The sequence below is a fragment of the Chenopodium album genome, chromosome 20 (assembly GCF_948465745.1).
Source record: "Chenopodium album chromosome 20, dcCheAlbu1.1, whole genome shotgun sequence".
Lineage (NCBI taxonomy): Eukaryota > Viridiplantae > Streptophyta > Magnoliopsida > Caryophyllales > Amaranthaceae > Chenopodium > Chenopodium album.
In genome coordinates this window covers 6,873,995-6,937,876 of record NC_137853.1, presented here as the reverse complement: position 1 = coordinate 6,937,876, position 63,882 = coordinate 6,873,995, and the positions used below count along the sequence as shown (strand labels likewise).

The following is a 63,882-nucleotide window of genomic DNA, read 5'->3' as shown; positions in this document are numbered from 1 at the left end:
CTGCCCTTAAAAAATGTCTCAAAAACCTTCTCACAGTAACAATAATCCCCAACTTCCGCTTATCAACCAAAGATCATTTTCCACTGACCTCAAAATACCATTGCATATAAACAATGAATCAACAATTAGCATCAAAGTTATTGCTAACATGGTACATTAGCATCAAAGTTTTTGCTAATGTAACTTTTAAGGGGGAACTTTAGTACAAGGTTGTAATCACCAATGAAACTAAGTAGGTGAGCAACATTCTCGTATAAAAGTTTCACAGTAGTTATTTAGATGTATTGTCAATAAAAAATGCAACATAATTATTGACAATTAAACACCTAAATAACACCCAAGTCAAGGCTTTAAAGAAATGGAGCTGGTGTCTACAAGAAAGAAATGGTCATCTTCTACAAATGGCATCGGACTCCACCAAAGGACTTGGGAAAAGACAAAAAAAAATTACTTTGCCAAGGGCCTAACACCCATGGCAGATGAAATTGCCGGTGCTGATAATACAGGAAATGTGATTATATTTAGACTACTTATTTATCCTATAGAAAACAATTATTTTGTAAATCATGATCATTTTTACTCTAGATATATTATTCAGATGTTATTATTGAAAGTATTATACTATTTGCTTATCCTACTCACAAAAATTCTTAGGTTGAACCTGTTGTAATAAAAAAGCAGTTTACCTTAACTTCTATACCTTCATGATAAATAGAGTTATTATTAACCCATTTAAAACTTATTCCCAATTCCCTTAATTAAGATATTGGTAACTTAATGTTTTTTAGTTCCATTTATTGTAGGACTGAAATAAAGAAAAATGACAGGAAAAAAAAGAAGCATTGAAGACATGACAAAGAAGATCAGTCCAAAAGCAATTCATAAACAATCAAAGGCTAAAAAACACACCAATAAAGCAATGGTAAAAAGAAAATTCAAGAACACTCACCAACTTTAAAGGCTTGCAGTTTGCAGGATCACCTTTGTGACGTTAGCATGGATTAGTTCTTCTGATTTGAGAGTATTTTCCAACCATGCAATCCTGTTGTTATCAGTATATGTGAAGAGCTACAACAGACAATAACAATTAATGCTTTAGTTTAGAAAACATATCTACAGGAAATGATAAACAACAAATTGAGTAGGATAACAAATTGAGAATACAATTCAGTTAAACTTACAGCAGCATGAAGTTGTTTACTTCTGTCATCAGAAGAGATGATTCCCAGCCTGTCTACTGATTGGATAGAACCTCAATAAATAAAGGAAAAACAAAGATATGAACTTAATTCAACCTCAATCTCAAGTTGAAACAAACCCTCAAGTTGGGGGAATAGAAGAACCTTACATACGTCAAGTAATGCCTGTCTACCTCAAATTGTTTTTCTAGAAACTTAATTTCATGTACAATTCAACCTTAATCAATTCAGCCTTAATCAATTCTATTCAACCTCAATTAGTTCAATTAAAGTTCAATTAACCTCAACCGGTTCAATTGAAATTAAATTGAACCTCAATTCAGTTTATTTCTTATGTTAATTGTAGGATAATATGAACTTAGCTCTAGAGACATATACTTTAATTCTGTCTATTGCCAATAGACAGCATATGTGTAAAGGGAATAGTCTAGAAACAATTAGCTCTATTGTCAATAAACATTCTCATCAACTAACTTCAAATTATCACGAAGTAGAACAAATGTATGTCAGAAACTACATTCATAGCTTAGCTACTTTGCAACTTTGTTGAGATTAAGTTGAAAAATGGTCAGCAGTCCTGTGTTTTTAATTAACTTACTTTATTAACCATTAGCAAATTATAGTGCTTATTAGCTTATTATATTAACCATTAGCAAATTCAAATTCCAGCTTACTCTAATATCTAACCATTAACTAATACATATTAACCATTAACTATCACCAAATCTCACAGAATGCATAATAACCATTAGACTACAATTATAATAATCAAAATGCATAATAACCATTAGACTACAATCATAATAATAACCATTACACTACAATTATAATAATCACAAAATCTCACAAAATGCATAAAAATCAAAAAGCTCTAACCATTAGCTAATAAGTTTCCATTGCAATTTTCATAGTAAATAAAAATACTACATAAAATATTGTCGAAAAATAATACTACATTATTGTTTGAAAGCATCCAAATTACAGAATAAACATAAGATGAAATCAATTTCTTCTATTTAAAGCAGTACATTACACAAATTAATTGAGGCCATCATCTGCACCAGCATCCTTTGCAGCATCATTCTGCACCTCAACATCTGTTGCAGCATCATCATCAGCATCCTCACCTATATTCTGAGTCACCTCCTCCGTCTCTGCATCATCACGAACTTCCCTTCTTCCAGTCCTATTAACAACCCTTCCACCATGACCAAACCTGCCCACACCACTAGCCCTGTCTTCATCATTGTCAACAGGCTCTACATACCCAACAGCGCGCCCAATGCCTCCACGCACTGCATATAATCTTCGATTCTCTTCGCTTAATTTCCAAAAATGCTCAGCCATTTCTTGTGCACGAGCGCCCTGAACCTGATTATACAAACCTCTGGATTCTTCAAGCTTACTACGATACGCTGCTCTTAGACTTGCTAATTCTTCTCTTTTAATCATCTCCTGTTCTGCAATTGCTTCCATTTCTGCATATAGCGCATCAAGTCGCGTTTCCACATCTCGCAAATCCATACGATCTGCCATTTTCGTTCCCCGCAACTTTTCTGGATACAAACTATGAGTTCTGAATAAGCAAAATTGAAAAATTGTACACACAGTTTTATTCAATGTTGAGTGATTTTGCTGAGACCTAAAACTGACTAATGAAGAATTCAAACAGAGAAAAAGAAGGGGAAAGAAGAATTAAATAAAGAAATGAAAAAATAGAAGGGGAAAAAACGGTTTAAAAATTAAAAACTTTTTAAAATAAACAAAGATATGAAAAGGTAAAAAAAAAAAAAACAACGGTTTGAAAAAAAAAGGCTTTTTAAAAAAACAAAACCCAAATACAATTAATTCTCTTTTAAAAATATTCTTCCAAAAAAAAAAACATATTAACTTCTATTTGTTAGCACAATTTTACAACTTTTTTTTCAGTAACACATTATTATATATTTAAACCCAAGGTACAAATTCAGAGTGAAGCTAACCATCTAGGCATTTACGAATCTTATTCGAGTATATTAACAATTAATAAACAATTTCATTGTTCTTGAAAAATAATTTTATAAACAAAAAAAAAACCTCCCAATAGTATAACTTAGTCAAATATATCCACATAATGATGATTCATACTCATCAACTAACCAACCACATAAAAAAAAAACAAATAATTAACGTGCTATAAACATACTAATCATTATAAATAATTGACAGAATAAATATATCAACTTAGTCAAATCGTTACTTATAAAAAATAAAAAATAGAATTGATAAATTAGTCAAATATATCAACTTAGTCAAATATACTCAAATATAGTCAATATAGACAAATATATCAAATATAGTCAAAAGATTATTGATGACTAAGTTGACAAATAATAATATAGTCAAAATATATTAACTAAGTTGACAAATATAGTCAAAAATATAATCAAATATAGTCAAGTATATTAGCTTAGTTAAATATAGTCAAATATAGTTAATTGACAACATTAATAACTTAGTCAAGTATAGTCAATTATATCAACTTAGTCAAATCGTTGCTTATAAAAAACTAAAAATAGACAAAATGTGAGCATGGTAAAACACAAAATTGAAGAAGAGGTAAAATTCGATTTACATGTACATAGGATGAATCCATTATTATTGATAGATCTTTAATCTTAATCACTAATATGCAAGAAAACTTTTAAAAAAAGAATTTGTTCACTTCAAGGGAATAATAGAAGAATTGAGTAGAAAAGCAAAACTTTATTTTTAGTTTATTTTTTTTATATAAGAATATAGGTTATTGTTAGGAATATCTGTGGATAAAGATTGAAGTTGAATAATAGTAAAACTCCTACAAATGAAAGGAATATTGATATAAATCACAAGTCAATGAAAATTCACTATTTTGTTGACTCACCAAATTATACTTTCTCTCAAATTCCCTCCTTTCCATTCTCTATCTCTCTCTCTCTTCCCACTCTCTATTTCTCCACCATTAAAGTTGTACTCTAAGCCTTTTCTACTCAATGATGCAAATTCTGCGTAAGATGCTTATCAAGTTATAAAATTAAAACAATTAGGAGTATTCCTAAGTGGGAACTTCTCCAAATGAAAGGAATAGTAATATGAGTCACAAGTGTATTTAGTTGCAACTATTCCTAAGTTGCAAAATAGAATAGTGAATAGTGAAATGAGTCACAAGTCAATGAAATTTCACTATTCCTAAGTTGCAAAATGGGAGAGTTTGACCAACTTGCATTTGGGTGCAATTTCATTTCATTTGTTGAGTCACCAAATTATACTTTCTTTTCTCCACTCTGAGCATTCATTTGTTAAGGTCCACCTTTGCCGAGGTTTAAGTTTCCAACTAAGGTTCATGCTCTTGACTTTTCTAAAAGAAAATTGCAATGATCTTGACTTTTAAAATTATACTCTTCATCTCAATGACAACAAAGATACTGCACACAATATGTGTTAGAACCTCAACAAGGAGATACTCACTCAAAGACCTTTGAGGCTAAATTAGAGATTCTGAAAACTGCACTATGAACACTAGGTTTGCAGCACTTCACAAATAATATGTCATTCATTAATGGCTTCTGTACATATGCAAATCCACATCTGCCAAATATCATTAGCAGAAGAAAACATCTGACACCAATAGCTCTCCTTATTATTATACAAGAAGCCATAACAACCTATTCATATACCAGAAGCCATATAACAGAAGAAAACATAGCATAATAGAGAAGTTAATATACCAAATGCCATTTACCAGAAAAAACATGTATTATACTAATCATAGCATAACTTATTGCATTCTACCAAAGTAAATAGAACAACTATAACCCCTTTACAGTACACTCCATCAATTAACTCCTATATCAGACCACTAACAACCTATTCCAACACATCCAATTCTGCCAAATACTATGAGCAAGAAGAACCATATAACACCAATAACTTTCGAAATCAAACTACACTAATCATAATATAGCTTTATGAAGACAACAAATGAATAACAAACTCATTACTCCACCATGACTATAAAAACACATCTTTTTAAATAAGCTACATGTTAACCCGTTGCAATATATTCATAAAAATTCAACTCAAAATTCACATTGCAGAAGTATATTAAAATTTCTTTTACATATTCTCACTAATAGCCAGCAAATCAGGAAGTGCTTAGCTTAGGCAACAACCAAAAATCAAAACAAAAACACAAAGAACTTATAAAGTTTTAGATAGGAATTAAAACAACTATCACATACAACAAGTAAAAACTCAAAGATAAACCACAAACATTCATCACAAACATACTATTTTCATTCCGTCAAATAACATGAGGGAATATCAACGTATCCTATATGACATGACATGACCTCTTCAAAATAATGATAAACCACAAAATACCCAAATTCAATGTCTGCAAAAAACATGACATATCCTCTTCAAAATAGTGATAAACCACAAACATTCATCATTTTCTTGTCTATATATTTTCATTCAATCCTAATAGCACCCAATCTTACTTCTGCACAACAAATATGTATATCACTCAAGTAAACTGTCCAAATTAAAAAGGGAAAAAACAAGCTATTCATTCATTCAAGCTATTCAGTAAAAAGGAAAAACAAAAGCTATTCATTCATTCAAGCTATAAACTTTGGCTTATGTCGCATACTACTGCATTATATCCTAAAACTCTGTTTAAGAGTCTAATCGTTGTCTCAATTTTGTGTTTGACGACAAGTTATTCATGGATCCACACGAACTTTCAAAGAAGCAATCATACATAACCTATAGTACTGTTAGAAATACTAAATTCCTGATATATGATTGACAACTGATTTCTTAGCATATTGCAACAGTTTGCTGCAAGATTATGACTTTTGGTCATGAGGGTGCAGTCCTCATCGTACTTAAAGTATATAACACATTCAACACTATTTTTTTACTACGGATAGCATGTCACAAACCAGGATTTAGGACACGATACACACAAATGCTGCTAATATCAACTACAGATGAACCTGACATTAGACACACACACAAATAAACAAGCACAAATCCTGCTAATATCAACTATAAGTGGACATGTCATTTAAAATTTCCACAAAATAACTAAGACCTAAAACAGATGACCAACCTGCCTGAAAGACTTGTTTAGTAACTTCAAATTATGGGAGCACCAAACTGTATAATGTATATAGGACCACCAAACTATGTAAAAAAATAGTAACAGATCATATTCAGTGTGCACATTAAATTAATTAGATACATCTGAGATTGTTACTAAAAAAATAATAACAGCATAACCTATCAAATTTCACACATAATGCTCACAACAAAAAGAATTAAACATAGTTAATAAATCAACAACAATAACTCAAAAATATTCAACCAAAAATAATGGAGCTAATAATGAAAGCATCAACAAATAAATAATACATAATCATAAGGTATATATAGGAAATTAGGCATGCTTTTAGAAATATTAATGTATGATCACTAATTAGCCTAACACAAAAGAAAATGAATAAAGAAAGCAACCATGCAATTATAAAAATAAGAACAGCTTGTTAATTGTGAAAAACATAACAAAATACAAAGTTCTAAATTCACAAAGGGTTCATAAAATGTTCCAAAGAAACGAATTTTACAACCATCTTAAAAACTATCCATTATTTAGAAAGATCTCTAAACCTAGACAAAAAACAAAGAAACCAAACATCATTCTTAGTCAGAATCAAACCCATAATCTTCATCATCGCTTTCAAGCATCTCCGGAACAGCTGCTTCCTCGTCATCAAGCTCATCTGAAAGCTCTGACTGTCTTCCCTGCTCCTGTTCAAGCCCCTGTTCCACTGCACTAGCAACCTCAGCATCAACCACCGGAGCCTCTTCTTCTGCTTCAGCAAACGCCCCAACCGTCGCATCAATCACAAACTTCACAAAACTCTCATCCTCGCTTATATCCATATCATCCTTCTCTCCTTCAGCACTAACATCGAAAGCCAATCTACCAACAGCGCAGCCACCCATAAATCTGGATGGCTCACCTTGAACACCTACGTATCTTATCATTCTCACAGGCTCTTCATCCTCATCAGGATCGTTGTCTACTTTAATTGGAGAATCATAGCTACTTCCAAGATCGGATTCTTTACCCTTAATACCATGTTTCACCTCCTTGCCCCTCCTCTTCCTCTCTGCAACTTCAGCGCACTTGGCTAACTGCATATCACAGTCCTTCATTTCATCCAACAATTCATCAAACTTCTTTGTAGCCTCGCTTCGAACTTCTGCAAAAGCCACATATTGGCCACGGAGATTATATTTGCGCTTCTCTAGAAATTTTCGGTAAGAATCATCAAAAATAGTATTATCATCCTCATTTCTAGCCATCGCCGTAGGTTAATTTTCAATTGAAAATAGAGCAAAAATTAATTTGGGGAAAAAAGGGGATTTCACTTTTGAGAAAATACAGAACAAAGACGAAAACAAAAGGAAGGGTCTCCAATTTCGCGCAAATTCATAGAAATTTCGAGAACCGTGTGATGATCAATTCTCCCTTTTATTACACTGCAAATCGTTGCTTATCAAAACTCACGTCTTCTAATTTGTTAATCATACCATGCAAAAAAAGTCGTACTATTTCAAACAACATACCTTTCCGAGCAAACACTTCGCTTAAATCATACAACAAAATACATCAAAATAAATACCGTCTTCCTAACACTATATGCGTGCCAAGGTATAAACACATTTTAAAACAACTTCTACCAATACTTGTAAGTAAATTATACTTAATACGCATAATAATAATTTAAAACTATTTTAAACCGGCTTTTTTATTTTTATACACAAAAATTTAAAAAACTTTTACAAATACCTAACTAATATTATAGATCAAATAAATTCCACAACTCCTATCAACTAACCACCATAGCAACCATAACACTACTTTAGTCCCTTCAATAATGGACTCAATTTACAACCAAAGCCCTACAAACCTTTTCATTTTAATGCCTTTGAATACCTAATATACTATATTTGCTTATAAATATATTTTCCTAACCCAAATAATAATACAATATAACTTAACAATTATCATATGCTATTCATTTAGCAATACAACCAAAGAAAAAAAACGCAGAACTATCGCGCGCGTAGCGCGCGAGAGGGCGACTAGTACACCTAAAATTGTCTCCCCAAAACCAACCCCAAAATGAACAACCTTTCACCGCCATTATTGGTTGGGTTGAGAATTTAATCTTTGGAGTGCTTAAATCCATGTTCCATGCAATACCTTCCATAAACCAACCCATTTCATAGCCCATTTCCCAAACCATAACTTATTTTCCTCTTTTCGTGCCTTTAAACACAAAATAATTCATTTCGTGTCCATTAAAACCATTCATTTCGTGTCCATTAAAACCATTCATTTCGTGTCTTTTTTATAAAACGTGTAGACCAGTTTATGTTGGTCCATAATCTGGGTCCAATGGTTTAATAGTTGGATGGGTTTGAAAAGAGCTTTCCAACAATATATTATAAGCTCAAATCTGAGTTATAAGCTTATAACGAATAAGCTATGGCCAAAATACTAAGTTGAGCCTAAACAGAACCTAAGACCACCTTACCTATGACCCAATGATCATGTGGAGGGTCCAAAGGATTTAATCCCATTCCTAAACCAGTTAGAATTAATTGGAGGCTTCTATAAGTTTCTAAAAGATCTTAATTATAATTGAAAGTCCTAATTCTATTCGAATTGAAAGACGTTCAAAGATAGTCAGATATAATATCCATGCCTCATAGTTTTATCCAAAATTTATATGGTTGGATAGCCCTTGAAATTATATTTCCAATGATATATTATAATATTAATTCTGAGCTATAACGAAAAAGATATAAAAGAAATATGAAACTCCATCCAAAACTGACACTGTCCCACTATTTCGGCTATACCTTTTATTCTAAAAAATATTTTACTCTGATTCTAATTGGGTTAGAAATTAGACTTCAAGAGCTTTCCAACGATATATTAATTATCTTACTCCGATTTCTGGATCAAAAGATATGATAAAAACAAAAACTGCAAAAGTTGCTGTCTATCGAGTTTTATTCCGATTAAATTCGGACCTTATCTTGATTCTTCGACCCTTCTTTTTCTCTATAAATAGAGGTCATATCACCCCCTTTTGAATCATCAATAAGCTTGATCACCAAATCATTCTCTCTTCCTCTCTTATACACCAAAAATAATTCTCTCTTATCTCTCTTGCTCTAGCCTAAATTCTAGCCTTAGCTTCCATATTCTTCCATAATACTTCCCCTAAGCACTCCAAGGAGTCCATACTTGACCCGAAGTACTTAAACCAAGGCGTGAAAGGTATAATTAACCGAGGGTTCGGACTAAAGTAACTCTACTTAATATTTAATTTAATTTCCATTTGATTTATTTTTATTGAAGTTACTAACAGTTTACTCATAATGTAGCAATTCAAGGAAACTCAGAAAGTGAGTAATTAATCACTTAATTACTCTTATTATTATTCTTGTTGCTAGTATCATGATAAGGGTTGTTATTTGATTTAACTAACGCTATTATTGTTGAATTGCTTCCAATATTAATGTTTATTCTATTGTTATTATGATCACCATATTGAATGTTTAAAGAGAATATGTAATTGAATATAACGCCAAATAAGATAATGTGGACAACCGGTTTAGGTTCCTTTTTTAATCTTGTTATTTAATCAAGTGGTCACAAATATTTTAGAATTATATGTTTGCATTAATATTCAACCAATTTAGCCTATTAACAATTTAGAGCAAATTGAATTTTTGTTTGCATGCCTTTGAGATTGCAGGAAATATTTTTCACTATAAGAATCGAGTAGAGGCCAATACGGGCGAATGTGACTCCATGACTCACTTCGTACCATCATCCCCTATCCTCCTTTCGTGGTTCCAAACCATATGGAGTTAGTAATCTCATGGATTATGAATGGGGTGTAACCTTCACGGGTCAATCATTGTTGCCTATCATTGTCCCTTTATTCGTGGTTGCCTTTTATGATCCGTGAACAGTTTACAAGTTCCTTAAAAACTTATTGGCGGCTCTTTACTTTGCTTTGTCCCTAATTTTTGTCCCTAATCGTAATGTCAATTCCCACTTCCTATGAGTGCCAAGAATATTCACACATGCTTTAATGTAGGAGCACTTCGAACGACACCTACAATTGGCTTATTCTTGACAAATTTTCCTAAATGTTAATGGCAATTAATAGTTAAATCTTAAGAGTAATTAATAGTTACTGGGTGTATGTTCAAAACAAGGGTAATCTTGGAAAAATTAATTTGACTAAAAATTTAATTGTCCTACATTTAGGTAAAATTGTACCTGCATTTAGTACCTCCTTAAAAAAATATGGAGATTTTGTTTCATTGTTTGGTTGACTATAAAAAGTAAAAGCCTACAAAATGTAAGTGTTAAATTACCAAGCCTCCCTTTCAATTGCAACAGGCACATTATCCTGAAAAATAGGGTCACTAGTAATAGAAATTGTTATATACACCGGGTGCACCGTACAATCAACTATCGCAAAGTCAATTTTTGTTCTTCGTTTAATGATTAAATGAATAACAATCACCAAATTGAGAACAAAATATCCATTGGTGCACTATGAACCCACGTATATCAATCAATCAATAGCTATATACTAAAAGACACACCAGCAATGACACACTTGTCAATTTCTGGTGTGTCCTTAGTATATACTTTTAATAACTAATTACTTAATTTTATTTAAGGAAGTTATTTAAAAAATTGTTTGTTTTTTTGTCAACTATATAAATGAGAAAGAATATTTACCATTCTTGTGTTGATACAAAATTAATTATGTAATATATATATATATATATATATATATATATATATATATATATATATATATATATATATATATATAGGATATTTCTGAACTTGAGACTTTCTTAGGATGAAACGTCCCTCTTATTATAAAATTAAGTGGGTATTCCAATGGATGTCCTTTGTTTGGGTTGTATGGCTTGTCCACTAGGGCTTGGAGAGCCATGATTGATGAGCTAGCTGAGGAAGTTACTGAGGCCGACAAGAGAATGGGAATTAATCACCCATTGATTGAATTGGATAGTGACGAAGAAGCTAAGATTCAGAACCTGAACCAGTTCAAGCCAATGAGAGCACTGAGTTGGTTGACGTTAGTAGTAGTTCTGAGGGCACCTAAGGATACACCAGTTCAGCCTACTGTAGACCACATCATTCTTAGTGATAGTGAGGATGAGGTAGATAGCACAGTTGAATATATATATATATATATATATATATATATATATATATATATATATATATATATATATATATATATATATATATATATATATATATATATAATCTATTTCAGAAAAATGTAATTTCAGTGAAATATTTTGTAAGAATATGATCTTGATCAAATATCCCATGTTACTTTAATTTTATTCAAGATAATTCAAACAATTTTTATATTTTATGCTATAAATAAATTAATTTGTCATAAGAAAATATGGGGTAATTAAAATAACCGTGCATGGTACGGGATCTAACCTAATATAATAATTATATAACAATCTCCAGTGATTTTAGAGGTGATCAATGGGTGGGCCGGGCCAAGGTCAAAAAGATTTGCCCATTCTCAAAGCGGGTCGGCCCGGGTCAAGCTCCGGGCCGAAAAACGTGTGCCCAAACCCGCCATAACTAGTCAGGCCATACGGCCTTTTTCTGGCCAATTTCAGGCCAGACCAAAAAATTCAACTAAAAATGCATAAAATTTATTTCCCAACCTGTCTAAGCTTTTTTTTAAAATCGGGTCGGGCCGGACTCAATTTTGGGCTGGAAAATTCTACCCAAAATCGGGTCGGGCTCAGTGTGATCATCTCTAAGTGATTTGGAGGCCATGTGCAAACTTCTAATAACAAAATAGGCCTCTAAAATTTGCTCCTTTCGGTTTTTTTTTATTATTATTATTTTTTTTTGTGCATCACTTTCCTTTTATGGGCGTCTTTTTTATATGTGAATAGGCACATCGTGTGACCAATCACCATGGGGTTACTCGATTAGTGTTATATGGTTACTTTGTTAGAATTTAAGGGTTATTAGTTAGTAATATAGGGTTACTCTGTAACTCTGTTAGTGTATGTTATTGTAGGAATTACTCCCTTTATTCCGTAAAATTTGACACAATTTTCATTTTCGTCCGTCCCACAATACTTGAAACGTTATTAAATATGAAATGAGACTACTGATTAAAAAAAATCCCACATTTTCTCTCTCCTCACGACCTTGCCTATCCCACTCCTACCCCACTTGTTGTTTTCTTATAATATAAAAATACATAAGACAATCTTTTATACAATACACAAATGTTTTAAATAGACCTACTTATACTTTTCTTAAACTACATGTCCACCAACGTTCTAAGTATTATGGGACGGAGAGAGTACATTTTTTTTAAGGAAAATTACTTTGTTACTTAAGGATTACTCAATATCTATAATAAGAATTACTCTTTCTTTATAATAGGAGTTACTTTTTCAATGTTATAGAGGTTACTCCATTTTTTACAAGCAACCAAACGATGTAGCCATACAAAATAGGAAAATTTGTCAAAAATAAGCCAACCTTTGCACCATTCGCTCAAAATAAGACAGCCTTTTGATTAACTAAAATTAAGTTAACCTTTTTACGGTATTATCTTTAATTAGGCCAAATGACCTTAAACCTGCTCAACAAGTTACTTTCCTTTTTTTAAGAAAAAAAATCCTCCACCCCTATGAACCACCACCTGCCAGCCACCACCAACTGACAAACTCACCCAATCAGCACTGAAGCGCAGTAGCTATCCACCCTTCAAACATGGAGATCACCGCGCCACCCAGGTCGCCGCCTTACCTCACCGGAAATCGACCTTCCTTCTCTACTACTCGAAATTCCCTCCAAACCCCATTACCTTCATTTGAATTTCATCTTTCACCTTTAATTTGTGGTCTGCTACCCAAAATCGCCACCACCACAACCATCAAGCCACCGCCGGTGAATTAAAGCTTAACAATTGCAAGTCGCGCCAACACAACCTTATCGTAAATCGAGCCCCAAATTAGAAACCAGCCTCCTCATATTTTTCTCTCCTATGACCCGTAAGAAAGCCACCTTGTCTGCTGTCGTTGTGGTTGTCGCAAGTTCTCCACCACTTGTTGTCTCCTTTGGATAAGGAGGAGGAGTTGGGTTGCAGACCTTAGCTTGCAATGGTTAACGGGTTAAGTAGTGCCTCCTTTGTTAATGGTGATTTTAGGGAGGAGGGAGAATGGGGGTGGTGTACTGGTATGGTGGTGGTGGTGGGGAGAAAGAAGGCAGTGGAAGGAGGAGAGAGAAAGAAGATTAAAAAAATTGAAAATGTTTTTTATAAAATTAAGTTAAATGAATTAAAATTATATTTAATGTTAGACCAATAAAATTGCAATATGTGTCATATTAACTTGTTTAACTGGTTTTCAACAGGTTGAAGCTCATTCAAAGAAATTACCTTTTAAAGATCAACTTATTTTTAGTTAATCAAAAGATTGACTTATTTTGAGCGAATGGTGCAAAGGTTGGCTTATTTTTGACAAATTTTCCTACAAAATATGGTGTAATGCTTATCATAACCAAATTTGATTGATTTGTTTTACCAAGCTTTATATATGAAGTATTGAAATCTAAAATTGTTTTAAGGTATGAACATATGAATATGAAGGCTAGTTTGTTTTTTTTTTTTTTTATTATTTTTTTTTTAAAAGAAATATGAAGGCTAGTTTGGATTTATTTATTTAATTATTTTAAATTGTTAGGTTGTAACCCGACATGCATTCAATATCTCATTCAATCCAAAGTAATAATACCCCTACTCGCTCTCTTAACCCCACCAATGTGTCTGCATCACACATACCTTCGCTTGACTTTTAGCCAACTGTCAATTCTTGATTGGATTGTTCCAATGCCGGAGATAGTGACTAGCCACAAAAATTAATAATGCACCTAATTAATCTACTCGTAATTCTTCCTTAAGTTTAGCCACAAACTCGACTTTTTATTCTTAAATCTAGGCTTAATTCAATATTCTACTCAATGGAAATACATATTTCCATTTTTGTCAACATCTTTAATTTTTCAACACACTATTTACAAATTTTTATTTACTCCATATGTCTTTGAGTAAAAATTATAAATGTATGATTTATAAAGAGTTCTATATATATATATTCCTGATTATTACAAAATTACATTTCTCGATTTCCTTTTTTAGTAAGTATTTTTTTTCCAAATATCCCAAATTATCCCTCTTTTTTTGTTTTGTAATTAATGCTCACTCTTATTTTCTACTCCTCTTTCATCAATTCTTGTGCCTAAATTTAGATGAATAAATTCAGAAGAATATGATTGGTTCTTAATTTTCCAATGAGAGCATGTTATTGGTCCTTTATTTTTATTTTTTTTTGCAAAGGATTGATGACATGACATCATTAAATATTAATCTATCTTTGTTTTACTCAAAGACATCATTTACTGTTTTGTACTTCCCATTGTGTTTTGTTTTATTGTTATTTGTTTTATTCTTAGTTCATTAATTTCCGTGTAATTTTACAAACAAGAATGTAAAAAAGGGATGGAGAGAGTACAAATTTTAGATACATTATTGTATAATAAATGCTCAGAGTTTTAATGTTAAAAAAAAACTCAAAATTTTACATTAACAAATGTGAAAAGGTGAAGTATTAATATAAGATTGTTAAAAGACCAGCTTAACCAGAAGATTAAGCTAATGGTTGAAACTCAGGAATATGTTACCTTTATGTTACGATGGCTCTGATACCATGTTAATAGACCAATTCAATTAAAAGATTAATCTGATGGTTGAACCCCAGAAATGTATTTTATACTCTATGAAAAAAACAATTATAAATGAAGTAGTACATTAATAGAAAAGAAAAACTCCATAGATCCTTTATTCACGGTATATCATCTCCATAGGGTTAGAGGTGATCATTGAACGTGCCGGGCCGAAGCTAAAAAATTATGCCCACTTATCGGGCCGGGTCAGGCCAAAATTTTTGTGCCCAACCCGCCCAAAATGGTCGGGTCGTGCGGGCTTTTCAGGCTAATTTTGGGGCGGGCCTAAAAATCAACTAAATATGTGTAAAAGTGTATTCCCAAACCGTACCCGCCCAAAAAAATTAATTTTTTGGGTCAGGTCAGAAAAATTTGCCCAAAACCCGCCCAAAATCGGGTCGGGCCGGGCTAACCTTGATCACCTCTACATAGGGTACTGCTCTTGCAACTTTGCAACCAGTTACACAGGTTTTGTACTCTTTTATTGGTGATTAATGTATGCCGAGGGTGAAGCCTATAACTCGTAATTAGATCTCGTGTTTTTATTTGTCATCTATTCACATATAAAAATAATGCTTCTAGGATCTTAAAAAGATCGACAAAGGGCCATTATGGGCTAAGACTTTCATTATGAATGTTTTATCCCATTAATCACTTCATATTAGCCCTTTTTTTAGCAAAACATTGTGATATAAATTGAGGGGGAAAATGTGTACATAACAATTAACAACCACCAAACACAATACATACAAGAAGGCCATGTTTTGTTTAAAGATAAAGGGTGAGCAATCATCGTATAAAATATGCATACGCCATATTCGTTCTAACATGCCTACATGTTTTCAGGGCTTCTTTTTTTTGTAATTTGCAGGGGTTGTTGATAAGTTTTTGCAAGCTGTTACTTTCATAGCCTTTTATAACCTCATGAAATAGCTTAGCTTATGACTTTCTTTTATTCCCTATAAAAAAAGATCAAAGAGTATGCACTAATTGATTATAATAATAGATTTATAATAATGTTATTAGATACTAGTATACCACTAATTATATTTTGTTTCCTTTGACCGTTCTCTTGAAAACATTCAACAACTTATATGTTCTATTATTGGATTGACAAACTTTATATAATGGGGTATTTTGTTCAATGTATGTTAAATGATTGCTCTATAACTTCATTTTTATAAAGAAACAAACATTAAGAGATAATAGGAGTATTGCGGACAACAAGTATAGTTAGCCATTTTCATCGATTATTTGCTTCGATTGAATTGTTTTCTACAATATATAGATCCGAGTCAATTGTTATATATATATTGATGGTGTTTGGTAAACTCAAATACTAACTATTATTGGTAATCTACATTAAAAAGGTTCAAGTACGTTAAATTTAAAGTACTCATTTCCAATTAAAAATGTGAAATAATAAGGAGAATTAGCAATGAAAATATTTGATTAGCTATGATCAAATAAAAATATGATATACATATAACCATAAAAAAAACAGTTTACCAATTAAACTAGCTGACATCTGTGGTACGTACGCATAAGGTGTAACCACATGATAGTCATGATACTAATGTGGTAGACATGGGCCTATTTAGGTTCAAAATAAGGGCACGCTTATAATTAAGAGGTGTGGGAAGAAGCAAAAAATGACTAGCTAGCATTCGATTTATATTGTAGTGGCATAGATTTCACATGCATGCATGTGCGAGGAGGCACCAACAAAACTAGATTTTGGACCGTTGTTTGATACTTGGGGATAAAATATCAAATCCAAGTGTCATATTAAGTCAACACCAAACAGTGTATTTGCATACTTCATTCGTATATTGGTATGTACTCGTACATAATTATGGAATGTGTGATGCAATCCCATACCATCAATGATTTTTGACAAGTGTATGTGAGTTGATGAATTTCCATTTGATTTATTATTATTATTATTAGACATTTTTGTATATATAAAAATATAGTAATAATTAATTTTGTCAATATAACATGTAATATAAAGTACAAATTAAAGAATACATCAATTTATGATAAGACTAGCTAGTTGGCATTATTATGCTTGATAATAAAGCATATGTGTTTGATTTTTAGCAAGCAAGGGACTCGTTTGCTTGCAATAATGCAAACATTTTGATTTATTAGCACAATAGCACGAATGCACTAATTCTTATTATTGACCATCAAAAAAAGGTAAGCAAATATCCTCTAATGATACATGTAAGTCCAACCACTTAATTACGCACAATCATTTCATAATTAATAAATGGATAATGCATCAATGATCAACATTGTATGTACATTTATACACTTTAGGTATGTTATTTCTTACCTAAATTGATATATTTCTATTGAAAAGGTAAGATACACCCATTCTTATACCCCTAAAGAGAAGATGCGCTATTGAACTACAACTTTTGATCTCACAAATAAATTATCCTGTTTCGGGTTAACAGGTAAGGGAATTCAGAAATCCTACATCCAAATTGTCTCTAGTGAACAGTGGAGATTAATCCCACAACCTTATAAATGTAAGATGACAATGGTTAAACTTATCACTACTAGACAAAAGACTTTATGTGTTATACTATACTACTAGCAATTTATGCATTAAACGGGGTCAAAAATTAGTTACAAGTTGTATACAAGTATAATTTATCCTTTTTGTTGGCTAAGTCAAACTCATACGTACAAGTGTAGAGTTATACATACCATAATATTTGCACTAGATCAACTTTAAATAAATTTTGTACAAGAGTACTAGTCCCCACTCTCCACTGGATGAGAGGTAGGCACCTTCATAGACAGAGGGACTAAAAATGTGAAACCAAGAAACTGGAAACCGCAAAGTAGCTGTACGTTTTGAGATCTTACTGCCGTTTTTAAATTTAGGCAGACCCACCAAACTTTACCATATTTTAACAGGCCTTCCTTTACTTGCACTCATATTTTCATACCAGTTTATCTACTAATAATATGGTTCATAATGTGATTATGATGATAAGATGATGATTTTTACTGATTTAGACTTTTTAGTGCCAATTTCTAATAAGAAAGTAAAAGAAGGGTGACCATTTTATTTTACAATTATATTCACACAAATACTAGTATAAAACATGGAAATTTTCCATTAATATCATATACTAAATCACATACTTTGTATATATGTCACCTATAATTCTATTATTATAAATTTGTCATATATGATAAGCACTAATGATATGATAAATGATGGAGTTTTATTGGGTAAAGAATAAATACCTTATATGGTATTTCTTGATTTAGAGAAGGCCTATAACAAGGTGCCAAAAGAGGTGCGTGCAGCGTGCTTTAGTGGGCAATATTGAAGAAAGGAATTCCGCAAAGATACGTGGGTCTGGTTAAGTATATGTATGTATTGGATGTTGTCAATAACAATATTATGAGGACATGTGGTGGGTTGACAAAATTTGTTCCTATTAACGGTTCTTAAATGGTGTATGTTGTTTGCAAATGATATCGTTTGGTGAATGAGACTAAAGATGATGTTTATGTAACTTCGAGCAATTGAGGCAAAGGTTGGATTCTAGAGGGTTTAAGCTAAGTCGGAGTAAGATTGAATATTTGGTATGTCGCTTTGATACAGAGAGGGACATACAATTGATGATGTAGTGAGTTTGGACGGAAAAAAATTTGACCATGAGTGAGTATTTTGAAAACCTTAGGTCAATGATCCAAAAGAATTGAATGGCGGTATTATTAATCAAGATGTGACCCACAAAATTAAGTTGGGTGGCTTAAATGGAGAGTAGCCACGGGAGTATTATGTAACTGAAGCAACCCTTTACAATTTAAGGGGAAATATAAGACTGCCATAAGATTAGTGTTGTTATGGTACATATATTGGGCTTCAATGAAGCACATTAAAAAGTTGAGGTTACGAAAATGCACATGTTAATTATGATGGGTGTGCGGGAACATCTAAAAGATTAATTAAATAAGAAATGAAGTTATTCACAAGAGTGAGTGTTGCAGACATTGCAGACAAAGTAAGGGAAAATCGTTTGCGCTGGTTCAGACATGTAAGTGAAGACCACAAGGTGGACCAGTACGAAGAGTAAAAGAGTGGAATTATGGAGAGTTTAAATGGGGTAAGAGACTGAAAATGACTCAGTTTGGAAGGATATGAAGCAAATGGATTTGGACAAGAATAAGATATTTGATTGTAAGGGATGAAGGAGGAGGAGGATTTTTGTGGATAATTATCGGAATAATCCTCATATATAGCTAATCTCACTCATAAGATTAAGACTTTGATTGATTGATTGACTAATGATTCGTCTCAAACTTTGTACAAAAATTACTCATAAGTCATGATCAACATTCCATAACACATTAAGGGCCTGTTCACATTTACTAAACTGAGCTGAACTGAACTGAACTGATTGGAGCTGAACTGAACTTGTAACACCCCCAAATCTCCCTCTACGGAAATACTAATATAATAAGTATAATTATACCGTAGAGATAGACTTAGGCGTGTTACCGCCGCGTGATTACGCAAGGCTACTCAAACTTACTAAATAAAACCAATACTTTGCAGCGGAAACTCAACTTTTTTTTTATTAATACTTATGAAAATAGTAACATTGTTATGAGTACTCTAAATAAACACAAGACCAACATTCCTAAACTAGGTGAAGCAAATCCCGGGACTCCCATATGCTCATTCATGACTCCACCTGAAAATAGTCAACACTGCTTACCATTACGGTAAACAGGGCGAACCAAAACAAATAGGAAATACGGATTAGCAAAATATGCTATGTACGATAAGTACAAGATAATGTAAACTCAATTTATTTGCAAACATGCTTTTAAAACCAATTCCAATAAATAATCCAATAATTCCAAAACTCATGATTCAAAACCAATTTCAATGATTCAACATTCAAAATAATTGATAAACCAATTCCTTTAAAAATCCAATTCCCTTTTTGAACCAATTTCTGTAAATCCAATACCTCACCCAAGTGTGCACACCCCCCAAGCTAGTCTCCTTATATTACAAGGCTATTCTTGAGGAAAGACTAGGTCATACAAAGTCCATAGTCTTATCAATAAACCAAATCCGCATAGTGGGATTACCAACATGCTTATAAAGCATTAATAATAATATTTCAATGGTTCAATAAATCCAATATAATTCAAACTCCTTTTTAATAATTCCACATACTTTCAAAATCAAAACCTCTTAAATAAATACTTGAGAATAAAATCTCATATTAATAAATTTCAAAATCAATAACTCTTCCTTGAGAAACCTTTTGTTTAATTCAATAAACTTTTCAGATCAATTCCTTTAAACATGATAAGTAATTCGATCAAACCATTCAAAACATGATTTAAAAATCAATCATTCAAAATACTTTTATCAAAACCTCCAAACATAATTTATTTCAAAATCACAATTCAAATCAATTTAATTCAATCACCAATCAAATCATATAAAACATGTTATTCAATCCAATCACTTTCAAAGGTATCTAGCCACCTAACGTACCTTGATCCTTGCTTAGAAAACACACCAAAAGAACCTCAAGAATCTTGATAGAACACACCCTACAAATAAATATATAACCTTAATCAATATAAGGTTAACAAATAATTAAAAACCCCCAACTATATGTACATGAACCTTTTAATTAATTTCTCATAAACACCATTAAAATATGATTTTATATAATTAAAAATACTCATAATAATAATTTTATATTAATCTCCCATAATAATAATAACAATAATTGAATAAAAGAAGAGAAGAAGAAAAGATAAGAAACCAAGGAAAAGGGAAGAATTGGAATTTCGTAGGAAATAATAGGCAGAACTTGCAGAGGCTATAACTCCTTCGATATAACTCCGAATTGGGTGATTCTTGAGCCTAACCTCAAGGATTTTTCGAGAGGAACAATCTTCTGTGAAATGTCACTACCCCAAAAACTGACCAGAAGTGCCCGAAAATTGGCTTCAAAGATGAACGGGATGATTTGTGAAAAATTAAGGAGAAGAAAAGAAGAGAATTGTGTGAAAAATGTGAGAGGTATGAAGGGGTATTTATAGGCTAGTATGACCATGAATTATGGTAGGAAAATGTAGGAAAAATTATGGTAATTAGGGTTTAAGAGATAACTTGGAGAAGTGAATAAAGAATTAAGGAAAGTTTGGATATTAAGGTGATTGTGTATACTTGAATATGGAAGGTATGTATGTCATGAAAAATAATAAGGAAATTAGAATTACTTGGGGAATAATTATAAGGAACAAAAGGCAAGAGAATATGATGATTGAATACTAAAAAGATGGAGAATTAGAATTAAGGAAAATAGGAGATTCCCTTACTAGTATTTAGGAAGATTTTGCTCGGTTTAAGGAATAAAAATAATTGTGTAAATAATATAGAATAATTAAATAAATAATTAATTAATTAAAATACCAATTATTCACCAATAATTAACTAAGAAAATCATATTTTCTATACATAGAAAATCCAAATTTCCTAGCTAAATAAATGGGAATTTTCGGCCATAATAATTAATTCATAAAATATTATTTTTCTTAAATTAAAATATCCGAAATATGTAAATAATCCGGTTTTTAAAATAAGATAAATGGATGATAAATCTTATCCAAAATAATGACTGGTTTTCAAAATGCTTTTGGCGCCAAAATTCAAATATTATTTTGGCTCCAAATAATAAATATATTAAAATACCCTTTTTATAAAATAATCCTTTATTAATTAGGAAAATACGTATGAAAATACGGGGTATTACAGAACTGAACTGATTGGAACTGAACTGAACTGAACTGAACTGAATTGAGCTGAAATGAATATTTTATGTGAGAGGGAAATTAAGAGCTGAACTGAACTGAACTGATTGGAACTGAACTGAACTGAACTGAAATTAAGTAAATGTGAACAGGCCCTAACACTACATTATAGTGTAACAAACTCGATTATTACACATCACAAACTACCTAAACATTTGAGTACTACTTAAACACTTACGGGGCGTTTGGTTCGCAGAGTGGTATGCGGCTGGAATTAAAAATAAAGTTAAGGTGGTATCGGGTCGGAACTTGATACTTAATACCATGTGTTTAATTAGTTTAATTCTGAAATGGAACTTGATACTTTTTTTTTTTTTTGACAACTCGATACTTAATACATGTGTTTGAGGAATGAGTTTGAAATACATACCTTTGACAACCATATGGTATGAGTTTTAGCCATTCTAAACCCACACATCATACATATACTCTGCGGATCAAACACCCCTTTAAGATTTTTAAATTTTTTTTTAAATTAAAGTTTTTAATACTCTACCAAAAATACCTTTGCAGCTACTACCTCCGATCCAAATTACTCGCAACTTTGGAATATTTTATATCTCGCAAATAATACCCCAAAATTGCGAGTAATTTAGACCGGAGGTAGTATTATATCTCGAGTCAGATCGGCAATTGGCCCCATACGGCCATACCCTGCTTAAACGGTTTGTGTCTCGTCCTGTCAACCAATTTTCAATTCTTTCAGACCAACAAAATAACAACAAAAATGAAAAACCAAAATAATAATTTGCAAAATAAAATAAAATAAAATTAAAAATAAATGAGTGAAACTTTTTGGTCCTTTTTAGAGAGAGAAAGAGGGAAAGCTATTTCTTGAGAGAAGGATTTGGAAAAAAATAAATAAAAATAAAGGTTTCAACTTTGAAGTTGTAAAACCTCTGAACATTTTGGCAAAAAGGGTAAGTCATTTTTAATCAATCAATCAAACCCATCTCTATCAAATTTATAATTTTCAAAACTTTATTATATATACACATTTCATTATTTTCATTCTTATACTATGGTATTTGCCGTTTTATTGCAAATGGGTCTTTTTCAAATCTGTCTTTTTTGTTTATCCGTCTTCTAATTTCCTTAATCATTACTAAATAGGAACCCCATCAATCAATTTTCTCACACCTCTTCATAGATTCATGGGGTTTTGCTAATTTTACAGATTATTATTATGATTTAATTAAATGCCCATCTTTTTAATTTTTCAGGATTGCTTCATTTTAGTTGAACACTGCTACTTATACACTGAAGTTGTGATTGAAGTTTCTGGGTTTTTAGTTGCTAAATTTGGCTGTAATGAGCAAGAAAATGCCAAATCTTTGAGGCAATGTTTCGGGTTTTGAACACTGTAAGTTTTTTCCCAGATCTGATATTTGAATTTTGTAATGTTGATATTGGTTTATATCTAGTCAATATCTGTAATTAGACTCTTAATTGTTAATTTATTTTTCAATTCTATAATTTTTTTTGGATGAATTGGATCTGCTGTGTCTTAGTTACCAGTATTAGTGAAAACTATGCATATCTTTATTTTTTTTAATAATGGGGTTGTGTTATATTTCAGTATATGTGACTTAGTCTTATCATAAGCTGAATTATTTGGGTATGAAAAATGAAATGCATTTAAATTAATGTTAAAATGTAGTCAAAACTCAAAAGGTGCCAATATATGCTAATCCACTTGGGGACATAGTTAAGTATTAGGTGATGATATCATTTCATAATGGTGCCCCACTTAGTTCATACTCCCTAATATGTAAGCAATTTAGAATATGAAGTTTGTGTTTTTTAGTACATGTTGTATTATGCACAAATTTTTCTCATTTGTGTACACAAGTAGTTTGTGAAATATGACCAAAAGTCTTAGTCTTTGAAAAGGTTGAGGGTTTCATCTGTTTACATTTTCCTTGGACTTGAGTTTTTTTTCCCATAGTGTTGAATATGGGAATTGTCTGAGACTCGAGTTCTTGTTTCGAATGTCAGGAAATCGGTTTACTTGTACATATATGGCACAGGAAATCTTCCGAGAGGGAAATAGTTGATGAGTATGGATCTCCGAGAAGAGTCCTCTAAATTGGAGTCTTTAGCAGGAACAACATCAAGAAGGCTTTCATCTGCATCTTCTGTATTTTACTCAGCAAATCCATCACCATTCTTTTCGCCAAGTTCACCAAAGTCTCAATTTTCAGAGTCTAATCGCACTGACATAAACCTTGAAGATGTCAACAGTTCGAGTAAAGCAAATCCAGGCCCTGAGCCAGATATGAATGTTAGTCTTCCCCCACTGGGCATTCCAGGTTCAGAATTGGCAGATGATCTGCAGTTGCTCGAGCGTGTTTCTTCCTCAATGGGAATATCCAATGAAACGGCCTCCACTCATAGCCAAGGTCGATGGATTGAATACTCAAGACCTCGAGGGAAGCGTAAGAAAGTGGTGAGACATTTTGGAGTTCCCTACCCTTCAAATGCAGATTCTCTGTCTGCCAGCCGAGTAAAAAACTGTGATATTTATATAGGCTTGTGTGGAAGAAAACCTCCAGTTTTGAGATTTGTTAATTGGTTATGTGCTGAGCTGGAAGTTCAAGGGGTCAGTTGCTTTGCTTGTGATAGGGCTCGGTGTAGAAACCCAAGGAAGCAGAGAATTGTTGAGCGAGCAATGGATGTTTGCAGCTTTGGAGTGGTGATCATAACAAAGAAGTCATTTAAAAATCCATATACTATTGAGGAGCTGAGATTTTTTTCTAGTAAGAAGAACCTTGTTCCAGTTTTCTTTGACGTTGCTCCTAGTGACTGCCTTGTTAGGGATATTATTGAGAGAAGGGGAGAACTCTGGGAGAAAGCTGGGGGTGAATTATGGAATTTATATGGTGGGCTGGAGAAGGAATGGAAAGAAGCAATATATAGTCTTTCTCGCATTGATGAGTGGAAATTGGAGGCACATGATGGTAATTGGAGAGAATGCATATTGAGGGCTGTTACATTGCTAGCACTGAGATTAGGAAGGAGAAGTGTGGTAGAGAGATTGAGCCGTTGGAAGGAGAAGGTAGAGAAAGAAGAGTTCCCATTGCCTCGAAATGAGAACTTCACTGGTAGGAAAAAGGAGTTATCCGAGCTAGAGTTTATGCTTTTCGGAGATGTTACTGGAGATTCAGAAAGAGATTATTTTGAGATCAAGACTAAGCCCAAGAGGAGAAATGTGACAATTAGTTGGAGTAGGAGTAATTCAATGGAGAGGCAGAGAGAAGGTAGTAAGAAAAAAGGTAAAGATCCTGTTACGTGGAAAGAATCAGAGAAAGAGATTGAGATGCAAAGTGCTAGTTTCCCTCAACATCAGCCTCCTAATATACCAAAACCAAAGATTGGCAGAAAATATGCTAGACGAAAAAAATCTATGAAAATAAGATATGGAAAAGGTATAGCAGTTGTGGCAGGGGAATCTGGAATAGGCAAGACAGAGCTCCTTCTTGAGTTTGCATACAAGTACCATCAAAGATATAAGATGGTCTTGTGGATAGGAGGGGAAAGTAGATATATTAGGCAAAACTATCTAAACCTCTGGCCCTTTATAGAAGTTGATGTAGGAATTGAAACCTGTGCTGAAAAGAGTAGAATAAGAAGCTTTGAAGAGCAAGAAGAGGCTGCTATGTTCAGAGTACGCAGAGAACTTATGAGGAATTTGCCGTACTTGGTGATTATTGACAATTTGGAGAATGAGGAAGATTGGTGGGACCACCGGCTTATAATGGATCTTCTTCCTAGGTTTGGTGGTGAAACCCATTTCCTTATATCCACACGCCTTCCTCGTGTAATGAACCTTGAGCCTATGAAACTCTCCTACTTGTCCGGGGTGGAGGCTCTTTCTTTGATGCAGGGAAGTACGACAGATTATCCACTCACTGAGATTGATGCTCTTCGGGTCATTGAGGAGAAACTTGGAAGGATAACCTTGGGCCTTGCTGTTGTCGGAGCAATTCTCTCTGAGCTTCCTATTAATCCCACTAGGCTTTTGGATACTATCAACAGGATGCCTTTGAGGGACTTCTCATGGAATGGTAAGGAAGGTAATACACTGAGGAAAAATACCTTCCTTTTGCAATTGTTTGAGGTTTGCTTCTCAATATTCGACCATGCAGATGGACCTAGAAGTTTGGCAACAAGGATGGTTCAGGCAAGTGGCTGGTTTGCACCAGCTCCGGTTCCCGTATCTTTGCTCGCTGCAGCCGCTCACAAAATACCAGAAAAGCACAAAGGAACTAGGTTATGGAAAAAAATCTTGCATTCCCTACCTTGTGGGTTTACTTCCTACACCAAGAGATCTGAAGCAGAAGCTGCCTCTATGTTGTTAAGGTTCAATATTGCAAGGAGTAGTACCAAGCAGGAATATATTTATTTAAGCGAAATTGTCAAGCTTTATGCCCGTAGAAGAGGGGTTACTGGTGTTGCTCATGCAATGGTGCAAGCTGTTATTGGCCGGGCATCTGTTGTTCATCATCCTGAACATTTGTGGGCGGCATGTTTTTTGATATTTGGGTTTGGAAATGACCCTATAGTTGTGGAACTCAAGATCCCTGATTTGCTCGTCCTTGTAAAAAAAGTGGTTTCACCGCTTGCTATCAGAGCATTTATTACATTCTCACGGTGCAATGCAGCTCTTGAGCTCCTTCGTTTGTGCACTAATGCACTTGAAACGGCTGATCAGGCATTTGTGACTCCAGTTGATAAATGGCTGGACAGGTCCCTTTGTTGGAAGCCGGTCCACACTAACGCGCAGTTAAATCCCTCCCTATGGCAGGAAATGGCATTAGCGAGAGCCACTGTATTAGAGACGAGGGCCAAGCTTATACTGAGAGGAGGGCAGTTTGACATTGCAGATGATCTTATTAGGAAGGCCATTTTTATTCGGACATCTATCTCTGGTGAAAATCATCCTGGTACCCTATCTGCCAAGGAAACTCTGGCCAAAATCACCAGGCTTCTAGCAAATGTTCAAGCACATACCTCATCATAGTTTTCCATTCTTTTTTGTAAGCAGAAATTTACATTAGGAGTATACATAGTGTTTCCAATAATGTCATGTTAAACATCTCAGGGAATTTATTTATACCATTTTATACTCGTTGAGATGCCATTCTACAGTTCCATTATACGTTTTCTGTTACTTCCATGTTATCACTCTGTCCATTTGTGAAACACAAAGGAGATCTCATGTTTCCAGTTGGCACAGGAATGCAGTCATTTAGAATTCATGTGAGATTGCAACGAGCAATATTATAATGATGCACTCTAAAATTGCTTCTTAGCTTAAGCTTTCATTTCCAGAGGCATGATGCATGTATAACGAAAATATCTGTTGAAATATTTTGACATGGAAGATAACTGATTCATAAACTCGAACTACTGAATGTCTGCAAGCATGTTTATTTATTTTTAGTTTTTACTTTAACCCTAATTTGCTGTATGTCATTCAGTGATGCACCCCAGAGTTTCTGTATGTCACTGAAGCTTGAACTGTAACATAAACCGCATATTAAGTTTCACAGCAGAGAGAATGTTTATACTCATACTCTTATATATCAGGTTTAGAAAAGGTAAGCCATTTTGTCAGGCTAATGTCATGTACATTAGTTTCTATTTTTCAGGCTAATGTGATGTACATTAGTTTCGTTCAAAGAAAGAAAGCCAATTACCTTTTATTTTTGACAACAAAGAAAGCCAATTGCAATTAAAAGAGGAAATGTGATAGAACAATAAAAAAAAACCTAATGCTTCTGTTTCTTTGAAGATGCAGGAAAGCTTGTGATATTTTGGTGCACAAAACTTTGGCCAACTGACCCGATCCATCTCGCCACATTTGAAGATAACAACTCTTTCAAAGTGTTGTAGCTGAAGAATGATCAATACAGTAATACATAGCATAAATGGCTGCATTATTGAGTCACTTCCTGATTCTAATAATCATTGTGGTAGGATTATTGTTGCTGCTGTTGCTGCTTTTAGAGGAAGAGGTATCTGTTAATGATGTCTTCAATGCATACAGTTCTTAAGTTGTCAGATCTGTTGCGTGAGATTTATTAAGCAATGTTATTATGATTCACCAAAAATTTTCTTTGCAGCTTTTAATTTCCGGGGGCATCAGTAACAAGAATGTCTGATGAGATGGTATGTCATGGAAACTAAGGAGCTCACAGCATAATCAACTTGAAGTCTTAAGCTGGTTCAAATTGACAAGCATTTATTATCTTTTAATTTTCCTTTATTTCTATTTTTCCCTTTTTAACAACTTTTATTTACCTCTATTGTGTTTCAGTGATGCATCCTTGAGTTCCCATATACTACACTACGAAGAATATGAAGTTGTAAAGCTAACTCAGAGTTTCACAGCAGAGAAGTGTTTATGCTCTTGCCCTTTTTGCCAGGTTAAAAAAGGTATGCCATTTTTTTTTAATGCATGTGTCACATAGTATGAATTCTAGTAAAAGAAAGAAAGTCATGTAGCATTGAAATAGCAAATTTGATAATGATCAAAGAAACATCTTCCTTTATTTCTTTCAAGATTGATGCAGGAAAGGGCCCAAGGGCACAAAATACAGCAAGTCTTGTGATACGTGGGTGTAGGCGTGGAGTGTTACTTGATCACTAAATAGCTTATGTGACGAGCCATCTCATGACACAAACAACTTCACTACCTAGAAATATCCTGGTTCTAGCTGCTGCTGTTTGAGAAGTAGTGGTATCAAACAATGACACCGTCAACATGGTGCGCAACTTCTGTTATTCATGCAGCCTCTGTCAGTTATTGTGTATTCTTCCTGTGCTTTATTTTCAGTAATTGTTTACAAGTCTTTGATACTCCGTATCTCTTAGAAGGCAACCTAGCAACTCCGCCTTCTAAACCTTTTCAAAAATGCTTAACGTTAATAAAACTTTAAAAAGTGTAAAAGACATGTTAAATCAGAGAGTACAAAATGAAAACAAGCAACCCAAATAAGGAGGATGAGAGTTTGGTCTATTCTCAAGCATATGAGGTGCTATTTTCTCCTATTTCTCCTTTGTGGAACAACTTGCATGTGAGCTACAATGAGGTTTCAACAAAACAATAGAGAATGAAGGTTGAATATGTATTGCCTCCGTTACAAGTTTAATTCACTTTCTACTTTAGGATATTATTGAAAATTTGACTCACTTTTATATTAGGAAATTTTCACATTTGCTACCACCTAAAACGCCTCGCTTCACATTTACTACCTGTTTAAATTTTTTTTTTTACTTTGCTACCACTTAAATCAGACTTTGTTAAAAATCACTACCACTTACCGAAATCCGTTAGGATTTCCGTTAAGTTTATTAAAAAAAAAAAAAATTAAAAAGATTTAAAAAAAATAAAAAAAAAAAACCAGCAACCCCACCCACCCCCTCCCCTAATCTGCCACCCTCTCCCTCCCCTAATCTGCCACCCTCCCCCTCCCCCCTTCCGGCGGCCGGCGCCTAAAGATTCGGCCGGCGCCGGCGACCTCCCCCCCTCCCTTTTCCCCACCCAAAATTGCAAAGCCGACACCCCCAAACCCAGACCACCACCGCCACCGTAACCCCCAAAACCCATACCAACACCACCGCCACCCCCTTTCCCCTTCCGTCCACCGGAAATCGGCCCCCCTCCCCTGATTCCCCCACCGAAATCGACCCCCCTCCCCTTCCCCTACCCTTTTCGGCCATCCCTAACCCTAAACCACCACCACAAACGAAACCCTAAAATTCGTTTAGGGTGGTTTTGGAACATCTTCTAGACCTACCTTGTTTAATTCTAACACACGTAAATACTTGACATACTCCAATAATCCTCTAGAAGGTAAACTCTTATTGATGTGTAGTGAGCGTAAATTTTCAACAACTGATTTTTCCCAAAAATCTAATGTTCCTTCCACGTTTCCATTTATAGCCACATGTCGAACATCAGATAGGGTGGTTTCACCTTGTTTGCCTTGTTCCAATAATAATGTCTCGCGCCTAGAAACTGATGTTGCTAGGTCATGCACTAGGTCATGCATACTATACAATTCTATATCTCCAAATTCGTCCCTTTTTACTTCTTGTAAGAAGGAAATGTTTAGCAACAAATTAATGTAACTTTCGGCGATATCCTCCATCAATTCTCTTCTATCAAATTGTTGGATTAGCCCAAGAGCCACCCAATTAGATCTCAGCCATTGTTTTGGTATTCTACGATCCTTTGGAAGCACAGCACAAAAGGAAAAGCACTTTTTCAAAAACGGAGATGGCAGTTGATTGTAGCTGAGCTTCAACGATGGTAATATTCCAGTCTCATCATCCTGCCGTAAATCCCATAATTCACTTTGTTCAATGCTCTCCCACTCGTATGAATGTTGTTTAGTTTGCAATATTCCTCCAATGGTCTTTATTGCCAGGGGATTTCCCTTACATTTTCGAACAATCTTTTCACCAGTGGTCTCCAACATAGACATGTTCTCCAGAGACTTATTTGCAAAGGCAACCTGTTTAAACAAAGACCAACTATCATCTTCGGAGAGCTCAGGCAATTCATGGACCAAAGACTTTCCAGTGAACTTTTCATTGAATTCCAAAGACCTTGATGGGTATTCCAAACATCATCAAGCACTAGTAAGTATCTCTTTCCATTTAGAAATTCATTGAGTCTTCTTTTTGCTATTTCGCTGCTGGCATTCCTACTATAGCTTCCATCAACGAGCTCCAACATGTTATTTAAAATCTTCGGAATAATAAAATCTTGTGATACAACAACCCAAATTCGTTCTGCAAAATGATCCGTCACTTGTTTGTTCTCAATAACTTTTTTTGCTAGCGTAGTTTTGCCCAGACCTGCACATCAAATATCTGGTTAAATTATGATCCAAGGAATTAAAAATAAGTTAAGCCTTATACATATTAAATAAAGCCAATACTCTCTTCGTTTTTTAATACTTGCTTTATTTTTCCATGCACAAAAAATTGGAAAAGTAAAATATAGAGATATTGAAGTTAGTTGAAGATAAATTAGAGGAGAGAGAATCTAAAACTAATAAAATTGGGTCCCATTTTTTTTTGAATTGGCTCCTATTAATTGAGAGAAATGAATCTATCTATCTATAACAAATACTAAAGTAGCAATCGTTAATGTCATCTTTTTTTCAAAGTTGTACACGTGGCACTATTTCATGAAAAGATTTCCCGCTCAAATGCTAATTTTTTTAATTTTTTATTTTGAACCAAAGTGCTAAATAATTTTGAACAGATAGTAGTTATTATCTAGGTAATTAATTTTAAATAAGTACCTATTACTTTGGTGATTTATGTTGATATTAGATTGTTAGAGTCTTTATAGGAGTTGTTAGCACAATTGAGGTCAATTAAATTGAACTTATGAACATTTTAAGCTCAAAAAAAAAATTTACAAAAAACCAAAGATAAATTACTGGTAAACCCGTGCATCGTACGGAATGCTAAACTAGTAAATAAACTAAAATAACAACCGCAGACAGCATCACTTTTTAAAATTGGCTACACATGTCAAGCTGTTGTTAAAAATTTTCCCGCCTAAATCAATTGCTGACACCATATTCTTATTTATTTTTTTTACCTTAAATTATAACAATATTTTTGTAAGACTATTATTTTTAGGAAAAATTGCTCCCATTAATCTGAACTTTGCCTTGTCCGCCGAAAATAATCCTAACTTTCGTTTATTATGTATCAGTCCCAACTTTAGGGGGTATTAATTTTTGTTGCACCCAACAGGTCATCTAACCTGATGTAGCAGGTTACCTAGCCACGTGTCAGTGTATGATTGGCTTACATTTTTTTTTAAAAAAAAAACCCACAAACCACCCATGCCCAGCTGCTGCCACCACACCCCCACCCCCACCCCGCCGGAAATCACCCCCACCCCTGAAAAACCCATCCCCTGCTGCCGGAAACCGCCGCTCAGCCTTCAATTCCCCCTACCTCGAAACCCACCCTTTCCCTTCCCCCACCCCCGAAAACCCCTCCCCCACCCACGAAAACCCCTCTCTTGTTCCTGGAAACCGCCGCACAACCTCCCCCTTCCCTCAAAACTCACCCCTTCCCTTCCACTACCCCCGAAAACCCCTCCCCACCCCTGAAAACCCCTCCTCCACCCCTTCCCTTTCCCCACCATAGTTCCCCAAATCCCGAGCAAGGAGGCCACGAAATTGGCCGAAAACGGCCAAAATCGACCGATTTAGGTTTAACACCAACCATTCAGCCTAGAATTCGGCCAATTTCGGTTGTTTTCGGCCATTTTTATGGCCGTTTTCAGGGAGAAATGGGGGTACGTTTGTGGTAGTCGTTTTCGGGCGTTTCTGGGGGTGGTTCCAGCGTCGAGGTGGACCAGGGGTTTCGATGTCGAGGTGGGCAGGGGTTCCGGCGTCGTTGGGGCTGAGAGAAGCTAAGGGGAGGTGGCGGTGGTGGAAGGGAGGGTTGTTGGGGTTTTTTTTTAAACTGTGTTTTAAATTTTTTTTTATTATTATTTTCTCTATTTTTTTCAACCAATTACATGTTGACAGGTGTGCAAAAAAAAAAAATTCACAAATGTTTACCTGATTAACCAGTTGCAAGTCATTTGGGTGCAATAGAAATTAATATCCCTAAAGTTGGAAGTGATAGATAATAAATGAAAGTTGGGATTAATTTCGGCGGACGAGGCAAAGTTCAGATTAATGGGAGTAATTTTTCCTTATTTTTATTATTATATTATATTATATTATACTCCATATTTTATATTATGAATTTATGAGTGACTCTTTGGCTTCAAAATATAATTACTCTCGATTATAGGGTACCCCGTAATGCATAGTTTGCTTAAGTTTTTACTCTTCTTCAAGATCAATAAGATCTAAATATCATTGCAAATGGCAATTAATGGTTATGTTTCTATAATTTATCTTATATGAGGGACATATATAAAATATATATTTATTTCAATGAATTTTTTTATGTTGTGCATCGCAAAGGGCTAATCTAGTTAAATATTATAAAAGATTTCCAAATCAAAAAATGAAGCAAGTATTTAAAAATAGTCGCAAAAGAAAAATGAAGCAAATATTTAAAAGCGCAGGGAGTATTCTCTATCTCGTCCCTCCTTAGTATTCACTATCTCGTCCCTCCTTAGTATTCACTATCTCGTCCCTCCTTAGAGCTATTACATATTTACATGTATGGTCCTCAATTTCAACTCTTATAAATTATAAAATATGATTCTTTTCAATAATATGTGTTAGTATTTGATATTTGGACAAAGAGCATGTTCTAAAATAATCAACAACTCAACAGGGTATGCATCGCTTGAGCACAACTTGTAATATAATGCTGTAAAAATAAGTCCAACAATAAGAATCTTACCTCCAAAACCAACGATGGCTACGACAGAAAGGCAGTTACTGGTTACGTTATCGATATCCAGGGAAGGGTTGCACAATTTGTCCACCAAGTAATCAACATCAGTATCCCTGCCAACGAAACTGGACACATCTACATTCTGTCGAACCTGTTGCAGAGGATTATCTTCAGCGGCGCCTTGATTCATGGTATTGTTCGTTGGAGTTGACTCTAAAGCGCGGAGCTGGACAATGGTTTGAGCCTCTTTCAAGGCTTCATCAATGTTGGTATTGATCCTACCAATCCACTTGCCAATCTTACGCCGAAATAAGACCCGTTTCAAAGGCCAGAAGACCCGTTTCCTTTGTGACCTTTTTTTCACGACAACTTCACGCTGCTTCTGATAAGCCAACACATCCATCATATTATCCACATCATATAGAATGTTGACGACATTTCTCATCCACAGGTCTAATGGGTCTCTACTACTATTATTATTAGTAGTAGCAGTCTTGTTGAGCACATAGCTTGAGATTAAATCGACCTTGCGCTGGAGCTCGTTGAGATCTTTTCTATAGGCCTGCACCAGTTTGATCTCCCCCTTCACCCGACTCACCATTACTTCTATCATGGGTTTCACAGCCTCAACCAAAAGCGGGGCTATAGATTCAGCCATTGTTCTTTCCTTTTTTTTTTTTTTTTTTTTTTTGAAGGAAAGGAATGATTTTACCACAATATATGTTTAGATGAACACTCCTAATTGTTGAATTGGTGAGAAAATGTCCATACCCACTTAGTAAGTAATGTCCATGTACAATATAAGCGATGACACGATAATGTCCATAATTGCACAACGCTGTAGACTTTTAATAAGTATTAAGTATTACACTTTTTTTTATTTTGGCAAATATTCATTTTAGTTCAGTTCACCTCTAATAAGCTCAGTTCAACTCGCTCATTTCAGTCGATGAGAACAGACTCTTATTTTTACTTTTTCTCTCCTCTCTCCTCTAAATTTCTTCACCCCACATGTTCAACATTGTATTTTTCAATCATTGAATATTTCAACATACCTCTACATTACACAATTTTTGAATAACCGCGCATAATTCCAACCGTGAAAAATATTAAGGAATGGAGGGAGTACAATATAAAGATAAGTCCCTACAATTTGTAACTCATCCGAATAACGTCCACAAATGTCATTTTCCAAGTGGGATGCTTCCGCCCAAGTGCCCAACACACTACAATTCTATAATTCATTGCGCGTACTATAGTTGAACTTTGTAGAATTTTCAACAACCCACCTTTTTCAGTTTCCACTTGGTAAGTCTAGAAGACAAAATGACAAAGTGGGTTTATTTTCCTTACGATTTGAAGGGTATATTTCCTTCTTTCTTTTTAAATTGCAAAGTAATTACAGTACAACATCTATTTAACAAAGGATTAGTGTAATTGTTGATGTATTTACCTCATAACTTTGAGGTCATAACACTCACAAGGTTGAATTCTTCTAAATATCTGGCCCATATTAGACTATAACACTCACATGGTTGAATTCTTCTATATATCTGGCCCATATTAGACTAAGAAAATATCAAGTCAATTTAACAAAGTCTCACATGAGATTTATTTTCATATACTTGTCAAATATTATTCATAGTTAAATATTATTCATAGTTAAAGTTTTTCTATCTTCAATTTATTTTATTTTTAATAGTACTTTCTATCTTCAATTTAATTCTTAATATAACAAATACTCCGTAAATAAAAAACGAAGACTGCTGTTCTAGACCATTAAAATAAGAAATTTACATCTTTTACCATTACTTGAAATAGCTGTTTCTAGACCTGAAAATCTTCGCTTAAAGTATTGGGTTTCAACTGAAAACCACTACTTGAAGTAGAGGTTTTAAGGTCTTAAAAACCCTCTGAACCTGTACGTGAAAAAAAAAAATCCTACTGTGCTTTATGTGAAACAATAAACTAGGAATATAAAATAAAATAAAAATTCGTATTGGAACTTGGATGAGTTAATAGCATTGTTGAGGGGAAGGGCTTGCAAAAGTTTTGACACATAGTTTAAGAAAACGCATAGAATGAAGACCAAAATATGAATTTTATAATATACTTATAAAGTATAATTGGTAGGGCTATATTTAGTTGGTACTAGCTGAAAAAAAAAAAAAAAAAAAAAAAAAAAAAAAAAAAAAAAATTAAATAAACATCACCAAAATATTGAAAGTGAGGTTAGTCATTAGTGTGAGAAAAATATAGAATAACATTGGCCCTTTACCAAATATGAAAGAGCTGCAATTCATTAGAATAGATGAAAAGAAAAGTGTTGCAATTCATCCGAATTGGAGTGAAAAAATATATGTTAATAGTAATTTAACAACATTTTACATGATAACATTTTATTATTTTACATGCTTCTGCAGCTCCATTTTATTATTTTACATGCTTCTGCAGCTCCACCCATAACTAAGTACATGCTTTACTTCCATTCAAAAAAAAAAGGAACATGCTTTTCTTCCTGCATTTCCTTTCTATTATCAGAAATCTAGGCTTGTTGGGTTTCATGGGCTTTAGGGTATCACCTATCAAGAACTCTTAGTTACAATCTGGTCTCATATATAGTGGCCCGATTATTGCCAGATTAGAGAAATTTGAAAAAAAAAAAAAAAAAAAAAAAAAAAAAAAAAGTAATAAAAATAATCATATGTACCACTGAATAGAACTTGCTTCAATTAAAAGTTGTGAATTACACAGTTGTTACAAATTTACAATAGCTTGAGCTTCAGCAACTGAAGTCATTGAAGCATAAATCTAACCATCAGCATATGTTTAAAAACAACGAAAGTAAGCTCTCATTTCATGAATCAATCAAAATTTCTGCTTCTAATTATCATTCAACAAAAAACTGAATTTCAGATTTTCAGTATTTCAATATTTATCTTGGAACTCTATTCCTGTCCCTCGTAATACAGATGACAAGCATAGCATTTCATAATTATTCATTGCATAGCATGTTGTCTAAAATTCTTATAATTATCTAATCTAACCTTGTTTAGAGAGAGGAAGATTTTGTTCTTTTTGTGACTTCTTCATTTCAGCGGCCACCTCTGCTTCAGCTTTCTCAAGCAGGGCCTGTTTGAACATGGCACTCATTGTTTCCATATTCGCTTGGTTAGCACTGTTTACATCTCCAGCTGCCTGTGTTTCAGCTTTCTCAATCAGAGCTTGTTTATACATGGAACCCATCATTTCCATCTTTGCTTTCTCTTTCTCCATCTGCATATCCATAAGAACTCCCGCTTCCTTGTCAATTGGCTTGAAATACTCATTAATATCACCTTCCTGCACATAAAAGTTAATGAAGTTTTTAAAAGCCTTGAATTCATTGAAAGGTAAAACCCGACTGAAAAGTGCAAAATAAACACCCATATTAAAGGGGTACACATGTATGATTCCCTTGTAGTCAAGTTAAGCACAAATTCCAAATTAATGATGTCATACCGGCAACATAAATATTATATAAACTGCTTGCATTAAGAACCAAGATTAATAGTCACATTGTTCAAACCCCACTGTAGTTAGGGATTCACAATTATTTGAATAAGATAGCCTTTATAACAGTTTTTTTGGTTGGCCATCCTATCTCCAAATGGGGTAAATGCTTAAACATAAGCACATACGGAGTACTTGGTATAATTGAGACCTTTTTTCTGGATATCTCAAGAAAATAAATGTGAGTGTCGATTCCAAAGAAATTTGGAATCCAGACAAAGGTACTCTGTAGTATTTTCATCTCAACACTGCACAACTTGCAAGATGCAAATTTCAGTACTTAAAAGAGACATGTAAAACATAACTTTATACTGTCAACAAGACAGCAACATAATTACATGCAACAAGTAAAAGATCCCTCACAGTCCAATCATAAGAGTTACTTGCATAATTAACCAGTAAACAAACTCACCATCTCTTCCAACCTCTTATTTACATTTTGCATTTCTTCCACCATTTTCCGAATTTCAGACAGCATAATTTGTTCAGGGATCTTTCTTGAGGCCTCTTTTTTTTCTTGTGCCTGAATAGAGAACACACATGGAAGAAAATGTCAATTTCACTAATCAATAAATCATTTCTCCTGACATATTCCTTAAAATCAATCAATCAGGTATAACATCCATATCATCCTTACTGATGTAACCAGTCATCTCCAAATGAAAAGAAAAAATTATCATAGCATTTGATCGGTGAGAAAAACAGCCTTGGGTTCTAACTTAAAGCAATATTAATTCGCAACTGCAGCAGTACAGCAGAAAGGCTGGGTAGGAAAACGAGCTAAGAGTTTATGGTCTTCACTCAAACATGGGAGTTGTGACATTACAGTCTTCTCTAAGTAACAGCCCCATCATCTATTCTATGTAAAGCTAAACTGAAAACCTCACACTGTGAAACAATGTAAACACTCCTTCCCTACACCCCAACGGCCCAGCCCCATGGCTCCATTCCCCACATGGTCTTCTATGTGTATCTATGGTCCTACGCAGTCATCTATATCATATGCTATGAATGGCTTCTTTTACTCTCACACACAGCCAATGTGACACATCCTCATACCTCAACACTTCTTTTTTTCACCCTCATCAGTTGATTCTTCTATGAAGTACAAAATTTTTCCTTATAATTAATTCAAATTTCAAACTCATAAATCAAAATAGCGTGACAACACCAAAATCTTAAGCTTATGCTCCCTTGATAAACGCATTCAAGGTACCTTTTCACTCAACCTCACATCAAGCATGCAAAAGCAGTACATGTAACCCCAAAAGCGTGTAAGCATTAGGCAGCTAACTTCAGGGAATAGACAAAAAAATGTAAACATTTCAAAGCAGAGTAATTTCATACATTATTACACCAGCAAAAGTTATCCACAGATCACATAATGATTAAACTCACAACTCCAAAAGAAGAACTTATCATAAAGACAATTCGACTAATTCCAACATATTACAGCTGAGGTAGAGTATATCTAGTACTCTAAACCTCCCAACATTCGGCCGATTGACAAATAAATACAGCATAATTGTTGTTATTCCTAAAGGAACAACTTTGAATCTGGCAAATTAGTATCCCAAAATCCTTATCCACCCCTCCCCCCAACAAAACCTTCTAACACAATACATTCATTCGGGCACAACAAAGAATTTCCCAATTACTTCACAAAGAACCCAAAAATAGAGCAACAAACATCATCATTAATTGTCTAATTTAGGTATTTAGCTCCTGAATTTCACATTACAACACCCAATTAAACTCTTACATAAAATATGCGAAACAAAATACCCTAATATAGAATCATACTAAATGTCAACAAAAACCCTAAATTAGAATCAACAATTGAAATTGACATAGAAAAAAATAAAGGGAAAGAGAGAGAAAGTACAGATCGAAGACGCTGCTCAAGCTGTAATCTGTAAGATCGAATGCGACGCTCTTCATAACCAGAAAGAACCCTAACATAGAACATTGCTTTCTTCCCAAATTCCAATAGCCTCTTCATCACACCCTTTTCACTGCTTACAGTTTTAAGCTTAATTTGATCTGTTTTTGTATTTGGTAATTCAAAATTAGGGTTTTGGATTGATCGGAAGCGATGGAAATTCGATTGAATGAAGTCGGCGCCGCCGTTGGTGGTGGCGGGATGCGGAGACCTGGGAAGGATATGGATGTGCGAAATGTGTATGTGAATTGGAGTAAGGTGGGGAAATGCTATGCTCGTACTTGATTGTTAGTTTGGATATTTTGTTAACTTATTAGGGGCATAAGTGTAAACTTCGACATTTGTGGGTATGTTGTCCATCATTCTCAAGTCTCATCTAGGGTCTGTTTTAAGCTGAACCGAACTGAACTGAATTGAGAGTTTTAAGTGTTATTTTAAGATAAATTTAACCTTGTAATAGTACTCCGTAATAATTATGTGTGGAACAAATTATTCCTTTTAAATTAATATTCTGTATCGTTTATTAATAAACAGTTGCACTATTATTATATACTGATATTTGTACAAATGTATAGTACTAAAATTTTTGAAAACATCAAGTAAAATCTTTGAAATTTCGAAAAAGGAAATTTTTCGTTACAAATCATTCCTTTTAAATTAATACTCTGCATCTTCACCAAAAAAAATAAAATTAATACTCCGCATTGCTTATTAAAATTTTGAAAACGTCAAGTAGTAAGCAGCTGCACTAATATTATATAGGAAAATTTAGAAATAATAATCCTAACTTTGCTCCGTTTTGTTTTAATAATCCCAACTTTGGATTATTCTACAATAATCCCAACTTTGGGGGGTGTTTTGTTTCTTCAATCCCAATGACCGGTTCCGGTTAAATGGTTTTTTTCTTCAAATGACATGTGGCACAGTTTTATTGGTTAAAAAAAATTTTAAAACAAAAAGAAAAGTTTAAAAAAAAAACAAAAAAGAAAAACTAAATAACCCACCCAGCCAAACCCCACGCAGCACCGCCCAGCCACCAGAACCTTGACGCCGGCTGGCTGCCCCTACCCCTGCATCACCGCTATTCCCCCACCCCTAAAGCACCGCTATTCCCCCTCCCACAACGCCCGTTCCCCTCTCCCTCCGCGCCGGTGATGCGACCCACCAGCTCACCACCTTCCTTCCCTCATTTTCCGACTCCCGAAACGCCTTGAAAACACCTTCCCCGCCATCAAATCTCCCTTAAAACACTCGATAGGCCTTAAAACCACCTTCTCCAATTTCGAAAACCCCAAACACCCCTCCCCTACCTTCGAAAACCCTAGCCGCTAGGATTTTGCGGTGGTGGAGGAGCGGTTTGGAGTTTCTGGGATTGGGGATGGGTTTGCTTGGTGTTGCGTGGAGAATGTTTCGAGGTAGCTAGGGGAAATCGACGGCCGCTCGCCGGAAAGAAATGCAGCGGCGGGCTGGGCAATAGTGAGGTTAAGGTGGGCCGGTAGTGGAAAGGGAGAAGGGTTGGTGGGTGTGGGGCCTGGTCTTCTGATTTTTTTTTTGTTTTTTTTACCAATCAGGACTTGACACGTGTCAAGTGACATGGTATAATAGGTCATTGACTTTTGTTGACCGATTTGGGATTGAAGAAACAAAACACCCCTAAAGTTGGGATTATTGTAGAATAATCCAAAGTTGGGATTATTAAAATAAAACGGAGCAAAGTTGGGATTATTATTTCTAAATTTTCCTATTATATACCGATACTTGTACAAATGTATAGTACTGGTACATAGTATTTAAAATTTTGAAACGTCAAGTAAAATCTTTAAAATTTCGAAAAAAGAAAATTTCTACTGGTCAAAAAAAAAAAAAAAAAAACAAGAAAAAGAAAATTTCTTGTAGTGCTATTTCGTAAAATCTTGTTGAAACTAATATTATTTCTTTCTTAATGCTAATGTTCTTTAATTAAGTAATTGTTGCAATGACTTCACAAATTCACCAATATAAATAAACATAAAATATTTTAACATTGGTCCAAATTTTATCTTGGATCGTAGTCATGCCAGTATCCTACTATACTAGAGCTGTCAATTCGGGTATTCAAGTCGGGTTTGGGTTAGGTCAAATTAGGTTTCGGGTTAAATCAAGATCAGGTTATGTCAGGTCAGTCTAGCTTCAGATCAGATTCAGGTTCAGGTCGGGTCTATTTCAGTTCAAGTTATAACGGGTCATTCACCTTTTCGGATATAGGTCGGGTTCAATTCAAGTTAAAATCAGATCGGGTTTAATTTCAGGTTTGGGTTGTGTTGAGTTGGGTTTGAATAGGTTAACAAGATGGTACATTCGGGTTCGGGTTAGTGTTGAGTCGGGTTTAGGTTCAAGTTCAATTCTAATAAATATTTATGTGGCCAAGTTGAACTATATAATTACGCCTTCCATAATTTGATCAAGCATCATCAAGATTTTATTAAACCTATATACGAGTAATAGAGAACAAAAGTTATATAAACTGAACAAAAGATTTTGTTAAATCGGATTGAGGGTTTACAAAATTATACCAGTATATAAGCTGAATAAAAGGTATAAATTTTTTATTAAACCTTCCATGATTCGGGTTCATGTTCATGAGTCGGTTACTAGTTCAGGTTCGGATTGTATTCGAGTCAAATTGGTTGAAGGTTACTATCAGGTCGGGGGCAGGTTGGGTTCAAGTCATAAAGTATTGGATCATAATGGTTTTCGGCTAAGATCAGGTTCAAGTCAGGTTAAAGGTCACTAGTTTCACCACATTGTTCGAGTACAGGCTGGGTTCAGATCTTTGTCCGTTAAGGTCGGGTTCTCGGGTCGGTTCAGTTTTTGACAACTCTAGCTATAATCCATACTTTTTGAGGAAATTTTGAAGTTTCAAATACCGGTGGCAAAAAGTGTTGAGACCCTAGGAAATATATCTCAGGTTCATATAATGTCGTTTGAAACCATATAAAATCATTATATGTTGTCATAAACGTACGTGGTATGCTTGAGTTTACGAAATCAATGCAAGTTGTGAAGTGTGAACGGGTAAAAAGATCGTTTAAGAGCATATTAAATTGGATGGTTCAACCGACCAAAATGGACACCCAGACGGTATTAGAGACCATGGTAAACATCTCGGCAATTTTTATTTCCGGGCGAAAAAGGTCAAAAAAATACAAAATTGAAGGCTATAATCCATGCTTTTTGAGGAAATTGTGAGATCTCGGGGCCCTGTGGAGAAAAGTGTTGAGACCCAAGGGGATATATCTCGGTATCATATAATGCCGTTTGAAACCATAGATGATCATTATATGTTGTCATAAACGTCTGTGGTAGGCTTGAGTTTACGAAATCACTACAAGTTGTGAACGATATAAATGACCGTTTAAGGGCATATTGGATTGTTCCACCGACCTAATTGGACTCCCGGAAGGTATTAGGGACAATGGTAAACAACTTGATAATATTTTTTTCCGGACGAAAAAAGGTCAAAAAATTACAAAATTGAAGGCTAAAATCCACAATTTTTTAGGGAATTTTAAGGTTTAGGAGCTTGTGGAGAAAAGCCTTGAGATCCTATGGGATACATCTCGGGGCTCATATAATGTCGTTTGAGACCATATATGATTATTATATGTTGTCATAAACATCCATGGTAGGCTTGAGTTTACAAATCGGTGCAAGTTGCGAACGGGTAAAATCACCGTTTAAGAGATTTTGGGATCCGGTGGTGAAATATGTTGAGACCCTAGGGAATATATCTTGGTGTCATATAATGCCGTTTGAAACCATATTGGATCATTATATGTTGTCATAAACGTCCGTGGTAGGCTTGAGTTTACAAAATCAGTGCAAGTTGTGAACAGGTAAAATGTTTGTTTAAGGGCATATTGGTTGGTTCCACCGACCCAATTGGACTGTTGGAGGGTATTAGGGACCATTGGTAAACATCTCAGCAGTTTTTATTTCCAAGCGAAAAAATGTCAAAAAATTACAATTTTGAAGGCTATAGTCCACGCTTTTTTAGGAAATTTTGAGGTTTTAGGGTCTGGTGGTGAAAAGTATTGAGACCCTAGGGAATATATATCTCGGTGTCATATAATGCCGTTGAAACCATATATGATCATTATATTTTGTCATAAACGTACGTGATAGGCTTGAGTTTACGAAATCACTGAAAGTTGTGGACGGGTAAAATGACCTTTTAAGGGCATATTGGACGGTTCCACTGACTCAACTTGACTCCCGGAGGATATAAGGGACCATGATAAACATCTCGGTAATTTTTTTCGGGCAAAAAAAGGTGAAATAAATTACAAAATTGAAGGCTAGAATCCATGCTTTTTGAGGAAAATTTTAGGTTTCGGGGCCTGATGGCGAAAAGCCTTGAAACCCAAAGCAATACATCTCAGGGTCATATAATGCCATTTGAAACCATATATAATCATTATATGTTGTCATAAATGTCCGTGGTAGACTTGAGTTTACGAAATCGATGCAAGTTGTGAACGGGTAAAATAATCGTTTAAGAGCATATTGGATGGTTCAACCGACCCAATTGGACAGCTTGAAGATATTAGAGACCATGGTAAACATCTCGGCAATTTTTGTTTCAAGGCGAAAAAAGGTCAAAAAATTACAAAATTGAAGGCTATAATCCAAACTTTTGAGGAAATTTTGAGGTTTTAGGGCGCGGTAGCGAAAAGCCTTGACACCCAAAGGGATACATCTCGAGGTCATATAATGTCGTTTGAAACCATATATGATCATTATATGTTGTCATAAACGTCCGTGGTAGGCTTGAGTTTACGAAATAGGTGCAAGTTCCGAACGGGTAAAATGACCGTTTCAGGACATATTGGATGGTTCCACCTAACCAATTGGACTCCCAGAGGGTATTAGGTGCCATGGTAAAAATATCGGCTATTTTCATTTCTAGATGAAAAAGAGATCAAAAATTACTAAATCGAAGGTTATAATCCACGTGTTTCGAGGAAATTTTGTGGTCTCTGGGCCCTGTGGCGAAAATTGTTGATATCCTAGGGGATATATCTCGGTGTCATATAATGTCGTTTGAAACCATATATGATCATTATATGTTGTCATAAACGTCCGTGATAGGCTTGAGTTTACGAAATCACTTCAAGTTCTGAACGAGTAAAACGACCGTTTAAGAGATTATTAGACGGTTACATAGTCCCAATTTGACTTCAGGAGGATATTAGGAACCATGGTAAACATCTCGGAAATTTTTATTTCCAGGTGAAAAAAGGTAAAAAAAAATACAAAATTGAAGGATATAATCCACGTTTTTTGAGGAAATTTTGTGGTCTCGAGGAACTATAGAGAAAAGTGTTGAAACCCTAGGAAATTTATCTCGGTGTAATATAATGCCGTATGAAACCGCATATGATCATTAAATATTGTCATAAACGTTTATGGTAGCTTCAGTTTACAAATCACTACATGTTCTAAACAGGTAAAATGACCGTTTAAAGGCATATTGGATAATTACACCGACCCAATTTGACTGCCACAGGATATTAGGGACCATGGTAAACATCTCGGCAATTTTTATTTCCGGACGAAAAAAGGTCAAAACATTACAAAATTGAAGGCTATAATCCACGTTTTTTTTAGGAATTTTGAGGTTTTGGGGCCTGGTGGCGAAAAGCCTTGAGACCCTAAAGGATACATCTCGGAGTCATTTAATTCCGTTTGAAACCACATATGATCATTATATGTTGTCATAAACGTCCGTGGTAGGCTTGAGTTTACGAAATCGGTGCAAGTTGTGAAAGGGTTAAATGTTCGTTTAAGGGCATATTGGATGATTCCACCGACCTAATTTGACTCCCAGAGGATATTAGCATAAGGACCATGGTAAACATCTCGTCAATTTTTATTTTCTGGCGAAAAAAGGTTAAAAAATTACAAAATTGATGGCTATAATCCACGCTTTTTGAGGAATTTAAGGATTCGGGGTTCGGTTGCAAAAAGCTTTTAAACCCTAAGGGATACATCTCGGGGTCAAATAATGTCGTTTGAAACAGCATATGATCATTATATGTTGTCATAAACGTCCGTTGTAGGCTTGAGTTTACGAAATCGGTGAAAGTTACGAAAGGGTAAAATGACCGTTTCAGGACATATTGGATGGTTCCACTATCCTATTTGGACTTCCGGAGGATATTAGTGATCATGGTAAACATCTCGGTAAATTTTATTTCCGGGAAAAAAAAAGACAAAAAATTACAAAATCGAAGGCTATAATCCACACTTTTTGAGGAATTTTGAGGTTTCGGGGCCCGATGGAGAAAAGCCTTGAGGCCCTAAGAGATACATTTTGGGGTCATATAATCCGTTTGAAACCACATATGATCATTATATGTTGTCATGAACGTCCGTGGTAGGCTTGAGTTTACGAAACGGTGAAAGTTGTGAAGGGGTAAATGACTGTTTCAGGAAATATTGGATGGTTCCACTGACCCAATTGGACTTCCTAAGGATATTAGGGACCATGGTAAACATCTTGGTAAATTTTATTTCCGGGCGAAAAAAAAGTCAGAGAATTACAAAATCGAAGGCTATAATCCACGCTTTTTGAGGAAATTTTGGGGTCTCGGGACCCTATGGCAAAATGTGTAGAGACCCTAGGGGATATATCTCGATATCATATAATGCCGTTTGAAACCATATATGATTATTATATGTTGTGATAAACGTCCGTGGAAGTCTTGAGTTTACGAAATCACTAAAAGTTCTAAACGGGTAAAATGACTATTTAAGGGCTTGTTGGATGGTTCCACCGACCCAATTTGACTCCAGCAGGATATTAATGACCATGGTAAACATCTCGGGAATTTTTATTTCTGGGCGAAAAAAGGTCAAAAAATTACAAAATTGAAGGCTATAGTCCATGCTTATTGAGGAATTTTGAGGTATCGTGGCCCGGTGGCGAAAAGCCTTGAGACCCTAAGGGATACATTTCGGGGTCATATAATCTGTTTGAAACCACATATGATCATTATATGTATTCATGAACGTCCGTGGTAGGCTCGAGAATACGAAATCACTTCAAGTTGTGAACGGGTAAAATGACCGTTTAAGAGCATATTGGATGGTTCCACCGACCCAATTGAACACCCGGAGGGTATTAGGGACCATGGTAAACGTCTCGGCAATTTTTAATTTCGGGGCGAGAAAAGGTCAAAAAATTATAAAATTGAAGGCTATAATCCACGCTTTTTGAGGAAATTTTGAGGTTTCAGGGCCTGGTGGCGAAAAGTTTGAGACCCTAAGGGATACATATCGGGGTCATTTAATTCCGTTTGAAACCACATATGATCATTATACGTTGTCATAAACGTCCGTGGTAGGCTTAAGTTTACGAAATCAGTGCAAGTTGTGAACGGGTAAAATGGCCGTTTGAGGGCATATTGGATGATTCCACCGACCCAATTTGACTCCCAGACGATATTAGGAACCATGGTAAACATCTCGGCAATTTTTATTTTCTGGCGAAAAAAAAGGTCAAAACATTACAAAATTGAAGGCTATATAATCCACGCTTTTTGAGGAATTTGAGGATTCGGGCTCTGGTTGCAAAAAGCTTTTTAACCCTAAGGGATACATCTCGGGGTCATATAATGCCGTTTGAAACCACATATGATCATTATATGTTGTCTTAAACGTTCGTGGTAGGCTTGAGTTTACGAAATCGGTGCAAGTTGCGAACAGGCAAAATGATCGTTTCAGGACATATTGGATGGTTCCACTGACCCAATTGGACTCCCGGAGAATATTAGAGATCATGGTAAACATCTCGGTAAATTTTAATTCCGGGCGAAAAAAGGTCAAAAAATTACAAAATCGAAGGCTATAATTTACGCTTTATGAGGAAATTTTGAGGTCACGGGGTCCTGTAGTGAAAAGTGTTGAGACCTTAGGGGATATATCTCGGTTCCATAAAATGCCGATTGGAACCATATATGCTCATTATATGTTGTGATAAACGTCCGTAGTAGGTTTGAGTTTACGAAATTTACTTCAAGTTATGAACTGGTAAAATGACCGTTTTAGGGATTATTGGATGGTTCCACCGACCCAATTTGACTTCCGGATGATATTGGGGACCATGGTAGACATCTCGGCAATTTTTATTTTCGGGCGAAAAAAGGTCAAAAAATTGCAAAATTGAAGGCTATAATCCACGTTTAATTTTTTGATGAATTTTGAGGTTTTGGTGCCCGGTGGCGGAAAGCCTTGAGACTCTAAGGGAAACTTCTCGGGGTCATATAATCCGTTTGAAACCACATATGATTATTATATGTTGTCATAAACGTTCGTGGTAGGCTTGAGTTTACGAAATCACTTCAAATTGTGAACGGGTAAAATGACCGCTTAAGGGCATATTGGATGGTTTCACCGACCCAATTGGACTCTTGAAGGGTATTCGGGACCATGGTAAACATATCGGCAATTTTTATTTTCGGGCGAAAAAAGGTCAAAAAATTACAAAATTGAAGGTTATAATCCAAGCTTTGTAAGGAAATTTTGAGGTGTCGGGGCACGGTGGCGAAAAGCCTTGAAACCCTAAAGGATACATCTCGGGGTCATATAATGCCATTTGAAACCATATATGATCATTATATGTTGTCATAAACGTTCGTGGTAGGCTTGAGTTTACGAAATCTCTGCAAGTTAAGAACGGGTAAAATGATCGTTAAGTGCATATTGGATGGTTCCACCGACCCAATTGTATTCCCGAAGGATATCAAGGACCATGGTAAACATCTTGGCAATTTTTAGTTCCGGGCGAAAAAAGGTCAAAAAATTACAAAATTAAAGACTATAATCTACGGTCTTTGAAGAAATTTTGAGGTTTCGGGGCTCGGTGGCAAAAAGCCTTGAGTCCGTAAGGGATACTTCTCGGGGTCATTTAATTCCGTTTGAAACCACATATGATCATTAAATGTTGTCATAAATGTCTGTGGCAGGCTTGAATTTCTGAAATTACTTCAAGTTGTGAACGGGTAAAATGGTCGTTCAAGGGCATATTGGATGGTTCCACCGACCCAATTGGACTCTTGGATGGTGTTAGGGACCATGGTAAACATCTCTGTAATTTTTTATTTCCAGGCGAGAAAAGGTTAAAAAATTACAAAATTGAAGGCTATAATCCACGCTTTGTAAGGAAATTTTGAGGTTTTAGGGCACGGGGCCTTTACGTCACCGGATAATGGTCATATATGGGTCCATACAATATTATATGATCCCGGGATTCATCCCGTAGTGTTCCGTGAAATTCCAACACCAGCTCCTGACACCTCCTAAATTGCTCCAATTTTGTGTATTATAGTAGAGTTGTTGATTCGGGTATTAAGTCAGATTTGGGTTGGGTCAAATCATGTTTCGGGTTAAATTAGGATCTGGTTATATGTCGAGTTAATATAGCCTCATATCAGATTCTAGTTCGGGTCGGATCAATTTCAGTTGAGTTTATTCTGGGTCATTCACCTTTTCAAATATATGTCGGGTTCAATTCGAGCCAAATTCAGATCGGATTTAATTTAAGGTTCGGGTTGTGTCTAAGTGAGGTTTGAGTGGGTTAATAGATGGGATATTCGGATTCGAGTTAGTGTTGAGTTGGGTTTTTGTTCAAGTTCAATTCCTATAAATATCGATGTGCTCAAGTTGAACCTATTTAATACGCCTTGTATAATTTGATTAGTTTTATCAAGATTTTATTAAACCTATATATGAGTAATAGAGAACAAAAGGTATATCCGTATATTAGTTGAATCGAATTGTGGGTTTACAGATTTGTACCAGTATATAAGTTGAACAAAAGGCATATAAATTTTATTAAACCTTCCATGACTCGGGTACAGGTTCTAATTGGATCGGGTACTAGTTCGGGATCAGATTGTTATAGGGTCGGATTAAATCGGTTGACGGTTACTCTCAGGTCGGGAGCAGATTCGTGTTCAGGTCAAAAAGTATTGGATCAAATCGGTTGTCGGTTAACATATGGTCAAGTTCAAGTCGGGCTACAGGTCACTACTCACTAGTTTCACTCCATTGTCCGGGTACAGGTTGGGTTCAAATCATTGTCGGTTCAGTTCGAGTTCTCGGGTCGGGTTAGTTTTTGATAGCTCTACACTATACTAGCCAACTCGAGGATTGTTTTATTACTCCGTAAGATTAAAGCATTCAAGTGCACTTATTGGGATAATTATACCATTTTCATGTGTAGTCTTACTGACTATATTATTCGAAACCAACTTACACCTCCCTTTCCCTTCGTTCTGTCAGCCAAGCAGGGAGGCACCAACCATAAGCGCAAAGTTAACAGATTATCAGGAAATTACTTCTAAGAAATTTAACTTCCTCAGAAGTGAATAAACGCGAAACACGAGAGTTTTGAGGAATGTAAAACATCCCTAGAACTGCAACTGTTAAACCAAACAATCACTAAAACTGCAGACAATAGCCCATATCAGACCAAAGAAAGGTGTTAATATATTCCCCTTTTAGAGGGGGAAATCCAGAAATTGCTTAATCAATGTCATGAATGAATATATAACACCCGATGATTCATAAAACGTCTTAGTAAAATAATATACAGAACGTCAATAAGAGCTAAAAGAAACAGAAGGAAAGTGTTCTATTTTCCATGAAACCAACCCTTTTTAGAAGCACTTTCCAATTTTTCTTTTTTTTTTTTTCAGATTAAATAAATGTACAGGCGGGCATTGTTAAACTGAGCGTGTCGCTTCAAGGGTCAGCTTTGCCAGCCACCTCATCATCACCATCACTGGAAGCATAACCATCCTCACTCAGCTCCTCCTCACTGGATTTATCATCTTCCTGTGCTGCACCAATATCCTCAGGCTTGGCATATTTCTCACAATATTCTGGAAAATGAACCAGCAATAATTTTGTTCATGAAAGAGTAAAGCAGGCATCAATAAGAATATAAGATGTGTAATCCAACTTTTACAATTTTTTTTATATAAATATATACTTCGTATTTTGCAATTTGAAGTTCAATGACCAATACATCTGAATAAGAACAAAGTCAAACTATTATGCTATACAGCAGGACAATTGCAAACTATCTAATCCAATCAAACAGATTCAAGGACCATCTCAAATGCTCCCACCATCTTTTCACAAGTAAACTCCCTGGAGTGTGGACTGCCTCTTGCAGCCCAATCCCACCACCCACCCGCCCCCCAAACCAATGAGAGACCGCCATGAAAACTAGACCTGGGATGAGGCTGCAGGAGGTGGAGTGCCTCCACACAACTACTACCCCCCCCCCCCCCCCCCACACACACACACACAGACACCACAAAACCAATGAGAGACCACCATGAAAACTAGAAAACTAAACTTGGGACGAGGCTGCAGGAGGTGAGTGCCTCCCACTGATGCACCCAACTCCATTCTCATGAGAGACTAACAATAACTTCATAAATGTGATGGACTTGTTTACTGAGAACCAGAGACGGGAGCAGGTACAGCAAATAAACATTGTGCAAGTGTTCATTCAACAGGCTTGGGTGCTAGACAAAAATAAAAAGTGATAAAAATCAGTAATATAAAATCAGCCATTTCACAGAAAAGGCAGAGATGTGCCAATGTGAAACTCATCCACAAACACATTATGTCATAAAAATTCTTACAATTCAGTTATCAACAAGCCATGCTCAAGCTGAGTCAAGAACATTAAAGGGTCATACAGGAGACAGTACAGCTGATGAAAATGTATAAGGGAAGAAAAGTACAAGCTCGAGAGAAAAATGTCAAAGAGAGAGAGACAGAGAGAAAATGAAAGAATCTTTTCATCTTTCTCCCGGGATAGACTTGTCTCTGTTTAGGGTTACATCAAAAGCTTCGAACACAATCACGTAAAGAAGCAAAACAAATAGATCTTCTCCACATCTGCAACCAGTCCACTCTGCTGCCTTCAAACCGCAAAGAACCCTCTTCACCCCCCCCCCACCCCCCCCCCCCCCCGCACACACACACACACAAAAGAAAAACCCCAGGCAGCAAGCTCACTTACCCCACCTTTAAACACAGATCACGGAAACATATAAATACGAAACAGACATCAGAAACAGGCAGTAACCCAACTGGGAACAAAAGAATAATCTGACTGGGACATTAAAAAGGAAAAAAACAGGGACTTCTGGAGCGTAGATGTGCCTTGGGAACCTAACTTTCAGTAAATCTTTTCTACTGCCTCCCCACGTTCACCACAAAACCAATATTGTTGAGTCCATTTCAATATTGACAGTTGTATTACAACTTGCAGACAACAGACTCTTCAAACACTTCTCATTTTCCAACATTATCACTGGTCTCATCCAAAGTCAATGTAGTCTCTCCAAAAGCGTACTATTAATGTCTAAACTGCATTTACCGAGAGGGCAACCAACAAAACGAAGGGCCTTTTTATCCTTCTTGAACTGCTCCTCTTAACTGTCCAATAAGGTGGCCAAGTGTTAGTATCCAACTCTCTTTAAATGTAATTCATGCTTTTTAGGTCTTTTACTTAAGTTTTCTAGGCCATAGGAGAAACTATTATGTTAATGCAAATCCAGTGTTCAAGGAGAATACTGTAAAACCAAAAAGTTCTTTAGAGGGCAAGTGATTAATAAAATCCAAGCTCTCTGCCCATTCTTGCCTCTTGCTTAATCGGTTAATCTTGTAAGTTGTTGTAGGCCGTTATAGATATTGTATCACCACATGTTTCAAGCACCCAAAATAGATGATAAAAAAATCCTTAAATGCAAAATTCTCATCGTCAGATCCGCTTGTGCTCATCACCTTACCTATTCAGCCATCACAAACCCCGATTGATCCTCGGCTCCGCTCTATTTGACAATAGCCCAATAGGCAAGATTCGCAAGATTCGCAAGAAACAAACTCATCTCCCGCTTGTGCTGCTACATGCTCATAAGGTCCTTCCACTCTCAACTAGCGTTATTGTCACCAATAGAGAAGAGTGCGCCACACGGATCAGACGTCAAATAATCAAAACACTCAAATCCTGACACCACACCACTTAAGATTGTAGGTGATCCCACAATTACCATCATCTTCCAATTCTAGTTCAACAAAATCCTTCTCCAAAAGAAACTTATCAGTTGTTACTTAAAGATATTGACATATATATATTCTCTAACTTCATCCATATCACCTTCAAGTTCTTCTCATCAAACATATGCTAAAATACCTCTAAGCCTCAAGGGAAAGCATTAACTACGGTCCTTTATGGACTTTAATATCTTCCCAACAACTTCATTTATCTCCCGTCTTCTTAACAGGAACTTTAGTCAGCCCTACATGTGAAAGAGAAAATTTGAGCACCTCAAAAATTACATCAAAGTGTTAGAATTGTTGAACTATCAACTTGGATCTAGCAACTATATGAAGACAATAGTAATATTCAATATCTCACAATGACAAAAAATCTTCATACCACCAAACGTTAGGAACTACATCAAATTCTATATGTAGGTATCTTCATACCACCAAAGGTTAGGAACTACATCATATTCTATATGTAGGATAAAGAATGGATTCCCACCTACTGACTATGATTTTTTTTTTTAATCATATAGAATAATCAAAGGTTAGGAACTACATCAAATTCTATATGTATTCTAAGAATGAATTCCCACCTATTGACTATGATAAATTTTTTAAAAAATTACCATATAGAATAATCAAAGGAAACCTCCCATTCAAATTTATTGAGCGCGAGTTCTTATTGGCTAGTGAAATCTTTTTCTCTATGAAAGAAAAAAGCACGCACCCATAATACGTCATAAACCCCAGCTACATTTATTTTAAACAACTACCAATTCCTTTAGAAGAACACTAAAAAATCGAAATCTAAGCCCTTATGCGTGGCTCTCTTCTCAATTAAGGGCAATTTATTCGGAACAACTTTAACTACTATCTTTCACACGGGGCATCAAACTTTAATACAACCTTTTACATCCCACTATGATGCCTTCCCAAACAATTTTAGACAGCAGAGTGTTCATTTATAATTGGTCATTGTGCATACTACCTCCCACTTTCTTGCTTTTGTCACTTCTTTCTTGCCCGCTTGAATTTCCCAAAAAAATTCTTTAGATGATTGAAAGAATAACCCTAAATAATAATCCATACCCAATAATTAGCCCAAGGACTCCAACTAATAACCTACTTCAACTTGAATTAAGACCACACAAATCTCCCCAAAACACATCTACAACCAAGTATTAAACCCAATAGGTGAAAAATCTTCAAAGTAAATCCCCATCCTCCCCATCCTCATTATGTCTTGGAGGTCTTCCTTGCTTTTGGCATCAATGCTTTGAATATCTATGTAAATAGTACACTCCCCTCCCCCCACCCCCCCACCCACACACACACGGATACAATTAAAGCATCTATTACTCTAAGATCTAAGTGACCAGTATTAAAGGGCATATTTGCAAATAGACAAAATAAAATAGTTAAAAGCCCATAAACAAGTGGATTTTTAAAAAAAATCTCAATGAGTGACAAAGATACATATTTTGGGATGAAAGAAATCATAGTCGGACTTCAAGTAATGAAAAAATTACACAGCCCAAAATAACTACACAATAATATTCTCGCAAGCTTTACAAATTGCTTAGAACCAAGACGTGTCATGCCACCCATCACTAAGCTCTAACAACTATCTATGGAGGATTACACACTCTGTAACACATTTTAGAACAAGGATACTTAGCACCATCACAAATCTACAAATCTCAAGCCTTAGGGGTCTATCATAGTGCTCTTTATGTTTATATAATTCTAAGAAAATTTGTATCCATCCTCTTCATATTATGTTAATATAAATAACCATCCCTATCTCCTTAAATCTATCCTTAGAGCCTCTAATCCATTTAATATTTAGTCCATATAAAAGCTTAAAAAAAAAGGGAAATAAAAAATCACATTGGCTTTAGGGGTACTTTCAATCAAATTTTGAGATAATCTTTTCATGATTATTCATAGACATTTCTTAGCTTTAAGCAAATACCAAAAACCACAGTAAGTCTGATATCTTATAAGTGAAACTATTCAATGATCCCCAATGTGTTCCTTTTTATGCAAAACAGTGGATACCGATGATCTATTTTGTCAAATTCTAAGTACAGTTGGACCTTACCCATTAACTTCTCATAGCTTCATGCAGCAAGTTCCTCATCACAATCTTTAGCTAAGTTGTTAGCTAACCACTAAGGTAATGTTTGCTACATGGTTAGTTAAGACCAGTGGCAACATACAACAAGTATGTGGTCGATAGTATATCCTAAATCTTCCACAAGGGTTAGTAAGTAAAAGTTCCTTAGCATCAAGTCCAACGAGCTCATGAGTCGGTTACTAGTTCAGGTTCGGATTGTATTCGAGTCAAATCGGTTGAAGGTTACTATCAGGTCGGGGGCAGGTTGGGTTCAAGTCATAAAGTATTGGATCATAAAGGTTTTCGGCTAAGATCAGGTTCAGGTCAGGTTAAAGGTCACTAGTTTCACCACATTGATCGAGTACAGGCTGGGTTCAGATCTTTGTCCGTTAAGGTCGGGTTCTCGGGTCGGTTCAGTTTTTGACAACTCTAGCTATAATCCATACTTTTTGAGGAAATTTTGAAGTTTCAAATACCGGTGGCAAAAAGTGTTGAGACCCTAGGAAATATATCTCAGGGTCTTTGAAACCATATAAAATCATTATATGTTGTCATAAACGTACGTGGTAGGCTTGAGTTTACGAAATCAATGCAAGTTGTGAACGGGTAAAAAGATCGTTTAAGAGCATATTGGATGGTTCAACCGACCAAAATTGACACCCAGGCGGTATTAGAGACCATGGTAAACATCTCGGCAATTTTTATTTCCGGGCGAAAAAGGTCAAAAAAAATACAAAATTGAAGGCTATAATCTATGCTTTTTGAGGAAATTGTGAGATCTCGGGGCCCTGTGGAGAAAAGTGTTGAGACCCAAGGGGATATATATCGGTATCATATAATGCCGTTTGAAACCATAGATGATCATTATATGTTGTCATAAACGTCTGTGGTAGGCTTGAGTTTACGAAATCACTACAAGTTGTGAACGATATAAATGACCGTTTAAGGGCATATTGGATTGTTCCACCGACCTAATTGGACTCCCGGAAGGTATTAGGGACAATGGTAAACAACTTGATAATATTTTTTTCCGGACAAAAAAAGGTCAAAAAATTACAAAATTGAAGGCTAAAATCCACAATTTTTTAGGGAATTTTGAGGTTTAGGAGCTTGTGGAGAAAAGCCTTGAGATCCTATGGGATACATCTCGGGCTCATATAATGCCGTTTGAGACCATATATGATTATTATATGTTGTCATAAACGTCCATGGTAGGCTTGAGTTTACAAAATCGGTGCAAGTTGCGAACGGGTAAAATCACCGTTTAAGAGCATATTGGTTGGTTCCACCGACCCAATTGGACTCTTGGAGGGTATTAGGGACCATTGGTAAACATCTCAGCAATTTTTGTATTTTCGAGCGAAAAAAGGTCAAAAAATTACAATATTGAAGGCTATAATCCACGCTTTTTTAGGAAATTTTGAGGTTTTGGGATCCGGTGGCGAAATATGTTGAGACCCTAGGGAATATATCTCGGTGTCATATAATGCCGTTTGAAACCATATTGGATCATTATATGTTGTCATAAACGTCCGTGGTAGGCTTGAGTTTACAAAATCACAAGTATGTGGTCAATAGTATATCCTAAATCTTCCACAAGGGTTAGTAAGTAAAAGTTCCTTAGCATCAAGTCCAACGAGCTCTCGCAAAAGTAATAGAAATCTTTACTTTCAGGAAATAGCATACTTCCACAAAATTTATCTTCCAAATGAAAAGAGGTATGAGGAGAGAGGTGCAAGTGATCAATAAAAGACTTGCCTTTAACATGCAACTAGTTAAGATTTGGCTAGATTTTCGTCCCAGGGAACATGGATGGTGACCATTAAGTTATGACACAAAAGCATCAAGATAGCTTCAATAAAACTAATGCCACAACAATGCCATGGACAAGATAAAGGTGAGCTGAAGGTTTTGATGCATCTTTTATCCAGGGACACCAGGCCACGTGGATGATGGCCATGAAGGAGATGGCACAAAATCATTATGGTAGCTTCAACGTCATGGACAAGAAAATTGGGAACAGAAGATTTTTCTACAAATTTGTCAAGCTGCATGGAAGGTGGTCTTAATAGAGATGACAGAAACACTTCAAGGTAGCTTCATTGATACCACTAAAAAAGACAAGGCAGTAGTGATAAAAAGTATTCATAATGAGCAATCCTAACATTTGCTGATTATGACAGGGTAGAAAAAACTGAACTGGTCAAAAGGACAGGAGATGTATATGCATACCTCACCTACCCGAGAAAAAAAATTCTTGGTCAACTTTTCAACCAAAAAGGGTTAGGTTCTTGCAGTACACAAGAAATGAGCAATTAAGTTCGCTCAGCATAAGCTGTGACATTTTCAAAAATAAGCCCTATTCATCTACAGGGTAACTATAAGTAAACCCTAAATTACCCAAAAAGGAAAGCACGCTCTCAAGTTGTTTCCATCATAAAAGGATGATGCTATTGTCGAAATTATGCATGTAAAGCCATTAGAATTCTTAATCAATATATTAAAGATTACGAAATGTTAGTTAATGACTCTTCAGCTAGCCAAATCTCAAAACTGCAAGAATCTATCTCACAATGAAGCTAAGCCCCTGGAAAGAATTAAGAAAAACTGTTGTAAGGGCACAGGCTTTACGTCTTTTGCATCTCTGACCTAGCTTCTACTGACTCATACCTCGCAATTTAAGTAATTAGGATCATCACAGAGCTGTAGAGCATCAGCTTTGCTGCCTGATAACAAAGGTATTCACCTGCAGTGTAATGCTCCAAATCTCAATATCCAGAACCACTGTAGTAACTTGTGTGCAACACAAATTAATTTCAAAATTCACTATCGAACCCTCAAACAACCAAACCACATATTGCTTCTTGCCTGCAGCTAAATATCATTATGGCCCAAAAGGAAACCTATGGTGAATGTTCCATGTAACATTCACAATCTATACGAAAGACAATGAAAGTGTCCACTTACAGAAATCTTACCAGAGAATTTCTAACAAGATGCCTGCCTAGCTGAGCTAGCCATTGTGCTCACACTCCATATTTTAATATGTAGATAACATCTTGTCAAGAAATAAGTTCCAGGATCCAATTTCAGTACTCTCCCATGCTTCAGATAAAAGTACTAAGGTATACTAAAAGACTATCAACAGAAATCAACCTTCGATATCCAGTAAAGACCACAACCAGTACCAGAGCTTGTCATTCTCGACAGCCACATCCTATCTTTAGCTTTAGAATCTTGCAAGCTAAAATAATAACAATGAAGAACCAGGTAACTATTCCTTGCTCACAATCCCTTTCCTTCACTGCTCAACACAAAAAAAGCAGCACAAATGCTATCTTCAAAATCAAGAATTTTACTCCAACATTAGTTAGACGGACAACCATGTGTATACCAGCAATTTTTAAAATCTGCAATCAAAAGCAAAGCAGATAGTTGGGAAGTAATTACATATAACACCCCCCATGTTCACTACTTTTCTGATCTAAATGGCCAGATTTAATAACAGATTATTCTAACTTCTAAGGCACTGAGTGCCAAATCTCAGGCCATGATCAATCTAGAATGTTGACCAATTCAAAAGTGAATTTGCACCCCGCATCTCGCCCCCCCCCCCCCCCCCCAAAAAAAAAAAAAAAAAAAAAAAAAAAAAAAAAAAAAAAAAAAAAAAAAAAAAAACCCTGAGGCAAGAGTCATGGTAAAGGAAGGGTTTTAAGAAAGAGGAAGTAAAGCCACAAACAGAAGTGAAACAGTACAACAAAGATGAGATGGGAAAACCTCCCCAAGTTTTTTTTACCCCTACATCAACATGAGAGTATGAGGACTATTATTTTAGATAAAGAGAAAATATGGATACAATATTAATCAGCATTGAAATCAGCAAAGTAAGAACTGTATATATCAGCGACAACGTCCAAAAACATGGTCATCCTGAGGTTATCTTTAGAAATTACAGAATTATAATCAGCAAAAAATCAAAAGTATCAAACAACTTTGTACTCAGGCTTTTTCCCAATTATCGCCCTCAAAGCATTATCATTAAAGGTAACATGCATATGAAATTTAAGAGAAACAACACAAAGACCCATTTCTGTTGCATCTTTATCCAGGTGATGGATGGGATTCAAGGATTGCAAATTTCTCCTAGTGACTACTTGATAACCCAATCCAATATCTTTGGTTATGAACATGGTAGTCAAGAGCTGGGAAACAGAAAGAATTTGATGACTTGGAAGGAGACATGGCAATGAAATGTGGTCCAACACAAAGTACAAACAAAAGAAGAAAATAATTTTCTAGTTAGTAGAAAAAGGAGGAAGAATTGAACAAACAAAGGAAGTTAAAGGATTCAGTTCAAAGTTTAAACCATGGCATATGAGAACTTGTATGTTGCAGCAAAGATTGAACAAAAAAAAAGGAGAGAATATATTCAAAAAGGCCAGAGTTATGTAGCAGAAACCAAAAACCTTGGATTAAGTGAAGTGCATCAAGGGCAAATCCTCCAAGATAAATAAGGTACCGCTAAAATGCAGTAACATTACCTCTAGAGTCTAAACACATTTTAATGAGATGGAGGATAGACTAGAGTGTTTTGGGTGAATTTACTAAGGTCAACCAAAATTGTAAAGTTTAAGCTCATATCAAGTAAAATGAAAAATAGAGAGGCTAGCCTGATAGAGAAGCTAGGAAATGTTTAGGGAGAAACACCTTGGCTAGCAAATTTGTACACTCAAACATCTAATGAAATTATATAGGGAGCCTACAAATGGTGATTTTGACCTCCAAATCACATATGACCAAGTGCCAAGAGGCAGAGATGCTAAGAGACAAAGGAGGTACCTTGAACATATACTCAGATATGAGTATTAAGGTATTAAAATTAGTGTAAAAGTCATCTGATGAGAACATAAGGTTACATCGTAGATCATCTTTAACTATTTTCCTAATTATAATAGTTATGAATGAGCTTCTTTGAAAAAAATAATAAAGGATTATGAGTCATAGTGTATAATATTCACAGATGACATATTTTTTCGTGATATAAGTAAAATCGAATGGCAAGTCAGATCTTTAAGGGATACTTTGGAGTTAAAGAGTGTCAAATTGAGTTGGACTAGGGCTAGGCACATGGGACATAGACTTTAACTAAAAAAAGGGAAGGCCCAATCCTGAGAAATCAGGGTTGGAAATGATATCGTACCAGAGAAGGATTATTGCAAATATCTTAAAACTTTCCTTTTAAGTAACAATCTTTCTACCAGTTAAGTCTAAGTAGGAGAAACATACATAAATTTGGACCTCCCCTGCCTTGGGCAGTAGTTCTCGGCAGAACCTCATTATGTGTAAAGTAATCTAGACAATCGGGGAGAGAAAAACTAAGATTGAAAAGGAAGGTTTGCAAATAGGTTCAGGGGAAAAAGATGTAAAGCTCAATTGCCTCATAATGTCACACGAGAAAGGCAATGAAATGAAGCTTTAAAAAGGCCTTAAGCATTACCTTTCACCCTCTGCTCGTAAGCAGCTTTGTCACGCATCATCAAGGCTGCAGCTTCTCCATTCAATGGATCTGATGGGTTAGGATACAACAGAAGCTGAGGCAAAAACACTTCAAAAACATTTACTAAATCTGCAACAAATTCAATATACATTATGTCAGCCTCAAAAATAACAATTGCCCAACAATAAAAGCAAAGTACTCAACCCAGTCAAGCAGTGAAACAACAAGCTGAACTTATTCATACCAAACATAGGACTCCATGTCTGATTGATAACATCCAAACAAACCGACCCCGACCTGACAATTTGATGCAAGAGAAGAAGGTCAGTGCCAATAAGGCATTCTCAATCAAAAGGAGTGAACCTTTCAAAAAAGACATAATAAAAACTCCATAGCAGACAATCCGACACAGGTACTCAAGGTAAAATGAAAATCCAGAGTAGCATGATTCTCAACATACATAGGCATCAGTACACTTACATTTCATCAACATTGGGGTGATATATCTTGTTGATAAAACCAATGGATGGAGACTTGTATGGATAGGCATCAGGAAGCTCCACCCTTATCTTCCAAGCACCTCCCTGATAAGGACCTACCAGATATGAACAATGTTTTACAAGCTAATAATTTCATTTCTAGCAGATTATGAGACACATAAAAGTCCAGTAAAGTGTAAACATAAAAACACAAATAAAGCTAAATGTTGAACATTGAAAAGTATATAGAGATCAAGAATTCATGATATATAGCAGCAGATTTTCGCAGTCAAAAAAAACAACTGATCATAATTATTAATAAAAAGAGTTGGGATTACTTTAGATTATGATCTTCCTACACTAAATCAAACAAATTTCACTCAAACATTGAAGCTTAAAAGTACAAATTAGATGAACTGAAGTTACTGGCAACATTTTTTTAGCTAAATCTACCAAAACTCATAACCCAGAAATCAACACAAAAAAACAACCACAACCCAGAAAAATAATTACACAAATTTGACAAAATCAACTACAAAAATGATAAAATTAAACATAAACATACAATCATTTTGTAAAAAAAATCAGAGGAGTTTAGATGATATACTGTCAGTGGGTCCATGAAATTCAACATAAAATTCTTGCATGCCATCATTGATCATCTCCACCTTATAGTCACTCATCATCCTAGTTCATAAAAATTGAACAGTATTAAACACAAACCCAAAATTTAATCCAAATTCATGATTAAAAAATTATAGAAAATCAATCAAAAATAAATTAATTCTGGGTATTTACAGTTTCATCAAGTCCATCTCACGGCGCTTGCTAGGAGAAGACATTTTTTTATAAATTTATTTTTCTTTTTCTTTGTTTAATTTCCTAGGAAGAAGGGTTTTTGATGTGAGGCAAGAACAAAATATGGAAAGAAAGAGAGAGGAGAGAGAAAGAGAAAATGGGTAGGGATGTGTGAGTTTCGGTCACAAAAGTAAGTTAGTTCGGACATTCAACAGAGTAATGGTGATATTTATATATATGGGCCAATTTTATTCTTTTTTCCCTCTTTTATTCATAAGTATTTACACATTTTCATATGTGGTTGATCATACTGTGTGTCTGTGTGGTTGTGGTTACTTGATCAGGGGTTATTCGATCGATCAGGACTTATTTGGTCAAGATTTACTCAGTCAATATTTTGGTTTGTATCAGTCAGCTGTGTGACCGGCCATACAGAAAACGTGTTGTAATTAAATTTACATTATGCATCTTTTGTACTTGGGCAACAACAGTGGAAAATGTCCAGGATTAATATATACGTAAGGGCATATTCTATTCACTTTAAAAGAAAAAAAATTAAGGCCATGGAGGTTGATGCGGTTTAAACCGGTTTAAATATAAAGTAAGGGCAAAATAGGTTTAATCAAGTTTAATACTTGTTTTTAAGTTCAAAAAAGTTTTAAGAACATAGAATGTATCTGTCATATTTGATTTAATCTTGATATATGCAACCTTTTAAGGTAAGTACCCTGTAAAGCTAGAGCAACATACAATGTAACTATTTTGTAGCTATAAATCTTCGTATATGCTTATTTATGTTATTATATAGTAAGGGGAAAATAAAGAGCTAATTGCCTAATTGGCATAGAAATTATTTGGAGTTACATACATTTGGGTAACCCAAGGGACAACCATGCAATGATAGGTTAAAAAAATTTACATACACTTGGTCACCCAAGGGTACCTTTCGATTCTGCTCATATATTAATTTTTACTCTTTTTAAAATCTTAAAATAAGCGGAAAAAAATAAAATTACCCTTGGGTACAGTGCACCTACCTCTATGATTTTAGATGCACCTGGATACATGTAAAATGATTCAATGATAGGTGAATGCATGTGTCGATCTAGGAAATAATATTAATCAGTGATGATATTGGAAGATTTACAGCGAAAATATAATCAAACTTCTATTATATTGGAAAATCACATCTTTTCATATCATATCGGATAAATTCTTCTTAAAATCCATGCTTTTATTATCATTGATTAACCTAATCAATGTCAAATTGTCAACAATGTAAATCTATCTTCTAAGATTATTTGAAAGGAAAATTAAGCAATTGACAATAATACTTGAATGTTTTTATAGTGGTCATTTGAAATATGACTATTGACTACCATAGCATGTAATGATAAAATAATATGATTAGGTTTTTTTTCTTCACATTATACACAACTAGTATTTTAATATTAATTAAATGAAAATAAAAATTGGATACATAAAATGTTGATAAATAACTATTTTACATCAAAGATAAAGAAATATAATTTTTTACGTGAAGAAAAAAATAGACAATCATGGATTGTATAATCATTAAAACATTATGATAGTCATATTTCAATTGACTACAAAAAAAAAAAAAAATATAATAATAATAATAATAATAATAATAATAATAATTTATTTTATTATAAATGTCAAATTCGAATTAGATGTGGCATAATGAATGCTACAACTTAAAAATTATGCTTCTACTTCTACACGTTATTCATTATCTCATTATCAATTTATCGTGGATTTATACATGCTACTTTACGGGTAAGTTCATGTTTCTTAAATTGATAAATAAGACCATACCGACCTCAAATGTGTATTGTGTCATTTTGAGTATATATGTGGGGTTATTATTGTAAATTGATCTTAATTTGGCTTCCTCTCGCTCCTCCATATGTTCATCTTAGAGGTGATCATTGGGCAGGCCAGATCGGGTTTGAGCCGGGCCGAGGTTAAAAAATTTTGCTCATTCCTCGGGTCGGGTCAGGCCAAGCTTCGGGTTGGAAAATATGTGCCTAAACTAGTCGGGCTTTTCGGCCCAATTTCAGGCCGGTCCAAAAAAATCAACTACAAATGCATAAAATCCATTTCCCAAACTCGCCCAAACTTTTTAAAAAATCGAGTCGGGCCGAGCCAGACCCTATTTCGGGCTGGAAAATTTTGCCAAAACTCTCCCAAAATCGAGTCGGGCTAGTGGGTCGGGCTCAGTGTGATCAGCTCTATCTCTTCCTCTATTCACTCACCTCCATGAATGGAAACAATAACTTTCAATGGAGAAATTGAAACACACGAAAAACTTTAATGGAAGAGGAAGACAAACCATACCCTTAAGGGTTAACCATGTCCTAATTTCTCCAATTTTCTTAGGGTTTTTGGTTTAATTCGGCGTCCGAAATGGCAAAGAAGCGGGTGAAAAAGATAAGGGACGACGAGTTACTAGGCAAGGTCAAGCATTCAAGCATGGTGTCGACCAGTTCAATGGAGTTCAGAGGTGAACCCGCTGTGACGACGAAAGCGAAAAAGTACCATAAAATAATAAAATATTTAAAAAATTGCTTTTTATTTACAATGTGCCGTGTTGAGATACAATTATGTTTATCATCAATATAAGAAATTGGGTCTTCCTCCTATTTTATCGAATGATGGTGGGGGTGGTACTTTGCGACGGCAATATTGGTAAATGACTCGTATAAATATATACATAGATAGGGATTGGGTTGGTGCCTGAAAAGTGAAAACTATGGAATTTGGTAATCAAGGTATGTTAAGGGAGTGGCCCACGATTTGGCTCAATCAGCTTTACATACGGAGATGAATACATGTCTTGAAGGATTTCAGTGGGGAGCAAAGCGTTTATATATTAATAGATGTTGTTAAAATTTACAATAATTATGTTTCCTTCGTTAGGATGCTCGAGGATGAA

The 63,882-nt window shown here is 35.0% G+C and overlaps 5 protein-coding genes across 6 annotated transcripts; 1 reads left to right on the top strand and 4 right to left on the bottom strand.

Moving 5' to 3' along the window:
• Positions 1 to 23,055: 23,055 nt before the first annotated feature.
• Positions 23,056 to 27,181, top strand: LOC145598473 (uncharacterized). The gene is made up of 2 exons (XM_081654836.1): positions 23,056 to 23,380; positions 24,016 to 27,181. The coding sequence occupies exon 2, from the start codon at positions 24,074 to 24,076 to the stop codon at positions 27,038 to 27,040; it is 2,967 nt and encodes a 988-aa protein (XP_081510962.1). The 5' UTR covers positions 23,056 to 23,380; positions 24,016 to 24,073; the 3' UTR covers positions 27,041 to 27,181.
• Positions 27,182 to 27,791: 610 nt separating this feature from the next.
• On the bottom strand, positions 27,792 to 30,176 carry LOC145596697 (uncharacterized). The gene is made up of 2 exons (XM_081652913.1): positions 29,851 to 30,176; positions 27,792 to 27,915 (listed from the first exon to the last, which is right to left on the bottom strand). Exons 1-2 carry the CDS (start codon positions 30,174 to 30,176, stop codon positions 27,792 to 27,794), a joined length of 450 nt encoding a protein of 149 aa, XP_081509039.1.
• LOC145598443 (disease resistance protein RGA2-like) lies at positions 29,871 to 34,434 on the bottom strand. Its single transcript, XM_081654794.1, has 2 exons — positions 33,427 to 34,434; positions 29,871 to 30,888 (listed from the first exon to the last, which is right to left on the bottom strand). The coding sequence occupies exons 1-2, from the start codon at positions 34,076 to 34,078 to the stop codon at positions 30,446 to 30,448; spliced, it is 1,095 nt and encodes a 364-aa protein (XP_081510920.1). The 5' UTR covers positions 34,079 to 34,434; the 3' UTR covers positions 29,871 to 30,445.
• Positions 34,435 to 36,284: 1,850 nt separating this feature from the next.
• Positions 36,285 to 39,180, bottom strand: LOC145598029 (uncharacterized). Its single transcript, XM_081654316.1, has 3 exons — positions 38,858 to 39,180; positions 37,385 to 37,495; positions 36,285 to 36,762 (listed from the first exon to the last, which is right to left on the bottom strand). The coding sequence occupies exons 1-3, from the start codon at positions 38,972 to 38,974 to the stop codon at positions 36,463 to 36,465; spliced, it is 528 nt and encodes a 175-aa protein (XP_081510442.1). The 5' UTR covers positions 38,975 to 39,180; the 3' UTR covers positions 36,285 to 36,462.
• A 10,244-nt stretch (positions 39,181 to 49,424) lies between these two features.
• On the bottom strand, positions 49,425 to 61,117 carry LOC145597420 (ubiquitin-conjugating enzyme E2 4-like). 2 transcript variants are annotated; one of them, XM_081653578.1, is made up of 6 exons: positions 60,924 to 61,117; positions 60,733 to 60,812; positions 60,127 to 60,241; positions 59,891 to 59,943; positions 59,647 to 59,775; positions 49,425 to 49,842 (listed from the first exon to the last, which is right to left on the bottom strand). In XM_081653578.1, the coding sequence occupies exons 1-6, from the start codon at positions 60,965 to 60,967 to the stop codon at positions 49,703 to 49,705; spliced, it is 561 nt and encodes a 186-aa protein (XP_081509704.1). In that variant the 5' UTR covers positions 60,968 to 61,117; the 3' UTR covers positions 49,425 to 49,702. The 2 variants fall into 2 exon arrangements, with proteins under 2 accessions (XP_081509704.1, XP_081509705.1); XM_081653579.1 differs by lacking the exon at positions 49,425 to 49,842 and adding an exon at positions 51,904 to 52,281.
• Positions 61,118 to 63,882: the final 2,765 nt, after the last annotated feature.

Excerpts from the sequence above, each read along its gene's own strand:
- LOC145598443 (XM_081654794.1), bottom strand. The coding sequence starts at position 34,078 with ATGGCTGAATCTATAGCCCCGCTTTTGGTTGAGGCTGTGAAACCCATG. Across the intron at positions 30,889-33,426 it reads AGCCATCGTTGGTTTTGGAG|GTCTGGGCAAAACTACGCTA; the intron begins GTAAGATTCTTA and ends TTTGATGTGCAG.
- LOC145598029 (XM_081654316.1), bottom strand. The coding sequence starts at position 38,974 with ATGAAGAGGCTATTGGAATTTGGGAAGAAAGCAATGTTCTATGTTAGG. Across the intron at positions 37,496-38,857 it reads TTGAGCAGCGTCTTCGATCT|GCACAAGAAAAAAAAGAGGC; the intron begins GTACTTTCTCTC and ends TTCTCTATTCAG. Across the intron at positions 36,763-37,384 it reads ATAAGAGGTTGGAAGAGATG|GAAGGTGATATTAATGAGTA; the intron begins GTGAGTTTGTTT and ends TTTTATGTGCAG.
- LOC145596697 (XM_081652913.1), bottom strand. The coding sequence starts at position 30,176 with ATGGAGGATATCGCCGAAAGTTACATTAATTTGTTGCTAAACATTTCC. Across the intron at positions 27,916-29,850 it reads GGATTATTGGAGTATGTCAA|CTACAACACTTTGAAAGAGT; the intron begins GTATTTACGTGT and ends ATCATTCTTCAG.
- LOC145598473 (XM_081654836.1), top strand. The coding sequence starts at position 24,074 with ATGAGTATGGATCTCCGAGAAGAGTCCTCTAAATTGGAGTCTTTAGCA.
- LOC145597420 (XM_081653578.1), bottom strand. The coding sequence starts at position 60,967 with ATGTCTTCTCCTAGCAAGCGCCGTGAGATGGACTTGATGAAACT. Across the intron at positions 59,944-60,126 it reads CACCCCAATGTTGATGAAAT|GTCGGGGTCGGTTTGTTTGG; the intron begins GTAAGTGTACTG and ends TCAAATTGTCAG. Across the intron at positions 49,843-59,646 it reads TTACGAGCAGAGGGTGAAAG|AATATTGTGAGAAATATGCC; the intron begins GTAATGCTTAAG and ends TTCATTTTCCAG.